The 55402-nt window shown below is 43.5% G+C and overlaps 2 protein-coding genes and 1 pseudogene across 2 annotated transcripts; 2 read left to right on the plus strand and 1 right to left on the minus strand.

The window, feature by feature from the left end:
* Nucleotides 1–4441: 4441 nt before the first annotated feature.
* LOC139369753 (acidic mammalian chitinase-like) lies at nucleotides 4442–8269 on the plus strand. Its single transcript, XM_071109014.1, has 11 exons — nucleotides 4442–4485; nucleotides 4910–4939; nucleotides 5088–5289; nucleotides 5652–5708; nucleotides 5793–5958; nucleotides 6177–6301; nucleotides 6440–6563; nucleotides 6711–6896; nucleotides 7111–7233; nucleotides 7557–7695; nucleotides 7850–8269. The coding sequence occupies exons 1-11, from the start codon at nucleotides 4446–4448 to the stop codon at nucleotides 8131–8133; spliced, it is 1476 nt and encodes a 491-aa protein (XP_070965115.1). The 5' UTR covers nucleotides 4442–4445; the 3' UTR covers nucleotides 8134–8269.
* A 16733-nt stretch (nucleotides 8270–25002) lies between these two features.
* LOC139369754 (acidic mammalian chitinase-like) lies at nucleotides 25003–28845 on the plus strand. The gene is made up of 11 exons (XM_071109015.1): nucleotides 25003–25042; nucleotides 25459–25488; nucleotides 25635–25836; nucleotides 26207–26263; nucleotides 26348–26513; nucleotides 26732–26856; nucleotides 26995–27118; nucleotides 27276–27461; nucleotides 27676–27798; nucleotides 28131–28269; nucleotides 28427–28845. The coding sequence occupies exons 1-11, from the start codon at nucleotides 25003–25005 to the stop codon at nucleotides 28708–28710; spliced, it is 1476 nt and encodes a 491-aa protein (XP_070965116.1). The 3' UTR covers nucleotides 28711–28845.
* A 1494-nt stretch (nucleotides 28846–30339) lies between these two features.
* On the minus strand, nucleotides 30340–51296 carry LOC139369435 (sodium- and chloride-dependent neutral and basic amino acid transporter B(0+)-like; annotated as a pseudogene).
* Between the last annotated feature and the right edge of the window lie 4106 nt (nucleotides 51297–55402).

The raw sequence follows: 55402 nt of genomic DNA on the forward strand, positions 1-55402 counted from the left end.
CAAAAGCATGAAAAACATGAAAAAAACTTGAGAATCTGTCTCTCAGCCAGCTAGGAGTAACACAAAAAAACATTCTGCCAATAATATGACTTTCAAGGAGCACCTGGAGCTCCCACCCCATCTGCCAGCATCCAGTCCACACCTCAACACGCATCAGTCGGTCTGCTGTCCTCCGTTCCTCTACGTTCTACTCCACCACCTAGACCTCTGTCCTCCACACCTGTGCAGTACTCCAAACATGTGCTGTCCTCCACACCTGTGCTGTCCTCCACACCTGTGCTGTCCTCCACACCTGTGCTGTCCTCCATACCTGTGCTGTCCTCCACACCTGTGTTGTCCTCCACATCTGTGCTGTTCTCCACACCTGTGATCTAATGTCCCTAACTCCTAAATAATAGTAAGATTAATAAAAACAATACATGGGATTTACAGTGCCATCAAATCAAATCCAATTTTATTGGCCACATACACATATTTAGCAGATGTTATTGCGGCTGTAGCGAAATGCTTGTGTTCCTAGCTCCAACAGTGCAGTAGTATCTAACACTGCACAACAATACACACACATCTAAAGTTAAAGAATGGTATTAAGAAAAATATATACGGTCAAGCAATGTCGGAGTGGCATTGACTAAAATACAGTAGAATAGAACACAGTGTACATATATATGTATGTAAACCTTATTAAAGTGACTCATGTTCCATTATTAACGTGACCAGTGATTCCATGTCTATGTATATAGGAAAGCAGCCTCTAAGGTGCAGGGTTGAGTAACCTGGTGGTAGCCGGCTAGTGATGGCTATTTAACAGTCTGATGACCTTGAGATAGAAGCTGTTTTTTAAGTCTCCCGCCATTCAAAAAACTGAAGGACACTGTGCTACAGCAAAGACTATAAAACAAAAACAAGAATAATACAAAGAAGGAATAAAAGCTACATAGCTTAAGCCAGGGTTGAGGGCATAAAAACCTTCACCCCAACATATTTGAACATGCAACCTTCTAATCTGTAGTCAGCACGAGTTATTGGTTGACCACCAGATATGCAGGGGAGGCATGATTTAATTGAACTGATCCATGAGGCAATTCCTCGCCATCGGAACGTGCTTCCCCCCTGGCACAAAAGGTGTGTGACAGCACATCCAGAGCCTGTATGGCACCCACTGACAATGTTGAGTCTATAATATTTTGGGTTGTGACAACCAATCATATCACTTCTTGCTACCAATACATTACTAAGAATTCCCCTCGCCAACGAATCAGAGACAGCTGTTGTGTAATCGGTATGTCATCAGACTTTTAATCTGACTTTTCAGGCTTCACATCGCTGTTCAGGCAATGCTTTGACATTGACTATTTCCTGATTCATTTCCTGCGTTGGGCAAAGAAGGCAGAGTTTGTATGTGTTAAAAACTTTGCAGACAGCAAAACGCTTACTCAGAGTATGCTGTGCACATGCTATCCTTCAACCAAGATATCAACTTAGGCATTGATTGGATTCTAGGTACTTATAAGGACTGATACACTGCGTTAAATGTGATAAGGTAGATATCAGAGCACTTAACTCCTTTTGAACAATTCATGGTATAGCTACAGCAACACCAGCACAAACAAGTTCACCTGATTGTGACTGTAATGATTTTTTTCCCCTTTTTTCTGACAATTGTTTTTTTTAAACTTTTTCGATAAATCATAACTATTAGTAATAATAACAGATTCCAACACACTAAAACAAATATGGTAACATGCTGAAAAGTACACTTGATTTCTTAATAATTACTTGTTATATGGCTGCATTGTAATACATTATTACTATTATCAATTACACTACACCAAGGACCAACATTTTTGCTAGGCAGACCATGAGGTTATACATGTCTGTTGTAACGGCTGTTGGATGAAGGAGAGGACCAAAGCGCAGCGTGGTAAGTGTTCATCTTGATATTTAATAAGAAACGTGAACACTGAAACAAAAACAATAAACGACAACGTGAAATAACTAAACCGAAACAGTACCGTGTGGACCAAACACTGACACTGAAAACAAACACCCACAACTCAAAAGTGAAACCATGCTACCTAAGTATGATTCTCAATCAGGGACAATGATTGACAGCTGCCTTTGATTGAGAACCATACCAGGCCAAACACAGCAATCTCAAATCATAGAAAAACGAACATAGACAACCCACCCAACTCACTCCCTGACCATACTAAAACAAAGACATAACAAAATAACTAAGGTCAGAACGTGACATCTGTCTCAAGCCTGATGTTCAATTTTAAATAGACCCCTTGCCCCTTACCCTCTAGTTGTCACACCCTGATCTTAGAGAGCCTTTTTATTTCTCTATTTGGTTAGATCAGGGTGTGATTTTGGTGGGCATTCTAGTTTTTCTATTTCTTTGTTGGCCGGGTATGGTTCCCAATCAGAGGCAGTTGTCTATCGATGTCTCTGAATGGGGATGATACTTACGCAGCCTTTTTTTCCACTTTTAGTTTGTGGGATCTTGACTATGTTTGTGTGTAGTTGCTTTCTGCACTGCATGTAGATTTACGGTTGTTTTTGTATTATGTTGTTTTTTCAGTGTCATTTAAAATAAACAAAAAATTACATCAGCTGATATCTCAAAGTGATGTACAGCAACCCAGCCTAAAACCGCAAACAGCAAGCAATGCAGGTGTAGAAGCACAGTAGCTAGGAAAAACTCCCTAGAAAGGCCAAAACCTAGGAACAAACCTAGAGAGGAACCAAGTTATGAGGCGTGGCCAGTCCTCTTCTGGCTGTGCCGGGTGGATATTAGAACAGATCATGGCCAAGATGTTCAAATGTTCATAAATGACCAGCATGGTCAAATAATAATAATCACAGTAGTTGTCAAGGGTGCAACAGGTCAGCACATCAGGAGTAAATGTCAGTTGGCTTCTCATAGCCGATCATTAACAGTATCTCTACCGCTCCTGCTGTCTCTAGAGAGTTGAAAACAGCAGATCTGGGACAGGTAGCACGTCCGGTGAACAGGTCAGGGTTCCATAGCCGCAGGCAGAACAGTTGAAACTGGAGCAGCAGCACGACCAGGTGGACTGGGGAAAGCAAGGAGACATCATGTCAGGTAGTCCTGAGGCATGGTCATAGGGCTCAGGTCCTCCAAGAGAGAGAGAAAGAAAGAGAGAAAGAGAGAATTAGAGAGAGCATACTTACATTCACACAGGACACCGGAAAAGACAGGAGAAGAGCTCCAGATATAACAAACTGACCATAGCCCCCCGACACATAATCTACTGCAGCATAAATACTGGAGGCTGAGACAGGAGGGGTCAGGAGTCACTGTGGCCCAATCCGATGATACCCCCGGACAGGGCCAAACAGGAAGGATATAACCCCACCCACTTTGCCAAAGCACAGCCCCCATACCACTAGAGAGATATCTTCAACCGCCAACCTACCATCTTGAGACAAGGCCGAGTATAGTCCACAAAGATCTCTACCCAAGGATGGGGGGGATCACGTCAGTGACTCAACCCACTCAAATGACGCACCCCTCCTAAGGACGGCATGAAAGAGCACCAGTAAGCCAGTGACTCAGCCCCTGTAATAGGGTTAAAGGCACAGAATCCCAGTGGAGAGAGGGGAACAGGCCAGGCAGAGACAGCAAGGGCGGTTCGTTGCTGCAGAGCCCTTCCGTTCACCTTCACACTCCTGGGCCAGACTACACTCAATCATATGACCCACTGAAGAGATGAGTCTTCAGTAAAGACTTAAATGTTGAGACCGAGTCTGCGTCTGCCACATGGGTAGACAGACCATTCCATAAAAATGGAGCTCTATTAGAGAATGCCCTGCCTCCAGCTGTTTGCTTAGAAAATCTAGGGAAAATTAGAGGCCTGCGTCTTGTGACCGTAGTGTACTTGTGGATATGTACGGCAGGACCAAATCGGAAAGATAGGTAGGAGCAAGCCCATGTAATGCTTTGTAGGTTAGCAGTAAACCTTGAAATCATCCCTTTCCTTGACAGGAAGCCAGTGTAGGGAGGCTAGCACTGGAGTAATATGATACATTTTTGGGGTTCTAGTCAGGATTCTAGCAGCTGTATTTAGCACTAACTGAAGTTTATTTAGTGCTTTATCCGGGTAGCCGGAAATTAGAGCATTGCAGTAATCTAACCTAGAAGTAACAAAAGCATGGATTAATTTTTCTGCATCATTTTTGGACAGAAAGTTTCGGAGTTTTGAAATGTTGTTGTCCTTGAAACAGCTGTCCTTGAAACAGTCTTGATATGGTCATTAAAAGAGAGATCAGTGTTTTTGTTAAGGCAGTGGAAACCCTTGTTCAAACAAGTGACTGAGATTGATTGAGTTTTGCTGCGGAATGGGAAAGTCATAGATATATGAGTGAGATAGGAGTGGTCGTTGAGAGTATAAAAGGGTTCAGCAGCCCAAGGAGCAATGTACAGAGCAACCATGGGCAAACTACTCATCTGCGTTGGTAAGTGGAATTTATTTTGGCTTATTTAGCTTATAACTGTACTATTGGTCTTTCTTTCAAACCTTTCATTTACATTCTAATTGTAATGAAAATTAGCAACATTCAGACATACTATGCTCTATGCTAAGGCTTTGGTTCCCTGTGGAGAGAATTGGCCACTGACGAATGTCCTCTAGCTATGCATTTTGTCAATGCTACTGTGTTCAATGTCTGTTTCTAAGGACTGAGGTTGCCAGCACCATGACCCATCTATATTCATGTCTGAGGGGAAGAACTGCACTTTATATCATGACCATTACAGTTCTGAATTATGTTGACTTTTTAAAATTTTAATGTAACATAAAATCTCTCCCTTTTTCTTTCTCCTTTCTTTACTTCTGTCTCTCTCGCTTTCTCTCACCATTCTCCTTTTCTCCCTCTCTAGGACTGGCTCTCCTGCTGCATGCACAGCTAGGTAAGTTTTAAGTACATTTCCTTTACATTTAGCTAGCAGCTAGGTAAGTAGCCAATCAGAGAACAATAACTCAACTTACAGAGCATGACAACCATGACTCTAAAACTGCCTAACTCCAAACTCTAACATTACTACTACCCTTCCATAGGATCCTCCTACATCCTATCCTGTTATTTCACTAACTGGGGCCAGTACCGGCCAGGAGCAGGCAAGTATTTCCCCACCAACGTGGACCCCTGTCTCTGTGACCATCTGATCTATGCCTTTGCCGGCATGGCCAACAACGAGATCAAGACCTACGAATGGGACGATGAGAAACTCTACGGACAGTTCCAGGCTCTCAAGAACCAGTGAGAGAGAGACACACACAAACACACACACACAAACACACACTCAAGCAGGCATGCACATATGCATGCAGGCACGCACACACATAGACAAATGCAGGCAAACACTTTCTCATTCAGGCATGTACACGCCATAGGAGGTTTGTGGCACCTTAAGTGTGGAGGACGGGCTCGTGGTAAGGGCTGGAGCAGAATTAGTGGAATGGTATCAAATATGTGAAACACATTGTTTCTATGTGTTTGATGCCATTCCATTTCCACCATCCCAGATATTTTTATGAGCTTTCTTCCCCTCAGCAGCCTTCCGTGGTACACACATGCACGCCTAAGCCAGTAATAACCCTAAGTCTTGTATTTGGTAACAGGAACAGCAACCTGAAGACTCTGCTGGCCATTGGAGGATGGAATTTTGGCACTCAGCCGTAAGTGGAGACGCATATAAACATGCAAGTGCACACACACATTTACACACACACCCTGTGTCTGAGCTGTGTGTGTGTACCCAGGTTCACAGCAATGGTGTCCAGTGCAGCCAACCGCCAGACGTTCATCAGCAGCGTTATCAAGTTCCTGAGACAGTACCAGTTTGACGGCCTGGACATTGACTGGGAGTATCCCGGATCCAGAGGCTCCCCACCCGCAGACAAGGCCAGATTCACCACCTTGCTGCAGGTTAGACTCAAACACCCATACACATACACACACACACACACACACGAATGAACAAACCCATGAATAAACACCCACACACGCAGATTAACAATCACACATACAGACACACACACACGCACAAAATAGCTCATGCACACACAAATGAACACACAGACAAGAATGAACGCTTGAACACCCAAATGAACACAAACATCCCTCTGTGCACTGTCTCCCTCTAGGAGCTAATGGCTGCCTTTGAGGCTGAAGGAAAGAACACCAACCGTCCTCGTCTGATGCTGACTGCAGCTGTTTCTGCCGGAAAGGGAACCATCGACTCCGGATACCAGATCGCCGAGATTGGATCGTCAGTACATACACACTGGATCTCATTCATATATTAGTTCTTAGCAAAAATGTGTACATTAAAACATGCATGATCTATCAAATACTTCTTGGCATATTGGAAACTCTCTTTCTCCCTCTCTTTCTCTCTCCCTCTCAGCGTGTTGGACTACCTGCATGTGATGACCTATGACTTTCATGGATCTTGGGAACACAGCACTGGAGAAAACAGCCCTCTCTACAGAGGACCAGCTGATCAGGGAGATTACATCTACTTCGATGTGGTGAGTTTCTCTCTCCGTGCCCATCTCTTCCTCGGCTCATCTATCTCTTCCTGCCTATTTAGTTTTGAGCTGAGAGGGAGTTCCACATTTCTTAATAATTATTCTCTCTCCAGTGTTCTCACTACCACATACTGTGTGTGTTCTCAGGACTATGCTATGAAGTACTGGAAGAGCAGTGGTGCCCCCGCTGAGAAGCTCCTGGTTGGATTCCCCACCTACGGCCACACCTTCCAGCTGGCCAGTGGCTCTAACACTGGAGTGGGCGCTCCCGCCAATGGCCCCGGCCCGGCCGGACCATTCACCAGACAGTCTGGCTTCCTGGCCTACTACGAGGTAATTGACACAGGATTAAGATAGGTCCGAAATTACACCCTATTCCAATCCCTACACAGTGCACTACTTGTGTGCTCTTGTCAAAGGTATTGTCCTGGGGAACAGGGTGTCATTTTGGACACAAACCCCGTGTATGTTTTTGAGTGATTACATCTGCAGCTTCCTGAATCATGCAACTTGCAACCCTAACGTAATTGTGTGTGTGTGTCATTAGATCTGCACCTTACTGAAGCAGGGAGCTACCCAGGCCTGGGACTCTGCCCAGATGGTGCCCTACGCCTACACCCAGCAGAACATCTGGGTTGGATATGACAACGTCAAGAGTTACCAGGACAAGGTCTGTGTTTGTGGGGTGTTTGTCTGTTGGAGGAAATATATAACTAGGGGGTAATGGCGTAGCATCCTACTCTGTTACAATAATCCTTATAATATATGGAATTAAACAGTAGCTTTTATCTTCCTGATTTACAGTAGTGAGTGGATACATTTTGTTATAGGTGACCCCAGTTAGAATCGAATCCACCATCCTGTCATTGAAAGCTCCATTCCCTACCAACTGAGCAACATAGGGCAAATTATGAACTTCTATCACCTATACATATTTATCCAATTTCACCCTGTTAAGTAAACCCTCCTCTCCCCTCTCTGTCTCCCTTACAGATCGAGTGGCTGAAGAAAACTGGCTTCGGGGGTGCCATGGTGTGGAGTCTGGATCTGGATGACTTCTCTGGAACCTTCTGTGGACAGGGCAGATACCCACTGATCAACACCCTCAAGTCTGGACTGGGAACCGGAGCCGGTGAGTGACACAGACACATGCATGCCTGCATGCACACACAAACATTCAAAAGCAATCCTCTGTATCACTCTCTCAAATAGTAGTTGAAATGTAGTTGAAATTCTCAAAATCTCTCAACCCCCTTCCCCACTCCTATGTTCTCCATCTCTCCCAGCTTGTGCCGCCCGTACGGTCCCCATCGCCCCAGTGACCCCTACCCAGCACCCACTTAACCCCCCACAGCCCGGCGGTCAAGGTGGCGGCAGCAGCGGTGGCAGCAGTGGCGGTGGCAGTAGTAGCAGCGGATCTGGCTTCTGCGCCGGGAAGGCTGACGGAATATATCCTGACCCCACCAATTCCAACCACTTCTACAATTGTAGCCAGGGCAAGACCTACGACCAGCAGTGTGCTGCCGGCCTGGTGTTCGACGCCAGCTGCAAGTGCTGCAAATGGGCCTAAGAAACCAGAATTCCACTTATTAATGAAGGAGCTGGGTCTGAAGGTTATGTGTTTGTTAGGGCCACTGTTGTCATGTCCTATTCTAACATCAGCTCCATGTAACATGTCAAATCCACTCTAATAAACTCCCAACATATCAATGCATCCTATTGTCTCAGGAATTGTATTTATTCCGCTCTGTGTGGGTTTGAGGTCAACTTCATTGCACTTTGAGCAGAATCACCTTGTATCCCACATAGCTAGTCATTATCTGAACAAGATTAGCAATTCTGCTCCTCGCCGTTCTCAAACTGATTCCCTCAAACACCGTCAAGATCTGCAAGAGAGACAAACAGGCGCATAAGAGAGGTCTGGGAGAAGTGGGTGGAGTGAACTGCCGGTCATTATGTGTCTACCTGTCCCTTCAAGAGACCTAGCTCATAGTTGAAGTGAGTACTCTGGTGGGCCAACCTCTTGAAGCTAGGGGGCACTATTTTTATTTTTGGAAAAATAACGTTCCCAAAGTAAACAGCCTATTTCTCATGACCAGATGCTAGAATATGCATATAACTGACAGCTTAGGATAGAAAACACTCTAAAGTTTCCAAAACTGTAAAAATATTGTCTGTGAGTACAACATAACTGATATTGCAGGCGAAACCCTGAGGAAAATCCAATCAGGAAGTGCCTCTTATTTAGAAACCCTTCTACTCCTTTGCCTTCCTATCCTCCATTTAAAGGGATATCAACCAGATTCCTTTTTCTACGTCTTCCCTAAGGTGTCTACAGCCTTCAGACGTAGTTTCACCCCTTTATGATGAAGAATGAGCATAAACGAACACATTTCGTAAGTGGCCAGCTAATGGCTCTCAGAGTGATTCTTGCGTAAAAGAGAGAAGTAGCCATTTTTCCTCCCGGTCCTACTGAAAATCCAACTGTCCCGGTTGATATATTATCGAATAGATATTTGAAAAACACCTTGAGGATGGATTATAAAAATGTTTGCCATGTTTCTGTCAATATTATGGATCGAATTTTGAATTATTTTCGGCGTTGTCGTGACCGCTATTTCCGGTGGATTTCTGATCATAATGTGACAAACAAACGGAGGTATTTTGTGCATAAAAATAATCTTTATAGAACAAAAGGAACATTTTCTTTCAAACTGGGAGTCTCGCCAGTGAAAACATCCGAAGATCATCAAAGGTAAACGGTTAATTTGATTGCTTTTCTGATTTTTGTGACCAAGCTTCCTGCTGCTAGCTGGACATAATGCTATGCTATCGATAAACTTACACAAACGCTTGTCTTGCTATCGCTGTAAAGCATACTTTCAAAATCTGAGACGACAGTGTGATTAACAAAAGGCTAAGCTGTGTTTTGCTATATTTCACTTGTGATATCATGAATATGAATATTTTCTATTAAGATTATTTGACCGTTGCGCTATGCTAATTAGTGTATTTGCTGACAATTCTCCCGGAGGTTCCAAGAGGTTAAAGATAATTTTTTATTTTGTGTCTCCCCTTGCTCGCCCCCCTCTCCGTGCCATTTGCGGTGGGGCAACCAGTCCAAGTCTCTCCAGGTACTCATCGACTCGGGGGCCGATGGGAGTCTCATGGATGTTACCCTGGTGTCCGAGCAGTGCATCCTCACTCAACCCTTCTCCATTCTCATGAGTTTTAGAGCCCTGGACGGGCGCTCTCTGGGCTGGGTCACCCACCAGACCCCCCCCCCGTCAACCTACAAGTGTCGGGGAACCACAGCGAGACAATTCAAGTCCTGTTGGTTGAGTCTCCTCAGGTTCCCGTGGTATTGGGATTCTCTTAGCTCCAGCGACACACTCACTCCATTTTTTTTTTTTTTTTTTTTTACCTTTATTTAACCAGGCAAGTCAGTTAAGAACAAATTCTTATTTTCAATGACGGCCTGGGAACAGTGGGTTAACTGCCTGTTCAGGGGCAGAACGACAGATTTGTACCTTGTCAGCTCGGGGGTTTGAACTCGCAACCTTCCGGTTACTAGTCCAACGCTCTAACCACTAGGCTACCCTGCCGCCCCGGGTGTACTGGTGCCATTGTGTGCTGGAGCCTGTCCTGCCACACTCATTGCCTGAAGTCAGCTCTGCCTGCCACGGGACATCTTCCTGGGGCCTTGGAATTTGCTCCAGACCTCTCCGCCAGCTCCGCAGAGTACCAGGATGTCCAGGAGGGTTTCAGTAAGGCCCAGGCCAGTTCACTTCCGCAGCACCAACCGGTATCCAAGAAGGTCAAGCCTGAGGCGCTGGCATGCCGCTGTAGTGCCGCAGCTATACCCTCAGAAGCCGAGACCTTTCCCCCCCGGTCCAAGATCATTAGCCCTTCTGCTGTTCATTCTCTGTTGCCCCGTACCCTCCGTATTTTTCCTACCCTTTCTGTGTCTAGAGTTTAAACCATGTCTCCTCTTTCACCTGTCTTTGTGCTTGTCTCCACCCCCCTTCAGGTATCACCCATCTTCTCAATTATCCCCTGTGTATTTATACCTGTAATCTCTGTCTGTTGCTAGTTAGTTTTCTTCCTCAAACCTACCAGCGTTTTTCCTGTTCCTCCTGCCTTGTCTAGTTTCCTGTTTTCTAGTTTTCCCGGTTTTATCCTTTCTGCCTGCCCTGACCCTGAGTCTGCCTGTCGTCTTGTACCTTTGACTTCTACTCTGGATTACCAACATCTGCCTGCCCTGACCTTGAGCATGCCTACTGTCCTGTACCTTTGCCCCACTCTTCTGGATTACCGACTTCTGCCTGACCTGACCCTGAGCGTGCCTGCCATCCTGTACCTTTGCCTGCCCGTGTTCGAAACAATAAACTTTTGTTACATCAACATTGTCTGCACATGGGTCTTACCTTCAGACCTGATAATCAGGCTCCGCGTGAAAATCAACTTTTTCACATTACATTTTTTTTTGTGGTGGGGGGATTAACAAAGAGGCAACTCTAATGAACTTTGCTTTTATTAACATTTTTTACATTACAATTTTTTAAAATTAAAATAATCATGCCACGAGAGGTACCGGATCTGGCCAAGTAAGGTCCGGAACGAAACATTGAATACTGTCACTAACTCTCTGTAACAGTGTTGCTTCCATCCCTCTCCTTGCCCCAACCCTGGCTCTAACCACAGTGACAACACGTTTGTGGCGTCCGTTTTCCATTTACACACAGGTGTTAGGAGACGCAGATATATGAAGATAAGGTCCTTATGCTTCCAAAATGGTAACACAAGAGATGCGTGTTAATGTTCAGACCGAGCGTTGGAGCTCTTAACCTCACTAGGGTACCTGGGACGCAATGTGAAATTGCAGAACGCCAAATTCAAAAACAGAAATACTCATTATAAAAATTCATAAAACATATAAGTGTTATACATCGGTTTAAAGATTAACTTCTTGTTAATCCAACCACAGTGTCAGATTTCAAAAAGGCTTTACGGCGAAAGCATACCATGGGATTATCTGAGAACAGCGCACAGCAGACAAATCATTACAAACAGTTACCAGCCAAGTAGAGGAGTTGTAAAAGTCAGAAATAGAGATAAAAATGAATCACCTACCTTTGATGATCTTTATATGGTTGCACTCACAAGACTCCCATTTACTTAATAAATGTTTGTTGTGTTCGATAAAGTCCCTTTTTGTTCAGTAATCCACAGGCTCAAACGCAGTCACAACAGGCAGACAAAAAATCCAAATAGTATCCGTTAAGTTCGTAGATACATGTGAAACGATGTTTATAATCAATCTTCATGGTTGTTTTTAGCCTAAATAATCAATAATATTTCAACAGGACAATAACGTCATCAAAATAAAAGGTAAACAAGAAAGGCACGCTCTCGGTCTCACGCATGAAAAATCTCTGGGACACTGAATTGTCCACTCATTCAGAGTGTTCTTACTTGCTAATTTTTCAGAATACAATCCTGAAACAATTTCTAAAGACTGTTGACATCTAGTGGAAGCCATAGGAAGTGCAATATGAGTCCTAAGTCAATGGATACTGTAATGGCATTGAATAGAAAACTGTTATACTCAGACATCATTTTAACAGTTTTAAAAATATTAGAGTGTTTTCTACCCACATCTACCAATTATATGCATATCCTAGCTTCTGGGCCTGTGTAGCAGGCCCACCTGGCCAACATCCGATGAAATTGCAGAGCGTGAAATTCAAACTACAGAATTATAAATATTTAACTTTCATAAAATCACAAGTGTAATACATCAAAATAAAGTTTAACTTCTTGTTAACTCAGCCGTGGTGTCAGATTTCAAAAACGCTTTACGGTGAAAGCACACCATGCGATTATCTGAGGAGAGCGCCCTGCATAGAAAAGCATGAAAAACATATTTCATCCAGGCAGTTGCGCCTGAAAGTCAGAAATAGCGATATAATACATGCCTTACCTTTGATGATCTTCTTCTGTTGGCACTACAATAGGTCCCAGTTACTTCACAAATTGTCCTTTTGTTCGATAAAGTCCTTCTTTATGTCCATAAAAACTCAGTTTAGCTGGCTCGCTTCAGTCAATAATCCATCCTCCATTTCCAACCATCAAAACGCATACAAAATGAATCCCAAACGTTACTAATAAACTTTTCCAAACAAGTCAAACATTTATAATCAAACCTTAGGTACCCTAATATGTAAATAAATGATACATTTTAAGACGGAGAATCTTTATTGTCTTTACCGGAGAAAAATACCAAATAATGTCTTCCACGCACTTGGCAACACTACAGCCAAAATGGGAGCCACCTAGAATAACTACAATTTCTGACTAATTTTTCCAAAAACAAGCCTGAAACTCTTTCTAAAGACTGTTGACATCTAGTGGAAGCCCTAGGAACTAGGATGCTTGCCATTTCAGGAGACAGTTCCTAAAGAGAGTGCACCAGGGCTATGTCTCCAGATAAATTCAGCCAGGAGAGGTATACTTCTCAGACAGCAAGGCACACTTGCTTGGTCAACACATAATGCAGTTCAGCCTTTATAGGGAGCTGACCTTCAAGTGGATGGTTGAATATGCTCTGGGCTATGCTGGTGACATTGATGCAGAGAGACTCGAGAATCTGTCTCTCAGCCAGCTAGGAGTGACACAAAAAAGCATTCGGCCAATAATATTACTTTCAAGGAGTACCTGGAGCTCCCACCCCATCTGCCAGCATCCAGTCCACACCTCAACACGCATCAGTCAGTCTGCTGTCCTCCGTTCCTCTACGTTCTACTCCACCACCTAGACCTCTGTACTCCACACCTGTGCAGTACTCCACACCTGTGTAGTACTCCAAAGATGTGCTGTCCTCCACACCTGTGCTGTCCTTCACACCTGTGCTGTCCTCCACACCTGTGCTGTCCTCCGCATCTGTGCTGTCCTCCACACCTGTGATCTAATGTCCCTAACTCCTAAACAATAGTAAGATTAATAAAAATAATACATTGGATTTACAGTGCCATCAAATCAAATCCAATTTTATTGGTCACATACACATATTTAGCAGATGTTATTGCGGGTGTAGCGAAATTCCTGTTTTCCTAGCTCCAACAGTGCAGTAGTATCTAACAATTCACAATAATACACACAAATCTAAAGTTAAAGAATGGTATTAAGAAAAATATAAGGACGAGCAATGTCGGAGTGGCATTGACTAAAATACAGTAGAATAGAACACAGTGTATATATGTATATATATTTATATACAGTGGGGCAAAAAAGTATTTAGTTTGCCACCAATTGTGAAAGTTCTCCCACTTAAAAAGATGAGAGAGGCCTGTAATTTTCATTATAGGTACACTTCAACTATGACAGACCAAATGAGAAAAAAAATCCAGAAAAATCACATTGTTGGATTTTTAATGAATTTAACAGCAAATTATGGTCTTTTATTTGGTCTTCACAAGGTTTTCACACACTGTTGCTGGTATTTTGGCCCATTCCTCCATGCAGATCTCCTCTAGAGCAGTGATGTTTTGGGGCTGTTGCTGGGCAACACGGACTTTCAACTCCCTCCAAAGATTTTCTATGGGGTTGAGATCTGGAGACTGGCTAGGCCACTCCAGGACTTTGAAATGCTTCTTACAAAGCCACTTCTTCGTTGCCCGGGCGGTGTGTTTGGGATCCTTGTCATGCTGAAAGACCCAGCCACGTTTCATCTTCAATGCCCTTGCTGATGGAAGGAGGTTTTCACTCAAAATCCCACGATACATGGCCCCATTCATTCTTTCCTTTACACGGATCAGTCGTCCTGGTCCCTTTGCAAATAAACAGCCCCAAAGCATGTTGTTTCCACCCCCATGCTTCACAGTAGGTATGGTGTTCTTTGGATGCAACTCAGCATTCTTTGTCCTCCAAACACGATAAGTTGAGTTATATTTTGGTTTCATCTGACCATATGACATTCTCCCAATCTACTTCTGGATCATCCAAATGCTCTCTAGCAAACTTCAGACGGGCCTGGACATGTACTGGCTTAAGCAGGGGGACAAGTCTGGCACTGCAGGTTTTGAGTCCCTGGCGGCGTAGTGTGTTACTCTGCAGGTCATTCACTAGGTCCCCCCGTGTGGTTCTGGGATTTTTGCTTACCGTTCTTGTGATCATTTTGACCCCACGGCGTTAGATCTTGCGTGGAGCCCCAGATCGAGGGATATTATCAGTGGTCTTGTATGTCTTCCATTCCCAGAAGGTTTTCCTACACCACCCGATGTCACAGGAAGGCCATAAAGATCATCAAGGACAACAACCACCCGAGCCACTGCCTGTTCACCCTGCTATCATCCAGAAGGCGAGGTCAGTACAGGTGCATCAAAGCTGGGACCGAGAGACTGAAAAACAGCTTCTATCTCAAGTCCATCAGACTGTTAAACAGCCACCACTAACATTGAGTGGCTGCTGCCAATACACTGACTCAACTCCAGCCGCTTTATTAATGGGAATTGATGGAAATTGTTGTAAAATATATCCCTTGAAACGGTTTTCTTCCTGGGAAGGAGAGGAGGACCAAAATTCAGCGTGGTTATTGTTAAGCATCTTTAATAAAGACGAAAACGTAAACACTATACAAATACAAAATAAGAAAACCGAAACAGTCCTAACTGGTGCAGAGAACACAGAGACAGGAAACAATCACCCACAAGATACCTAAAGAATATGGCTGCCTAAATATGGTTCCCAATCAGAGACAACGATAAACACCTGCCTCTGATTGATAACCACTCCAGGCAACCATAGACTTACCTAGAACACTCAATTGAACACAACCCCATAGACTACAAAACCCCTAGACAAAACAAGACACATAAATCACCCATGTCACACCCTGGCCTAACCAACATAATAAAGAAAACACAGAATACTAAGGCCAGGGCGTGACATCACAAGCCACTTTAAACAATGCTACTTAATATACACATGTTTACATACATATGCATATGAGATGAGTAATGTAGGGTATGTAACCAAAGTGTCATAGTTTAAAGTGGCTAGTGATACATGTATTACATAAAGATGCAGTAGATGATAGAGTACAGTATATACATATACATGTGAGATGAATAATGTAGGGTATATACTGTATTCTATCATCTACTGCATCTTTATGTAATACATGTATCACTAGCCACTTTAAACTATGACACTTGTTACATACCCTACATTACTCATCTCATATGTATATACTGTACTCGATACCATCTACTGCATCTTGCCTATGCCGTTCTGTACCATCACTCAATCATATATCTTTATGTACATATTATTTATCCCTTTATACTTGTGTGTATAAGGTAGTAGTTATGGAAATGTTAGGTTAGATTACTCGTTGGTTATTGCTGCTTTTTCGGAACAAGAAGCACAAGCATTTCGCTACACTCGCATTAACATCTGCTAACCATGTGTATGTGACAAATACATTTGATTTGATTTTTGATTTGATTTGATTTGATCTCTTAATAATTGCTCCCACAGTTGATTTCTTCAAACCAAACTGCTTACCTATTGCAGATTCAGTCTTCCCAGCCTGGTGCTGGTCTACAATTTTATTTCTGGTGTCCTTTGACAGCTCTTTGGTCTTGGCCATAGTGGAGTTTGGAGTGTGACTGTTTGAGGTTGTCTTTTATACTTTTATACTGATAACAAGTTCAAACAGGTGCCATTAATACAGGTAACGAGTGGAGGACAGAGGAGCCTCTTAAAGAAGAAGATACAGGTCTGTGAGAGCCAGAAATCTTGTTTGTTTGTAGGTGACCAAATACTCATTTTCCACCATAATTTGCAAATAAATTCATAAAAAAATCCTACAATGTGACTTTCTGGATTTTTTTCTCATTTTGTCTGTCATAGTTGAAGTGTACCTATGATGATAATTACAGGCCTCTCTCATCTTTTTAAGTGGGAGAACATGCACAATTGGTGGCTGAATAAATACTTTTTTGCCCCACTGTATATGTATGTAAACCTTATTAAAGTGACTAGTGTTCCATTATTAACGTGACCAGTGATTCCATGTCTATGTATGTAGGGCAGCAGCCTCTAAGGTGCAGGGTTGAGTAACCTGGTGGTAGCCGGCTAGTGATGGCTATTTAACAGTCTGATGGCCTTGAGTAAGAAGCTGTTTTTTCAGTCTCTCGCCATTCAAAAAACTCAAGGACACTGTGCTACAGCAAAGACCATAAAACAAAAACAAGAATAATATAATAAATGGAATAAAAGCTACATAGCTTAAGCCAGGGTTGAGGGCATAAAAACCTTCACCCCAACATATTTGAACATGCAACCTTCTAATCTGTAGTCAGCACGAGTTATTGGTTGACCACCAGATGTGCAGGGGAGGCATGGTTTAATTGAACTGATCCATGAGACAATTCCTCGCCATAGGAACGTGCTTCCCCCCTGGCACAAAAGGTATGTGACAGCACATCCAGAGCCCGTATGGCACCCACTGACAATGTTGAGTCTATAATATTTTGGGTTGCTACAACCAATCATATCAGTTCTTGCTACCAATACATTACTAAGAATTCCCCTCGCCAACGAATCAGAGACAGCTATTGTGTAATCGGTATGTCATCAGACTTTTAATCTGACTTTCCAGGCTTCACATCGCTGTTCAGGCAATGCTTTGACATTTACTATTTCCTGATTCATTTCCTGCGTTGGGCAAAGAAGGCAGAGTTTGTATGTGTTAAAAACTTTGCAGACAGCAAAACGCTTACTCAGAGTATGCTGTGCACATGCTATCCTTCAACCAAGATATCAACTTAGGCATTGATTGGATTCAAGGTACTTATAAGGACTGATACACTATGTTAAATGTGATAAGGTAGATATCAGAGCACTTAACTCCTTTTGAACAATTCATGGTATAGCTACAGAAACACCAGCACAAACAAGTTCACCTGATCGTGAATGTAATTCATTTTTTTAAATTCTTCTGATAATTGTTTTTTTTACACTGTGGCTAAATCATAAATATTAGTAATAATAACAGATTCCAACACACTAAAACAAATATGGTAACATGCTGAAAAGTACACTTGATTTCTTAATAATTACTTGTTATATGTCTGCATTGTAATACATTATTACTATTATCATTTACGCTACACCAAGTACCAACATTTTTGCTAGGCAGACCATGAGGTTATACAGGTCTGTCTCAAGCCTGATGTTCAATTTTAAATAGACCCCTTGTCCCTTACCCTCTAGTTGTCACACCCTGACCTTGGAGAGCCTTTTAATTTCTCTATTTCTATCGTTGTCTCTGATTGGGGATCATACTTAGGCAGCCTTTTTTCCACTTTTAGTTTGTGGGATCTTGACTATGTTTGTGTTGTAGTTGCTTTCTGCACTGCATGCAGCTTTACAGTCGTTTTTGTATTTTGTTGTTTTTTCGGTGTCATTCAACCTCTCTGGGATATGCGGGCTAGCGTCCCACCTGGCCAAAAGCCAGTGAAAATGCAGAGCGCCAAATTCAAATAAATTACTATAAAAATCAAACTTTCATGAAATCACATATGTAAGAAACCAAATTAAAGCTACACTTGTTGTGAATCCAGCCAACATGTCAGATTTCAAAAAGGCTTTTCGGCGAAAGCAAACTATGCTATTATCTGAGGGTAGCACCTCCATAAACAAAGAGAGAAAACATATTTCAACCCTGCAGGCACGACACAAAACGCAGAATCATGCCTTACCTTTGACGAGCTTCTTTTGTTGGCACTCTAATATGTCCCATAAACATCACAAATGGTCCTTTTGTTTGATTAATTCCGTCGATATATATCCAAAATGTCCATTTGTTTGGCACGTTTTATCCAGAAAAACACCGGTTCCAACTTGCGCAACGTGACTACGAAATATCTCAAAAGTTGTCTGTAAACTTTGCCAAAACATTTCAAACTACTTTTGCAATACAACTTTAGGTATTTTTTAATGTAAATAATTGACAAATTGAAGACGGGATGATCTGTGTTCAATACAGGAGGAAAACAAACTGAAGCTAGCTTTCTGGTCATGCGCCTCTATCAAACAGTACATTTGAAGTGACCCTCGTTTTGAACAGGGCTACTTTTTCATTACACAAAGGAAAATCCTCAACCAATTTGTAAAGAGACATCCAGTGGAAGCGGTAGAAACTGCGAGAAGGTCCCTAAGAAATCTGGATTCCCAATGAAACCCCATTGAAAAAAGAGTGACCTCAAAAAAAAAAATCAGAATGGTTTGTCCTCAGGGTTTTGCCTGCTAAATAAGTTATGTTATACTCACAGACATGATTCAAACAGTTTTAGAAACTTCAGAGTGGTTTCCATCCAAATCTAATGCAGGTGTAGAAGCACGGTGGCTTCCCTAGAAAGGCCAAAACCTAGAAAGAAACCTAGAGAGGAACCAGGTTATGAGGGGTGGCCATTCCTCTTCTGACTGTGCCGGGTGGAGATTAGAACAGAACATGGCCAAATGTTCATAAATGACCAACATGGTCAAATAATAATAATCACAGTAGTTGTCGAGGGTGCAACAGGTCAGCACATCAGGAGTAAATGTCAGTTGGCTTTTCATAGCCGATCATTAAGAGTATCTCTAACGCTCCTGCTGTCTCTAGAGAGTTGAAAACAGCAGGTCTGGGACAGGTAGCACGTCCGGTGAAGAGGTCAGGGTTCCATAGCCGCAGGCAGGACAGTTGAAACTGGAGCAGCAGCATGGCCAGGTGGACTGGGGACAGCAAGGAGTCATCATACCAGGTAGTCCTGAGGCATGGTCCTAGGGCTCAGGTCCTCCGAGAGAGAGAACGAAAGAGAGAAAGAGAGAATTAGAGAGAGCATACTTACATTCACACAGGACACCGGATAATACTTACATTCACACAGGACACCGGATAAGACAGGCGAAGTACTCCAGATATAAGAAACTGACCCTAGCCCCCCGACACATAATCTACTGCAGCATAAATACTGGAGGCTGAGACAGGAGGGGTCAGGAAACACTGTGGCCCAATCCGATCATAACCCCCGGACAGGGCCAAACAGGAAGTATTTAACCCCACCCACTTTGCCAAAGCACAGCCCCCACACCACTAGAGGGCTATCTTTAACCACCATCTTACCATCCTGAGACAAGGCCGAGTATAGCCCACAAAGATCTCCGCCAAGGCACAATCCAAGAGGGGGGGCGCCAATCCAGACAGGAAGATCACGTCAGTGACTCAACCCACTCAAGTGACGCACCCCTCCTAGGGACGGCATGAAAGAGCACCAGTAAGCCAGTGACTCAGCCCCTGATAGGGTTAGAGACAGAGAGTCCCAGTGGAGAGAGGGGAACCGGCCAGGCAAAGACAGCAAGGGCGGTTTGTTGCTCCAGAGCCTTTCCGTTCACTTTCACACTCTTGGGCCAGACTACACTCAATCATATGAGCCACTGAAAAGATGAGTCTTCAGTAAAGACTTAAAGGTTGAGACCGATTTCTCTCACATGGGTAGATAGACCATTCCATAAAAATTGAGCTCTATAGGAGAAAGCCCTGCCTCCAGCTGTTTGCTTAGAAATTCTAGGGAAAATTAGGGGGCTTGCGTCTTGTGACCGTAGCGTACGTGTAGGTATGTACGGCAGGACCAAATCGGAAAGATAGGTAGGAGCAAGCCCATGTAATGCTTTGTAGGTTAGCCGTAAAACCTTGAAATCAGCCCTTGCCTTAACAGGAAGCCAGTGTAGGGAGGCTAGCACTGGAGTAATATTATCACATTTTTTGGCTCTAGTCAGGATTCTAGCAGCTGTATTTAGCACTAACTGAAGTTTATTTAGTGCTTTATCCGGGTAACCGGAAAGTAGAACATTGCAGTAATCTAACCTAGAAGTAACAAAAGCATGGATTAATTTTTCTGCATCATTTCTGGACAGAAAGTTTCTGATTTTTGAAATGTTACGTAGATGGAAAAAAGCTGTCTTTAAAACAGTCTTGATATGGTCATTAAAAGAGAGATCAGGGTCCAGAGAAACGACGAGGTCCTTCACAGTTTTATTTGAGACGACTGTAGAACCATCAAGATTAATTGTCAGATTCAACAGAAGATCTCTTTGTTTCTTGTGACCTAGAACAAGCATCTCTGTTTTGTCCGAGTTTAAAAGTAGAAAGTTTGCAGCCATCCACTTCCTTATGTCTGAAACACAGGCTTCTAGCGAGGGCAATTTTGGGGCTTCACCATGTTTCATTGAATTGTACCGCTGTGTGAAAGTTAACATTATCCAGTTATGCATTAGGGGGCGCTATTAACATTTTGAGATGGAAAAACGTTCCCGTTTTAAACAAGATATTTTGTCACGAAAAGATGCTTGACTATGCATATAATTGACAGCTTTGGAAAGAAGACACTCTGACGTTTCCAAAACTGCAAAGATATTGTATGTGATTGCCACAGAACTGATGTTACAGGCGAAACCCAGATAAAAATCCAACCAGGAAATGCCGCATTTTTTGAAACCGCCTCATGCCAATGACTCCTTATATGGCTGTGAATGAGCTACGAATGAGCTTACGTTTTCCACGTATTCCCCAAGGTGTCTACAGCATTATGACGTCTTTTTACGCATTTCCATTGAAGAATAGCCGTAAGGGAGCATATTTACCAAGTGGTCACATGGTGTCTCCCGCAGAAAATCTTGCGTGAAATACTGAGGTAGCCTTTTTTCCAATCGCTTCTTGTGAGAAACCAATTTCCTCGACGGATGATGGATCCTAAACGTTTGCCGTGTTTCTGTCGATATTATGGAGTTAATTTTGAAAAAGGTTTGGCGTTGTAATGGTAGCATTTTCCGGTCGATTTCTCAGCCAAGCATGATGAACAAAAGGGGAGCTATTTCACCTATAAAAATAATATTTTTGGAAAAAAGGAACATTTGCTATCTAACTGGGAGTCTCCTGAGTGAAAGCATCTGAAGTTCTTCAAAGGTAAATTATTTATTTTGGTTGCTTTTCTTATTTTTGTGAAAATGTTGCCTGCTGCCAGCAGAGCCTAGCATCGCATTATGCCATGATAAACTTACACATATGCTTGTCTAGCGTTGGCTGTAACGCATATTTTGAAAATCTGAGATGACAGTGTTGTTAACAAAAGGCTAAGCTTGTGTTTGAATATATTTATTTCATTTCATTTGTGATTTTCTTTAGGGGTATTTTTACTAGGGGTATTTATGTCCGCTACGTTATGCCAATTCGTTTGAGGCTATGATTACGCTCCCAGATCCGGGAGTGCTAGTTTCAAGAGGTTATGTTTTCAAATGACATCCCCAAGAGGTAAAATATATAGTGAAAACAATAGTGGTCCTAAAACGGAACCTTGAGGAACACCAACATTTACAATTTACAGGACAAACCATTCACTGAGACAAACTGATATCTTTCCTACGCATAAGATCTAAACCAGGCCAGAACTTGTGCGTGTAGACCAATTTGGGTTTCCAATCTCTCCAAAAGAATGTGGTGATCGACGGTATCAAAAGCAGCAATAAGGTCTAGGTGCACGACGAAAGATGCAGAGCCTCAGTCTGACGGCATTAAAAGGTCAATTACTACTTTCACAAGTGCAGTCTCAGTGCTATGATGGGGTCTAAAACCAGACTGAATCATTTCGTATACATTGTTTGTCTTCAGGAAGGCAGTGAGTTGCTGCACAACAGCTTTTTCAAAAAATGTTGAGAGGAATTGAAGATTCGATATAGGCCGATAGTTTTTATATTTTCTGGGTCAAGGTTTGGCTTTTTCAAGAGAGGCTTTATTACTGCCACTTTTAGTGAGTTTGGTACACATCCGGTGGATAGAGAGCCGTTTATTATGTTCAACATAGGAGGACCAAGCACAGGAAGCAGCTCTTTCAGTAGTTGGAATAGGGTCCAGTATGCAACTTGAAGGTTTAGAGGCCAAGATTATTTTCATCATTGTGTCAAGCGATATAGTACGAAAACATTTGAGTGTCTCTCTTGATCCTAGGTCCTGGCAGAGTTGTGCAGACTCAGGACAACTGAGCTTTGGAGGAATACGCAGATTTAAAAGAGGAGTCCGTAATTTGCTTTCCAATGATCATGATCTTTTCCTCAAAGAAGTTCATGAATTTATTACTGCATAAGTGAAAGCCATCCTCCCTTAGAGAATGCTGCTTTTTAGTTAGCTTTGCAACAGTATCAAAAATACATTTAGGATTGTTCTTATTTTCCTCAATTAAGTTGGAAAAATAGGATGATCGAGCAGCAGTGAGGGCTCTTCGATACTGCACGGTACTGTCTTTCCAAGCTAGTCGGAAGACTTCCAGTTGTGTGGCGCCATTTCCATTCCAATTTTCTGGAAGCTTGCTTCAGAGCTCGGGCATTTTCTGTATACCAGGAAGCTAGTTTCTTATGACAAATGCTTTTAGTTTTTAGGGGTGCAACTGCATCTAAGGTATTGGCAAAGGTTAAATTGAGTTCCTCAGTTAGGTGGTTAACTGATTTTTGTCCTCTGAAGTCCTTGGGTAGGCAGAGGGAGTCTGGAAGGGCATCAAGGAATCTTTGTGTTGTCTGAGAATTTATAGCACGACTTTTGATGCTCCTTGGTTGGGGTCTGAGCAGATTATTTGTTGTGATTGCAAACTTAATAAAATGGTGGTCGGATAGTCCACGATTATGAGGAAAAACATTTAGATCCACAGCATTTATTCCATGGGACAAAACTAGGTCCAGAGTATGACTGTGACAGTGAGTAGGTCCAAAGACATGTTGGACAAAACCCACTGAGTCGATGATGGTCCGAAAGCTTTTTGGAGTGGGTCTGTGGACTTTTCCATGTGAATATTAAAATCACCAAAATTTGAATATTATCTGCTGTGACTACAAGGTCCGATAGGAATTCAGGGAACTCAGTGAGGAACGCTGTATATGGCTCAGGAGGCCTGTAAACAGTAGATTTAAAAAAGTGATTGAGTAGGCTGCATAGATTTCATGACTAGAAGCTCAAAAGATGAAACGTCTTTTTTTTTTTGTAAATTTGCTATCGTAAATGTTAGCAACACCTTCGCCTTTGCGGGATGCACAGGGGATATGGTCACTAGTGTAACCAGGAGGTGAGGCCTCATTTAACACAGTAAATTCATCAAGCTTAAGCCATGTTTCAGTCAGTCAAAATTATGATCAGTGATTAGTTCATTGACTATAACTGCCTTTGAAGTGCTGGATCTAACATTAAGTAGCCCCATTTTGAGATGTGAGGTATCATGATCTCTTTCAATAATGGCAGGAATGGAGGAGGTCTTTATTCTAATGAGATTGCTAAGGCGAACAACGCCATGTTTAATTTTGCCCAGCCTAGGTTGAGGCACAGACACGGTCTCAATGGGGATAGCTGAGCTGACTACACTGACTGTGCTAGTGGCAGACTCCACTAAGTTAGCAGGCTGGCTAACAGCCTGCTGCCTGGCCTGCACCCTATTTCATTGTGGAGCTAGAGGAGTTAGAGCCCTGTCTATGTTCGTAGATAAGATGAGAGCACCCCTCCAGCCAGGATGGAGTCCGTCACTCTCAGCATGTCAGGCTTGGTCCAAGCTGATTTACACACTGAAACTATGTTGCGCTTGGTGACCTCTGACTGTTTCATCCTAACGTTGTTGGTGCCGACGTGGATAACAATATCTCTCATTTCCCCCCGACCTTCAGCCTTCTGCTAGTACAACTGAAACAAAAGATAGATACATTAATTATGGTGACATCTCAACCTTGAGCTTGACTTGGTAGAATGGTCACCATATTCTTTACATCTATCCCATTTCAAGGTCAATCTCAATCAAATTATAATGTATTGGTCACATACACATGGTTAGCATATGTTATTGTTAGTGTAGCAAAATGCTTCTATTTCTGACAGTGCAGCAATATCTAACAAGTTATCTAACAATTCCACAACAACTACCGAATACACGTACATCTAAGTAAAGGATAGATATATATACATATAAAAATATATAGAGGAACAATAAGCAATCTCCACAAGTATATAGGGGGTTTGGTGGTAGGAGAAAGGTGCTAGCTAGGTTGCAGGGGCTAGTTGTAGGGGCTAGTGAAGAGGCTAAGGGGTGACTAATGCACCCATCTCTATGGTTTCACCAAACGATCAGTTTCAGTGTCAGTTTCACCAAATGATTACAACCCAAAACAGACTTGCTTTTTTAATCGTCAGCTTATCATGTCTTAAAACAAGGACATATGAAGTTTATCAGTGTTTTTGTTAAGGCAGTGGAAACCCATGTTCAAACAGGCTGATTTGTTTTGCTGCGGAATGGGAAAGTCAGAGATATGAGTGAGATAGGAGTGGTCGTTGAGAGTATAAAAGGGTTCAGCAGCCCATGGAGAAATGTACAGAGCAACCATGGGCAAACTACTCATCTGCGTTGGTAAGTGGAATTTATTTTGGCTTATTTAGCTTATAACTGTACTATTGGTCTTTCTTTCAAACCTTTCATTTACATTTTCATTGTAATGACAATTAGCAACATTCAGAGACTATGCTCTATGCTAAGGCTTTGGCTCCCTGTGGAGAGAATTGGCCACTGACGAATGTCCTCTAGCTATGCATTTTGTCAATGCTACTGTGTTCAATGTCTGTTTCTAAGGACTGAGGTTGCCAGCACCATGACCCATCTATATTCATGTCTGAGGGGAAGAACTGCACTTTATATCATTATCATTACAGTTCTGAATTATGTTGACTTTTTAAAAAGTAAAATAAAATCTCTCCCTTTGTCTTTCTCCTTTCTTTACTTCTGTCTCTCTCGCTTTCTCTCACCATTCTCCTTTTGTCCCTCTCTAGGACTGGCTCTCCTGCTGCATGCACAGCTAGGTAAGTTTTAAGTACATTTCATTTACATTTAGCTAGCAGCTAGTTAAATAGCCAATCAGAGAACAATAACTCAACTTACAGAGCATGACAACCATGACTAAAACTGCCTAACTCCAAACTCTAACATTACTACTACCCTTCCATAGGATCCTCCTACATCCTATCCTGTTATTTCACTAACTGGGGCCAGTACCGGCCAGGAGCAGGCAAGTATTTCCCCACCAACGTGGACCCCTGTCTCTGTGACCATCTGATCTATGCCTTTGCCGGCATGGCCAACAACGAGATCAAGACCTATGAATGGGACGATGAGAAACTCTACGGACAGTTCCAGGCTCTCAAGAACCAGTGAGAGAGAGACACACACAAACACACACACACAAACACACACTCAAGCAGGCATGCACACATGCACATATGCATGCAGGCACGCACACACATAGACAAATGCAGGCAAACACTTTCTCATTCAGGCATGTACACGCCATAGGAGGTTTGTGGCACCTTAAGTGTGGAGGACGGGCTCGTGGTAAGGGCTGGAGCAGAATTAGTGGAATGGTATCAAATATGTGAAACACATTGTTTCTATGTGTTTGATGCCATTCCATTTCCGCCATCCCAGATATTTTTATGAGCTTTCTTCCCCTCAGCAGCCTTCCGTGGTACACACATGCACGCCTAAGCCAGTAATAACCCTAAGTCTTGTATTTGGTAACAGGAACAGCAACCTGAAGACTCTGCTAGCCATTGGAGGATGGAATTTTGGCACTCAGCCGTAAGTGGAGATGCATATAAACATGCAAGTGCACACACACATTTACACACACACCCTGTGTCTGAGCTGTGTGTGTGTACCCAGGTTCACAGCAATGGTGTCCAGTGCAGCCAACCGCCAGACGTTCATCAGCAGCGTTATCAAGTTCCTGAGACAGTACCAGTTTGACGGCCTGGACATTGACTGGGAGTATCCCGGATCCAGAGGCTCCCCACCCGCAGACAAGGCCAGATTCACCACCTTGCTGCAGGTTAGACTCAAACACCCATACACATACACACACACACACACACACGAATGAACAAACCCATGAATAAACACCCACACACGCAGATTAACAATCACACATACAGACACACACACACGCACAAAATAGCTCATGCACACACAAATGAACACACAGACAAGAATGAACGCTTGAACACCCAAATGAACACAAACATCCCTCTGTGCACTGTCTCCCTCTAGGAGCTGATGGCTGCCTTTGAGGCTGAAGGAAAGAACACCAACCGTCCTCGTCTGATGCTGACTGCAGCTGTTTCTGCCGGAAAGGGAACCATCGACTCCGGATACCAGATCGCCGAGATTGGATCGTCAGTACATACACACTGGATCTCATTCATATATTATTTCTTAGGAAAAATGTGTACATTAAAACATGCATGATCTATCAAATACTTCTTGTTATATTGGAAACTCTCTTTCTCCCTCTCTTTCTCTCTCCCTCTCAGTGTGTTGGACTACCTGCATGTGATGACCTATGACTTTCATGGATCTTGGGAACACAGCACTGGAGAAAACAGCCCTCTCTACAGAGGACCAGCTGATCAGGGAGATTACATCTACTTCGATGTGGTGAGTCTCTCTCTCCGTGCCCATCTCTTCCTCTCTCTCTTCCTCGGCTCATTTATCTCTTCCTGCCTATTTAGATTTGAGCTGAGAGTGAGTTCCACATTTCTTAATAATTATTCTCTCTCCAGTTCTCACTACAACATACTCTGTGTGTTCTCAGGACTATGCTATGAAGTACTGGAAGAGCAGTGGTGCCCCCGCTGAGAAGCTCCTGGTTGGATTCCCCACCTACGGCCACACCTTCCAGCTGGCCAGTGGCTCTAACACTGGAGTGGGCGCTCCTGCCAATGGCCCCGGCCCGGCCGGACCATTCACCAGACAATCTGGCTTCCTGGCCTACTACGAGGTAATTGACACAGGATTAAGATAGGTCTGAAATTTCACCCTCTTCCAATCCATACACAGTGCACTACTTGTGTGCTCTTGTCAAAGGTATTGTCCTGGGGAACAGGGTGTCATTTTGGACACAAACCCCGTGTATGTTTTCGAGTGATTACATCTGCAGCTTCCTGAATCATGCAACTTGCAACCCTAACGTAATTGTGTGTGTGTGTCATTAGATCTGCACCTTACTGAAGCAGGGAGCTACCCAGGCCTGGGACTCTGCCCAGATGGTGCCCTACGCCTACACCCAGCAGAACATCTGGGTTGGATATGACAACGTCAAGAGTTACCAGGACAAGGTCTGTGTTTGTGGGGTGTTTGTCTGTTGAAGGAAAGATATAACTAGTAGGTAATGGCGTAGCATCCTACTCTGTACAATAAGCCTAATAATATAAGGAATTAAACAGTAGCTTTTATCTTCGTGATTTACAGTAGTGAGTGCATAAATTTTGTTATAGGTGACCCCAGTTAGAATCGAATCCACCATCCTGTCAATGAAAGATCCATTCCCTACCAACTGAGCAACATAGGGCAAATGATGAAGTTCTATCACCTATACATATTTATCCAATTTCACCCCGTTAAGTAAACCCTCCTCTCCCCTCCTCTCCCCTCTCTGTCTCCCTTACAGATTGAGTGGCTGAAGAACACTGGCTTCGGAGGAGCCATGGTGTGGAGTCTGGATCTGGATGACTTCTCTGGAACCTTCTGTGGACAGGGCAGATACCCACTGATCAACACCCTCAAGTCTGGACTGGGAACCGGAGCCGGTGAGTGACACAGACACATGCATGCCTGCATGCACACACAAACATTCAACAGCAATCCTCTCTATCACTCTCTCAAATAGTAGTAGAAATGTAGTTGAAATTATCAAAAATTCTCTCAACCCCCTTCCCCCACTCCTATGTCCTCCATCTCTCCCAGCTTGTGCCGCCCGTACGGTCCCCATCGCCCCAGTGACCCCTACCCAGCACCCACTTAACCCCCCACAGCCCGGCGGTCAAGGTGGCGGCAGCAGCGGTGGCAGCAGTGGCAGTGGCAGTAGTAGCAGCGGATCTGGCTTCTGCGCCGGGAAGGCTGACGGAATATACCCTGACCCCACCAATTCCAACCACTTCTACAATTGTAGCCAGGGCAAGACTTACGACCAGCAGTGTGCTGCCGGCCTGGTGTTCGACGCCAGCTGCAAGTGCTGCAACTGGGCCTAAGAAACCAGAATTCCCCTTATTAATGAAGGAGCTGGGTCTGAAGGTTATGTGTTTGTTAGGGCCACTGTTGTCATGTCCTATTCTAACATCAGCTCCATGTAACATGTCAAATCCACTCTAATAAACTCCCAACATATCAATGCATCCTATTGTCTCAGGAATTGTATTTATTCCGCTCTGTGTGGGTTTGAGGTCAACTTCATTGCACTTTGAGCAGAATCACCTTGTATCCCACATAGCTAGTCATTATCTGAACAAGATTAGCAATTCTGCTCTTCGCCGTTCTCAAACTGATTCCCTCAAACACCTTTTGTCAGTTTCGTTTTTATACAATTCATTCCACCACAGAGAATCGCAGTAAAATATAAGTCCTTTACTGCAGTCAAACTTTACCAGGCTGACAGACACGGTATAAACCGCGCAGTGCTTAGACTGACTCATCATTAACATGACGTAATGATAGGCTCACCATTTGTCTTTTTAACTACCATTTAATCCAAATTCAAAAATACAAGACACACATTTCAAAACTGTTCTTTTTGAAATGCTGAAAAGAAAGAATATATAGTAAATGTTATTTTCTTTACAGAATTTGAATATAACTTGACATGCACATTGTTTTATTTCAAATCAAATCAAACTCTTGGTTACATACGCCGAATACAACAGGTGTAGGTAGACCTTATAGTGAAATGCTCATTTACAAGCCCTTAACCAACAATGCAGTTCAAGAAAGAGTTAAGAAAATATTTATAAAGTTAAAAGTAACACAATAAAATAATAACTTGGCTATAAAAAAGGGGTACCGGTACCGAGTCAATTTGCAGGGTTCCTGGTTACTGGTACTGTCAAGATAATTTGCTCATGTAGGTAGGGGTAAAGGGGGGTCAATGTAAATAGTCCATGGTGGCCATTTGATTAATTATTCAGCAGTCTTATGGCTTGGGGGTAGAAGCTGTTAAAGAACCTTTTGGACCTAGACTTGGCGCTCCGGTACCGCTTGCCATGCGGTAGCAGAGAGAACAGTCTATGACTAGGGTGGCTGGAGTCTTTGACAATTTCTTGGGCTTTTCTCTGACACCGCCTAGTCTGCAGGTCCTGGATGGCAGAAAGCTTGACCCCTGTGATGTACTGGGATGTATGCACTACCCTCAGTAGCGCGTTACGGTCAAATGCCGAGCAGTTGCCATACCAGGCAGTGATGCAACCGGTCAAGATGCTCTCGATGGTGCAGCTGTAGAACTTTTTGAGGATCTGGGGACCTATTCCAAATCTTTTCAGTCTCCTGAGGGGGAAAATGTGTTGTCGCTCGCTCTTCATGACTGTCTTGGTGTGTTTGGACCATGATAGTTTGTTGGTGATGTGGACACCAAGGAACTTGAAACTCTCAACCCGCTCCACTACAGCCCCGTCAATGTTAATGGAGGCCTGTTCGCTATGCCTTTTCCTGTAGTCCATGATCAGCTCCTTTGTCTTACTCACATTAAGGGAGAGGGTGTTGTCCTGGCACCACACTGCCAGGTCTCTGACTTCCTACTTATAGGCTGTCTCATCGTTGTCGGTTATCAGGCCTACCGCTGTTGTGTCGTCAGCAAAATTAATGATGGCATTAGAGTCGTGTTTGGCCACTCAGTCGTAGGTGAACAGGGAGTACAGGAGGGAACTAAGCATGCAACCCTGAGGGGACCAAGTGTTGAGGATCAGCATGGAAGACGTGTTTTTGGCTTCCCTTACCACCCTTACCACCTGGGGGTGGCAAATCTGGAAGTCCAGGATCCAGTTGCAAAGGAAGGTGTATAGTCCCAGGGTCCTTAGCTTAGTAATGAGCTTTGTGGGCACTATGGTGTTGAACGCTGAGCTGTAGTCAATGAACAGCATTCTCACATAGGTGTACCTTTTGTCCAAGTGGGAAAGGGCAGTGCGGAGTGCGATTGATTACGCGATCTGTGGATCTGTTGGGGCGGTATGTGAATTAGAGTGGGTTTAGGCCAGTGATAGTTAATTGTATTGTTAACAAATGACAAGAACATTATATGTGTGTGAATGAAATTCAGATAATGAGTGGAATATTTTGTTATAAACTCAGCAAAAAAAAAGTGTGTGTATTTTCAGCAAACTTAACATGTGTAAATATTTGTATGAACATAACAATATTCAACAACTGAGACATAAACTGAACAAGTTCCACAGACATGGGACTAACAGAAATGAAATAATGTGTCCCTGAACAAAGTGGGGGTCAAAATCAAAAGTGACGGTCAGTATCTGGTGTGGCCACCAGCTGCATTAAGTACTATAGTGCATTTCCTCCTTATGGACTGCACCAGATTTGCCAGTTCTTGCTGTGAGATGTTACCCCAGTCTTCCACCAAGGCGCCTGCAAGTTCCCTCCGATCCAACAGGTCCCAGACGTGCCCAATGGGATTGAGATCCGGGCTCTTCGCTGGCCATGGCAGAACACTGACATTCCTGTCTTGCAGGAAATCACGCAGAGAACGAGCAGTATGGCTAGTGGCATTGTCATGCTGGAGGGTCATGTCAGGATGAGCCTGCAGGAAGGGTACCACATGAGGAAGGAGGATGTCTTCCCTGTAACGCACAGCGTTGAGATTGCCTGCAATGACAACAAGCTCAGTCCGATGATGCTGTGGCACACTTCCCCAGACCATGACGGACCCTCCACCTCCAAATTGATCCCGCTTCAGAGTACAGGCCTCGGTGTAACGCTCATTCCTTCGACGATAAACGCAAATCCGACCATCACCCCTGGTGAGACAAAACCTTGACTCGTCAGCGAAGAGCACTTTTTGCCAGTCCTGTCTGGTCCAGCGACGGTGGGTTTGTGCCCATAGGTAACGTTGTTGCCGATGATGTCTGGTGAGGACCTGCCTTACAACAGGCCTACAAGCCCTCAGTCCAGCCACTCTCAGCCTATTGCGGACAGTCTGAGCACTGATGGAGGGATTCCTCGTTCCTTGTGTAACTCGGGCAGTTGTTGTTGTCATCCTGTACCTGTCCCACAAGTATGACGTTTGGATGTACCGACCCTTTGCAGGTGTTGTTACACATGGTCTGCTACTGCGAGGATGATCAGCTGTCCATGCTGTCTCCCTGTAGCGCTGTCTTAGGCATCTCACAGTACAGACATCGCAATTTATTGCCCTGGCCACATCTGCAGTCCTCATGCCTCCTTGCAGCATGCCTAAGGCACGTTCACACAGATGAGCAGGGACCCTGGACATCTTTCTTTTGGTGTTTTTCAGTCAGTAGAAAGGCCTCTTTACTGTCCTAAATGTTCATAACTGTGACCTTAATTGCCTACCGTCCGTAAGCTGTGTCTTAACGACCATTCCACAGGTGCATGTTCATTAATTGTTTATAGTTCATTGAACAAGCATGGGAAACAGTGTTTATACCCTTTACAATAAAGATCTGTGAAGTTATTTGGATTTTGAGAATTATCATTGAAAGACAGGGTCCTGAAAAAGAGACGTTTCTTTTTGTGCAGAGTTTATATAACTCAGGTAATTTAAGCAATTTAACACTTGAGAAATAAAGCACGAGGGGGTGTGGCATTTAAGTGATAATTCCCTCGAAGCCGGTGTTTGGAGGATATATTGATACGGGTGTTAGGCCCAAGACGAAGCCGGGTTACCAACATATTCAAATAATGATTGACATATTTTAACTCGGGGATCGAGCGACGCAGCAGACTATGGCACTGCATCACAGTGCTGGAGGCGTCACTACAGACCCGGGTTCGATCCCGGGCTGTGTCACAACCAGGAGTCCCATAGGGCGGCACACAATTGGTTAAGTGAGGGTTTGGCCGGGTTAGGCCGTTATTGTACATTTAAATTTGCTCTTAACTGACTTGCCTGGTTAAATTAAGATAAATAAAAAACACTATTTAGATGAATTTATTCATACTACTTCATCCTTCCATGAGATATAGTCCTGACATGAATCTAAGATTGCTACCCAAGTTGGCTAGTCGTTCGTTCTATCGGTTCAGTTGCCAGAGATGGGACAAAGTCGTTAATTATTTTTGTTCTGTATCTATGAACTGGTCACATCATACAGTGCAGCCAGAATAAGAGCAAAGTAGCTGCACTTGTGTTTGTTTAAGCTGTTTTCTAGTGACATTTATTTGGATACATCCATAACAATGAGCAAATGATGCGCGATTTCGCCTGGCATAGAAAATGTGCTCTCTCCTCAGGACACTTGTTCAGAGGAGCTAGCCAACAGCACAGCTAACACAATCACTTCAAACTGAAGCTGGAAAGACTGCAAACTAGCTACATTTCGTTTGGTTTTACCTGTTTTCTATTGACATTTCTTTGTTTAAATCCATAAAAATAATGCCAGCTGATTCATGATTTTGAATGGCTGAGAAAAGCTGTCTGCCTGTCTGTCTTGTCCCGACTCCTGACACATTCATTACTATGGGACAGCTGGAGATTGAAAGTCTATGTGTTTTTTATAGTGGAGATCAAGTTTATAATTCAACACGGAGTGCCTGTACACAGCCCATAGCTGTGGTGTACTGGCCATATACAACAAACACTTGAGGTGTCTTATTGCTATTATAAACTGGTTACCAACATAATTAGAACAGTACAAATAAATATTTTGGCATACCTGTGGCATACGGTCTGACATAACACAGCTTTCATCCAATAAGTATTCAGGGCTTGAACCACCCAGTTTATAGTACGCTACAATTCCAAATGGTAGCACATGAGTGACTCTTGCCACTTTGTCCTATTGAAGAACACTGGCAGATGGAGAATGATGATGTAGTGCAGCCACATCCATATATGACTTGATTACCTTGAGCACAGCACTTAACCCTAATTGCTTCTGTACGTCTTTCTGGATAAGAGTGTCTGCTAAATGACTCAAATGGAAATGGAAACATAAATTGATGTCAATTTGATACATTTATGAGTTATAAAATATAGAAATGTACAGTGTTCATGCCCAGACGCGGCATGCATACATTAGCCCTTGATCAACACTATAGTTTCGGTCCCCCAACCAACACCTTTCACAACATGTCGCACACAGACACACGGAACCCCTCCTAAATAACCCATCACATCCAGACTCAATAATCAGAACAGTGGGGTATGATATTTACATACAAATCGTGGTAAATAAATTCAAAACATGAGGATGTGATATTCACATCCTTATGGGAAGTCACATGGGTGAGATATTTGCATCCTATTGTGAAGCCCCGGCCACTCAGAACAATGGATGTGAAATATACATCTTGGTATGACCTCCCACCCCCTAATAAATCACAAGATTTGTCAACCAAGCATTTTTAGAGTTGAACTGTACAGACCCACATCACCAGCCTATCCCCACCAATACACCAATACACACAAATACACAGACCTCCATCCTGACTAGCCCATCACAACTTCAAGCATTCTCACTTAAGAAATGTGGACAAAGGAGTATAAGTGTTATGCCAAGACATGGAACCCTCATCCTAACTAACCCATCACATCAACCCCTATGGTGTCACCATAGGCCCCAATACAATAGCCCCTTGATCAACACAATAGTCTCTGTCACCCCACCTACACATTTCACAACATGTCTGCACATAGACACTAGCACCCCTCCTCACATCCACAATACTGTAATCAGAACAGTGGGGTGTGATGTTTATATAGAACATGTGGTAATGCCCCATCCACTCAGAACAATGGGTATGATATTTACTACATCCTGGTGTGAAATCACACCTGGTTGTGATATTCAAATCATAGAGAGAAGTCCCGCCCCCCTCATAAATCAACGAGGTGTGAAAGATAGTTAGACAGGAGCCACCCTACTCATAGGCATAAACTTAGGAGCAACTGCATTAGGACTTAACCAGACTTTGGAGTAGACAGATGCAATCTCTGAACAGGAAGAGTGTACTGATCCCCAACGCGCTTGGCCGACGCAAAGGTCATGAGCAGGGCAGTGTTGTAGGAAAGGACTTTCAGGTCCACAGACTCCAATGGTTCAAACGGAGGCTCATACAAAGCGTCCATGACCAACGGCAGGTCCCAGGTCGGTGTCATACGCCTAGACTCTATGGTCCGGGCCTTTCAGGAACCACACCACCAGAGGATGAGAACCCAGGGTAGAGCCATCCCTACATTAAACGCCAAAATGGCTGCCATAAAAATCTTCAACCTTCATGGGTGCCAAATCCTCACGTGCGCCTGGGACAATACATCAGGAAGAAACGGAACCAACCAGGCGGATTATCTCCGGGAACCAGGGTTGTCTGGGCCCGATCCCATATCTCAGCTCCAACCGAGGGGTGCAGTCTCCACTCCATAGAGATAGGACAACCTGGAAAGTTGATCGCACACACGTTGAGCGATTTTTTATTTTATTTATAAAATTTTTTATTTCACCTTTATTTAACCAGGAAGGCAGGTTGAGAACAAGTTCTCATTTACAACGGCGACCTGGCCAAGATAAAGCAAAGCAGTGTGACACAGACAACAACACAGAGTTACACGTGGAGTGAACAATAAACAAGCCAATAACACAATAAACAAGTCAATGACACAGTAGAAAAAAAAAGTCTATATACAGTGTGTGCAAAAGGCATGAGGAGGTAGGCAATAAACATGCCATAGGAGCGAAAAATTACAATTTAGCAGATTAACACTGGAGTGATAAATGAGCAGATGATGATGTGCAAGTAGAGATACTGGTGTGCAAAAGAGCAGCAAAGTAAATAAAATAAAAACAGTATGGGGAGGAGGTAGGTAGATTGGGTGGGCTATTTACAGATGGACTATATACTATATACATATATACTGTATACATATATATAGCGATCGGTTAGCTGCTCATATAGTTGATGTTTAAAGTTGGTGAGGGAAATAAAAGTCTCCAACTTCAGCGATTTTTGCAATTCGTTCCAGTCACTGGCAGCAAAGAACTGGAAGGAAAGGCGACCAAATGAGATGTTGGCTTTGGGGATGATCAGTGAGATATAACTGCTGGAATGTGTGCTACGGGTGAGTGTTGTTATCGTGACCAGTGAAATGAGATAAGGCAGAGTTTTACCTAGCATAGACTTATAGATGACCTGGAGCCAGTGGGTCTGGCGACAAATATGTAGCTAGGGCCAGCCGACTAGAGCATACAGGTTGCAGAGGTGGGTGGTATAAGGTGATTTGGTAACAAATCGAGGATCGATAGGATAGTCAGTTTTACTAGGGTAAGTTTGGAAGCATGAGTGGAGGCTTTGTTGCGAAATAGAACGCCGATTCTACATTTGATTTTGGATTGCAGATGTTTAATATGAGCCTGGAAGGAGAGTTTACAGTCTAACCAGACACCTAGGTATTTATAGTTAGGTATCACCCAGAATTTATAGTTATGTACCACCCGTCCAGGGTGGTAATGCCACTCGGGCGGGTGCAGGCAGCGAACGGTTGAAAAGCATGCATTTGATTTTACTAGCGTTTAAAAGAAGTTGGAGGCCACGGAAAGAGTGTTGTATGGTATTGAAGCTCATTTGGAGGTTAGTTAGCACAGTGTCCAAGGAAGGGCCCGATGTATACAGAATAGTGTCGTCTGTGTAGAGGTGGATCAGGGAATCGCCCGCAGCAAGAGCAACATCAGTGATAAATACTAAATAAAGAGCCAGCCCGAGAATTGAACCCTGTGGTACCCCCATAGAGACTGCCAGAGGTTCGGACAACATGCCCTCCGATTTGACACACTGAACTCTGTCTGCAAAGTAGTTGGTGAACCAGGCGAGGCAGTCATTAGAAAAACCAAGGCTATTGAGTCTGCCAATAAGATTACGGTGATTGACAGAGTCGAAAGCCTTGGCCAGGTCGATGAAGACAGCTGCACAGTACTGTCTTTTATCGATGGCGGTTATGATATCGTTTAGTACCTTGAGCATGGCTGAGGTGCATTCGTGACTGGCTCGGAAACCGGATTGCACAGCGGAGAAGGTATGGTGGGATTCGAAATGGTCAGTGATCTGTTTATTAACTTGGCTTTCAAAGACTTTAGATAGGCAGGGCAGGATGGATATAGGTCTGTAACAGTTTGGGTCTAGGGTGTCACCCTCTTTGAAGAGGGGGATGACCGCGGCAGCTTTCCAATCTTTAGGGATCTCGGACGATACGAAAGAGAGGTTGAACAGGCTGGTAATAGGGGTTGCAACAATGGCGGCGGATAGTTTTAGAAAGAGAGGGTCCAGGTTTTGCAACTCTTTCAGAACATCTGCTGACTGGATTTGGTTGAAGGAGAAGCTGGGGAGGCTTGGGCGAGTAGCTGCGGGGGGGCAGAGCTGTTGGCCGGGGTTGGAGTAGCCAGGAGGAAGGCATGGCCAGCCGTTGAGAAATGCTTATTGAAATGTTCGATTATCATGGATTTATCAGTGGTGACAGTGTTACCTAGCCTCAGTGCAGTGGGCAGCTGGGAGGAGGTGCTCTTGTTCTTCATGGACTTTACAGTGTCCCAAAATGTTTTGGAGTTAGAGCTACAGGATGCGAATTTCTGCTTGAAAAAGCTAGCCTTTGCTTTCCTGACTGACTGCGTGTATTGGTTCCTGACCTCCCTGAAAAGTTGCATATCGCGTGGACTATTCAATGCTATTGCTGTCTGCCACAGGATTTTTTTGTGCTGGTCAAGGGCAGTCAGGTCTGGAGTGAACCAAGGGCTATATCCTATCCTGGACTTGCGTGTTATAAACAAGATCTGGGAAGATACGTTGCCCTGAGTAACAGGGAATTCACACCGCTCCACACAAGCAGCACCCTACACAGGGCAATGTCCCCAATCACTGCCCTGGGGCTTTGGTATATTTTTTTAAACCAGAAGAAAAAGTCCCTCCTACCATCCCTCTAACACCACTTCCAGCAGTGTCTGGTCCCCTATCCAGGGACCAATCAGGACCAACCCTGCTTAGTTTCAGAGGCAAGCCAGCAATGGGATGCAGGGTGGTATGCTGCTGGCACCTGGTTTCTTGACTCCGCCACGACCAGCCAATCGCCCAGAGAGGCCAATACTCGGATCCCCTGGCACCACACCGGTCACAAAGCCGCTTCCACCACTATAGAAAAGGTGCAGGCAATAGGGAGATGGTGAGGACGTATAGCTCATCAAAATATGTTTCCTTCAGATCTATGGACATGAACCAATAGCGGGTGAAGTGTGAATGTTTTGAGTTTTTTTTTTATAACATGCAAGTCCAGGATAGGATGAAACGTTAAATCACTCTTGAGAACTAAGAAGTACCAGCTGTACCAACAGCTCTGTACTTCTGACACGGGGACCAACTGAATACCCTACTTTTGAAGGAGAGAGGAAATCTCCTCTCTCAAGACAGACGCTAGGACCTTGGGGATCCAATGATGTAATGACACCACAAAAATGAGGAGGAAGCACAGCAAACTGCAGACCCTACCCCCTTGTCACAGTTTTCATCACCCAGGGTGAAACTCTGCATGCCCCTCACTGGATTTTGTTATGCTTGTTTTCATATCCACCACTCTTGACAATCGTGTGTCCGAATGTGGGGAAGGAACTGTGCATTCTGATACCAGGCAAACACCAGCTACGGGGACCTCTGCAACCAGTCATTTGCCCCCATTGACTGAGACACTTGGGAGCACTATTAGAACAGTAAATGCTTGGGGATGAAGGCCCAGAGCCGTACAAACTTGTTGGCAAAACTGGCGCATCCAAGTACATCTGCCTGTCCGTCTCAGTAATCCCGAGAACCGGCGCTGTTTACTCTGAAACACCATGCTAGGATTATCCCCCTTTTTAGCCTCTGGAGCTAAGTAACTCACAACTCATCGGCAAAGTCTTTAAACAGGGGTAAGTGACACTTCAAAGTTGCAGGGACAAGAGGTAAATACCTCCCCCAAACCTGGAGTAACTCCAAATCCTCCATAGCCAATCAGGGATAGTACATCATCCCTGGAATCCGGAACTAACAGAGAAACACTCCAGGCAACAGGACAGCACTCATGAGTATCTTTAATTTAACACATGCCCTAGGCAGGGTTTGAGATTCAAACACAAATGTTATCCAAGCAAGGAAGCGTTAGCTACACAAGCAGAGCAGAAAGTAGTTAGCTTTTTAGCAAACACAAAAACTCATGCGAAGACCCAAAACCCGCAACATCTAGGGGGACTAGTACTTTCTCCCCATTAACAGATAGTTAAGCCGGAGCCGAACCTTGTAGCCTTTGTGTGCTTAAAAAGTTTGCAAATTGCGTGACATGTTCTTCCTTCAAGCGAGCTGAAGAGTGAAGAATTGAGGAAATGGATGCCGAGGGCGGGCTAGGCATCCATTGACCTGCTGGGCGTGATCTTAGTTTGCTTCAAGTGAATAGGATTGGTCGTTGATTCCCCATAGTATGTACTACTTCAACTTCATGTAAAATCTGTGGTTTTATGAATTAAAATATTAAAAAACAGACAAGACCACAGTACAAAGTGAAACTAAGAATTCATAATTAAATAATTAATAAGTAAATCACAATCAATCATAATGATGACACCACACATATGACATACACACTCCCTTACATATTTATTTGGACAGTAAAAGTATATTTTAATTTGGCTCTACAATCAAATGTTTTACATGAGGCAACAGTAAAGAATGTCTCATTTTATTTTAGCGGAGTATTTTCATACATATCAGTTTTGCTGTTTAAAAATGAAATCACTTTATGTATCTAGTCCACCCTTTTGAAGATGTCAAGTATTTGGAGAAATGTACTAAAGTAGTCAACTTTTGTAGTCAAAACTTTCTTACTCATCATTAATCACTATTAATGATGGTATAATTAATGTAGAAGTGTTCAGAAACATATTCTATTCTTATTTACAATAAAGGTTACTCCAAACTGGCACAATACATTACTTAGCATTAATTTATATTGGGCACAACATCATGAAACACAACCAAAACGAACTGCAAATGCATCCAACAAGGTTGGAGAGAGCGGCAAGTTACTCACTTGTACATGCAGGATAAATATAGGCACCCCTTATTTGACCTTTTGAGTATCACAAGCTTGATGTAGTCATTGCGTGCTCGGAATATGGGACTCTTAAATAAATTACAAATTATGTAATGACACCCTCAAATGAGGGGACTTGATACATTAAGTGTATTAATAAATAAACGGTAAAACAGATATGTATGAAAATACCTTCAAAAAGAAGGTGGCATTCTGTGACATAGCAGCTTCACTGTCCAACTAAATACATAGGGGAGTGTACGTATAAATGTTTTTAAAATCTTATTAAAATTGGTGATAGCATATTTACATTTTAGTCATTTAGCAGATTCTCCTATCCAGAGTGACTTACATGAGCAATTAGGGTTAAATCAAATAAAATTGTATTTGTCACATACACATGTGTTAGCAGATGTTAATGCGAGTGTTGCGAAATGCTTGTTGCCTTAATCAAGGGCACAATGACAGATTTGTCATCTAGTGCACACACGCGCACGCAGACACGCACAAATGCACACACATACAGCTGGTGGCACCTTAATTGGGGAGGACGGGCTCGTGGTAATGACTGGATCGGAAGGAGTGGAATGGTATCAAATACATCAAACACATGGTTTGATGCCATTCCATTCTCTCCGTTTCAGCCAGTATTATGAGCCGTCCTCCTCAGCAGCTTCCACTGACACACACACACACACACACACACACACACACACACACACACACAGAGACACACACACGTACTGTAATGGATGCACACCCACTTCAAACACTTGGAGACACACAGACGGAGACTTTAGATGCTAGATCCTTAAAAAAGGATTCTGACAATTGCAGGAGGAGTTCCAAACACTCTCAGATGTCCTAAGGATCCACATCTCTGCCAACCACACCCACCTGCCAGGGGTTTCCTTGGAAGGTGAGTATTTTCCAGACAGCGAGGAGGGGGATCCAGATGAGACCGAAGGCGATCATACACCATCCTAGAGCCACGCCCCATGCAGGGTACTGCACCGTACTGAATGTCAACAACGACCACACCAGGATCATCTACACATCAACAACAACAACATACACACACAAACAAGAGTTGGAGAGTGTGGGTGCGTCTGTTAGAGAAAGAAAGGGGTTAGAGAAATGAGGACCATTGAACAGAGAGCCAGGTAGGATATAATCTAAGTTCTAAAGAGAAAGACAGAGACAGAGGCAAAGAGCGAGAACTCACAATGATGATGGCGGGGGAGATGAAGAACCAACAAGCTCTCCACCAGAACCAGAAGAGAGAGCTCCTCATCCCAATCATCATCTCTATGTCCTTAATGAAACAATTTCCTCCTACACACAAACACATAATACATGTCACAGAATATGTACAGTGGGGCAAAAAAGTATTTAGTCAGCCACCAATTGTGCAAGTTCTCCCACTTAAAAAGATGAGAGAGGCCTGTAATATTCATCATAGGTACACTTCAACTATGACAGACAAATTGAGAGAAAAAAAATCCAGAAAATCACATTGTAGGATTTTTAATGAATTCATTTGCAAATTATGGTGGAAAATAAGTAAGAAAATAAGTTAAAAAACAACAACTTGTCAATAATCAACAGACTGGCTTTCTTGATGTTTATAGTATTCTCTCTGGTGTGCAATCTGGTTTCTGCTCAGGTTATGGATGTGTCACTGCAATCTTAAAGGTCCTCAACGATGTCACCATTGCCCTTGATTCTAAGCAATGTTGTGCTGCTATTTTTATTGACTTGGCCAAAGCCTTTGATATGGTAGACCATTCCATTATTGTGGGCCGGCTAAGGAATATTGGTGTCTCTGAGGGGTCATTGGCCTGGTTTGCTAAATTCCTCTTTCATAGAGTACGGTGTATAAAGTCAGAAAATCTTATGTCTCAGCCACTGTCTGTCACCAAAGGAGTATCCCAAGGCTCAGTCCTAGGCCCCACACTCTTCTCAATTTACATCAACAACATAGCTCAGGCAGTAGGAAGCTCTCTCATCGGTTTATATACTCAGCTGTCCCCTTCCCAGATGTTGTGTTAAATGCACTACAACAAATATTTCTTAGTATCCAACAAGCTTTCTCTACCCTTAACCCTGTTCTGAACTCCTCCAAAACAAAGGTCATGTGGTTTGGTAAGAAGAATTCCCCTCTCTTCACAGGTGTGATTACTACCTCTGAGGGTTTAAAGCTTGAGGTAGTCACCTCATACAATTACTTGGGAGTATGGCTAGACAGTACGCTGTCCTTCTCTCAGCATGCATCAAAGCTGCAGGCTAAAGTTAACTTCTTATGGGCAGGTGGGATGGTAGCGTCCCACCTGGCCAACATCCGGTGAAATTGCAGAGCATGAAATTCAAACTACAGAATTATAAATATTTAACTTTCATAAAATCACAAATGTAATACATCAAAATAAAGCCTAACTTCTTGTTAATCCAGCCGCTCTGTCAGATTTCAAAAAAGGCATTATGGCGAAAGCACACCATGCGATTATCTGAGGACAGCACCCCGCATACAAAAGCATTAAAAAAAAAAACATTTCAACCAGGCAGGTGCGCCACGAAAGTCAGATATAGCGATATAATACATGCCTTACCTTTGATGATCTTCTTCTGTTGGCACTCCAAAAGGTCCTAGATACATAAAAAATGGCCCTTTACTTCGATAATGTCCTTCTTTATATCCATAAAAACTCAGTTTAGGGAGCGCGCTTCAGTCAATAATCCACCCAGTTTCCCTTCATCAAAATGCATACAAAATGAATCCCAAACGTTAATAATAACCTTTTCCAAACAAGTCAAACAATGTTTATAATCAAACCTTAGGTACACTAATACGTAAATAAATGATACAATTTAAGACGGAGAATCATTATTGTCTTTACTGGAGAAAAATACCAAAGCACACGCTCTCATGCACACACTTGGAAACACTACAGCCAAAATGGGAGCCACCTAGAAAAACGACAATTTCTTGCTAATTTTTCCAAATACTAGCATGAAACTCTTTCTAAAGACTGTTGCCATCTAGTGGAAGCCCTAGGAACTGCAATCTTGGAGGATTTCGCCTTATAATAAAAGTGACAGCCATTGAAAACAGTGGTAGGCTGAATTTTGTTTTGTTTTCTGGGATGGTTTGTCCTCGGAGTTTCATCTGCCATATCAGTTCTGTTATAGACATAATTTTAACAGTTTTAGAAACTGTCGAGTGTTTTCTATTCAAACCCACCAATTATATGCATATCCTAGCTTCTGGGCCTGAGTAACAGGCAGTTTACTTTGGGAACGCTTTTCATCCGGACGTGAATATACTGCCCCCTACCCAAGGGAGGTTAAATCTAGACTTGGTTTCCTCTATTGTAATCGCTCCTCTTTCACCCCAGCTGCCAAGCTAACCCTGATTCAGATGACCATCCTACCCATGCTAGATTACGGAGACATATCTTATAGATCAGCAGGTAAGGGTGCTCTCGAGCGGCTAGATGTCCTTTACCATTCGGCCTTCAGATTTGCCACCAATACTCTTTATATGACACTGCACTCTATACTCCTCTGTAAACTGATCATCTCTGTATACCTGTCGCAAGTCCCACTGATTGATGCTTATTTATAAACCCTCTTAGGCTTCACTCCCCCTATCTGAGATATCTACTGCAGCCCTCATCCTCCACATACAACACCCGTTCTGTCAGTCACATTCTGTTAAAGATTCCAGTCACATTCGCTCGTCTTTTCAGTTCGCTGCAGCTAGCGACTGGAACGAGCTCCAACAACCACTCAACTGGACAGTTTTATATAAGTCTCTTAATTCAAAGACAATCATGGACACTTACTGACAGTTGTGGCTGCTTTGCATGATGTATTGTTGTCTCTACCTTCTTGCCAAATGTGCTGTTGTCTGTGCCCAATAATATTTGTACCATGTTTTGTGCTGCTACCATGTTGTGTTGCTACCATGTTGTTGTCATATTGTGTCGCTACCATGCTGTGTTGTCATGTGTTGCTGCCTTGCTATGTTGTTATCTTAGGTCTCTCTTTATGTAGTGTTGTCTCTCTTGTCGTGATGTGTGTTTTGTCCTATATTGTCCTATATACTGTATCTTTTTTTTATACCAGCCTCCGTCCCCGCAGGAGGTCTTTTGCCTTTTGGAAGGCCGTCATTGTAAATAAGAATTTGTTCTTAACTGACTTGCCTAGTTAAATAAAGGTTAAATAAATACAATTTTTTTAAGTAATAGGGTGAATGCACTTAACTACAAAATAATAGAAACACTTCAGTAATAAGGGATACAAATTATATTGAAAGCAGGTGCATCCACACAGGAGTGGTTCCTGAGCTAGTTAAGCAATTAACATCCCATGCTTAGGTCATGTATAAATAAGTTGGGCAGGCCATTATTTTTGCTACCATGGCTATGCCACTATAGGATGACAATGCCCACATCCACAGAGCACAAGTGGTCACTGAATTAGTTGATGAGCATGCCATATGTAAATCATAAGACATGGCCGTCTGTCAGCAGATCTCAACCCAATTGAACACTTATGGGAGATTCTGGAGAGGTGCCTGAGACAGCATTTTCCACCTCCATCAACAAAACATCAAATTTTGGAATTTCTCATGTTAGAATGGTGTCACATCCCTCCAACAGAGTGCCAGATAATTGTAGAATCTATGCCAAGGTGCGTTGAAGCTGTTTTGGCTCGTGGTGGCCCAATGCCCGAGCTGCCTAGCGATGGAAAGCCCGCCTGACGAGCTAAATACCTTTTATGCAAGCATCACTGAACCATGCATGAGAGCACCAGGCTGGTCATGGCTCACATCAACACAATCATCCTAGACACCCTTGACCCCTAAAGTCTAGAACCAACAGGACCCTGAACAGCTTCTACCCGCAAGCCATAAGACTGCAAAACATTTGTTTAGCTAAATAGCTAAACAAATGGCTAAATAGCTAAACAAATGGCTAAATAGCTAAACAAATGGCTAAATAGCTAAACAAATAGCTAAATAGCTAAACAAATGGCTAAATAGCTAAACAAATGGCTAAATAGCTAAACAAATGGCTAACCAGACCACCTCCATTCCCAGCTAACAATTCTAGGATGAGATAAAATACATTTAAAATAAAGTGTCCAGTTTTCCATTTGTTAGCGGAACATTCGAGCATGTTTGTGTTAAAGTTGGAATATTCCCTTAAAGCCAAACAGAATGGATCTCGAACGTGGTTATAATGTTCTCAGAATATACAACATGAATGTTCTATGTGTGTTTTATGGGATGTTGCAAGAACATTCATGTGTTCAGAGAATATTCCATCTGTAACGGTTTTCTTTAGGTGAAGTAGAGACGGAGCAAAATGCAGCGTGGTTGTTATTCATTGTACTTTAATAAAGAAACTGTACACGAATAAACTAACAAAACAACAAACGTGCGAAAACCTAAAACCGTCCTATCTGGTGCAAAACACAGAGACAGGAACAATCACCCACAAACACACAGTGAAACCCAGGCTACCTAAATATGGTTCCCAATCAGAGACAATGACTAACACCTGCCTCTGATTGAGAACCATATCAGGCCAGACATAGAAACAGACAAACAAGACATCCAACATAGAATGCCCACTCAGATCACACCCTGACCAACCAAAACATAGAAACATACAAAGCAAACTATGGCCAGGGTGTGACACCATCAATGTCCCACCAAACATATACAGAACATGGTTGCCATATTATCAGATTATACAGTATTAATGTTCTAGATGTGTTTCATGGAAATGTTGCAAGAATATTTCTGTGTATCAGTTGTCTGGCCGTCGCCAAGGAAACGTTCTCCAAAATGTTTAACTACGCATCATGCCTTGTTACTGTTGCCAAGCACATCAAGGCCCTGATTGGTGAACCACTGATCTGCCCACAGTTCTTTTCTTTGTTTAGCAAGTTTACGGATACTCACACACGTGATTTATACATGAATTATTATTGAACATGTCCTCACCTGGGATTTGCACTCAAATCTTCCTGCTCTGCCTCCATGTGTCACGCTTGTTAAAATCGATGGACCAAGGCGCAGGGTGATCGGAGTTCCACATCTTTATTAAAAGCGAAACTTCTCAACAAAAACAATATACAAGTAACAATACGTCAAGTAACGTAGTGCAACAAGCACATACACTAACAATATCTCACAAATGCAGGTGGAAACAGGGACACCTTATGTATGATCCCCAATTAGAGACAACGATAATCAGCTGCCTCTAATTGGGAACCATACTCAATCCCGAACATATAAATAAATCGACTGGAACACCCCTAGTCACGCCCTGACCTACAACACCATAGAGAACCAAGGGCTCTCTATGGTCAGGGCGTGACAGTACCCCCTCCAAAGTTGCGGACTCTGGCCGCAAAACCTGAAACCAAATGGGGAGGGTGGGGGTGACTAGTGTCGGTGGCGGCTCCGGTGGGGGGTCGTAGCCCCTGCCCAGACCCCGGATCCGGCCATGGCGTCGGGCTGAATGCCGTGCCAGGACTGGGCATCGGCGCAAAGGAAGGCTCCTGCCATGGAGCGGGACTGGACACTGTGCCTGGACTGGGCATCGGCGCAGAGGAAGGCTCCTGCCATGGAGCGGGCCTGGACACAGTGCCTGGACTGGGCACCGGCGCAGAGGAAGGCTTCGGCCTTGGAGCGGGACTGGACGGTGTGCCTGGACTGGGCACCGGCGCAGGTTGCACCGGACTGATGACACACTCCTCAGGACGAGTACGTGGACCGGCACAGGACACTCCGGGCTGGGGAGGCGCACTGGAGGCCTAGTGCGTGGAGCCGGCACAGGTGGCAACGGACTGTTAACACGCACTTCAGGGAGAGTACGCTGAGCTGGCACAGAACATGCCGGACTGGGGAGGCGCACTGGAGGCCAGATGCATGGAGTCGGCACAGGTTTCACCAGACTGCTGACAGGCTCTTCAGGTTGAATGTTGAGCAGACCACATCTGACATCTCTCCTCTCTCTCCCACTTCTCCATCGCCTCCCTGACTGTCTCTGGCTCTTCAGGGCGAGTTCGGGGAGCTGGCACAGATGGCACCAGACTGATGACCTGCTCTTCAGGGCGAGTGCGAGGAACCGGCACAGGACGTACCGGGCTGAGAAGTCGCACTGGAGGCCTGGTGCGTGGAGCTGGCGCAGATGGCACTGGACTGGTGTCATGCTCTTTAGTACGCCTGCGCTGCAGCATACTCCTCGCTACCACCTCTCTCCGGTATCTTTTATTGAATTCCTCCACCGACTCCCAAACAGGCTCTGGCACTCCCCGCTGCTCAGTCGACCACCCCATGTGTCCCCTCCAAAAAATCTTGGGGTTTCTGTGGCTCCGGCCCCCGGCGCTGTCGCTGTCCTTCCTGATTCTTCTGCGATTCTCTCCAAGGACGGGTCTCGCATCCTCCCCGGATTTCCTCCCAGGTCCAACTCACTTTATCCTCTCGAGCACGCTGCTTGGTCAATGATTGGTGGGATATTCTGTCACACTTGTTCAAATGGATGGACCAAGGCGCAGCGTGATCGGAGTTCCACATCTTTATTAAAAGTGAAACTTCTCAACAAAAACAATAAACAAGTAACAAACCGTGAAGTAACATAGTCCAACAAGCACATACACAAACAATATCCCACAAATGCAAGTGGGAACAGGGACACTTTAAGTATGCTCCCCAATTAGAGACAACGATAATCAGCTGCCTCTAATTGGGAACCATACTCAATCCCAAACATAGAAATTAATCGACTAGAACACCCCCTAGTCATGCCCTGACCTACAACACAATAGAGAACCAAGGGCTCTCTATGGTCAGGGCGTGACACCATGTCTGTGTCAGTTAATTTGACTATTGTATCATCATCAATTAGATTTAGTGATTTCAACAATTTAAGGGCTTTCTGTATAGTTGTCTAATGTCAATGGGGCATTTTAACCTGTTAAATGATACTCCTGAATCACTATATCTATACAAGTTTTTCTTGAGTGAAATTTTAACAGAGCGGAGATTTACTTAACTGTACATATCTTAATTTATAACTCTTGTTGCTGCAAATTTGTTGTGTATTCAAGGTTTTCAAAGGCTTCTAATGTCAGAATTGATTTGCCCTAACAAAAAAGTATTAATCCCTACAAAAGCTTTCCAATAATTACAATCCACATAATAATTCACATTTCCTGTTGCTGCAGGATTATTTTCCTGCTTTAGCAAACTGGCTCAAATTAAGATCCTACATCTTTCTGTAGCATATTTCAATTTACCGTAGATATAGAAGACTCCAATGAGCTACAGCAGAGCCGAGATCACTAGAACAAAGCCAGCACAGAACTAATCTATCAGAGTCACCCAGTATATCACTGCCTGGAGAGACACACACACACAGTTATCACACACATACACGCACAGACGCATGCACACACTCACAAATACACACACATATAGCATGAATGAATTTGCACTAAATGGTCAACAGCGAAGGAAATTGTGGGATCTAAGGACGTACTTCAGTTACGGTAACTAAGGACCTACCTGGGTTACGCACGGCAGGCCGAGCAGGAAGAGAATGGCACAGGGAGCCACATAGACGATGGAGTTTTTTTTATTTGAAGGTTTCAGGAAAGGCCTCCTGTAGGCAGGTGCAGATGACCTCTGAGGGAACAGAGGTCAAGAGTCAGAGGTCAGGGGTCATTGTCTAGGTCTAGTTGGTAGTGTGTCATGAAGAAGAAGAGGATGGACCAGAGAGGAGAGATGGACAGCTTGGACAGGGCATCAGGGTATGCAATAAATGCTAGGCCAAAACCTACACACACACACTCTGTTAGTTTTTTAGGTGGTTATCATGTCAGGTAAAGCTGAATACAGTACAGTGTTGTACTACTGACCTGCCTGGGCCACCTCTGATACAGGCTTTCCATAAACATGAGCCATGTGACCTAGGATGGAGAGGATGGCGAAGCCTGCAAACACACTGGTACCTATACGGTGACATTAGTTAATAAGGATCAAACACACTGTCAATGAAACACAATGAAACAACTGGAACTGTGTTCTTAAATGTATATTTCATAGTTTCTATGATGCAATTGGCATCAGTCTGTTGTGTGTGTGTGTTTTCCATACCACAGTTGGTGAGGCAGACGATCAGCGCATCCTTGAACACATTGTTGTGGAACTTGTTTTAAAAAGGACAAGGCTGTGACTGCACCCCACGCTATCGACAGCGAATCGAACATCTGTATCGCTGCATCCCTCCACACCTGCCACAGACACAGACAAAATCATAGATGACACAGTCAGCCTCAGTAACCTTTAACAGCAATCAGTTAGGCATTTTGAGTGAACAATCTATTTGCTACAAGGTATCAAAGTTTGACTTTGAAATTTGACGTTTGTTCATGTTTCTCCAAACATCTAAGGGTGAAGTTAAAGTAAACAATGGTTTTTGATGTTTAAGTTGAGACACTGTTACAGAACTCCACAAAAATGAAACCGAAAACACTTGAGTTGAGCTGGGGATTTACATCTCGTTAAGGGATGAGGTTTGGGGATAAGGTAAAAATAGGGTTAAGTTTAGGAATTAAATCAGAGCGATTAAGGGTTAAAGATAGGGAAAGGTATAAAAAAAAAAAAGGATTGCCTAGCACTGGGATTGAACGTGAAACCTTTGGCATTGGAGTGTGGCTTATACGCCCATTCATGTCCACAACACCATAGCAAGCTGCCAGCCTACTTGAATGCAATAGTGCTCCCCGACAATCCCAGACGTTCTTGGGACTTCAAACTAGGGTGATTTCCCTGCTCTGTGAGCAACATAACTAACTGGTAAACTAATACTGCCTCTCCAGCTGATCAGTGGCAGATATGGTGAGAGGAACCCTGACCTAGTGGGGTTAAAGGGTAGTGGTTTGTTCCTGAGTAGATATAAGTAGAAAGGTCATATGTGAGAGGTTAGTCCCTGACCTCTACCTCGCACAGTTTGGCGAGGTTGGACTGGGAGCCGATATGTAACTCTATGCCGTCTCTGGCACCCTCTAGTGTCACTCCACGGATCAGCAGGATCAGCAAGACCACATATGGAAACGTAGCGGTGAAATAAACAACCTAGGGACAGACACACAAACAATTATTAGACTGACAACATACACACACACATCAGAAAGACAGGACCAACTCACACACACAATGGATCTGGGTGATACAGACTTTTCCTGAGGACTTGATGCCTTTGTATAGGGCAGCAGCAATGAGCAGCCATCCCAGCAGCAGGCAGAGAGCCAGATGCCAGACCACCGGACCAGTCTCATCCAGACTACTAGATCTTTGTAAGGCCACCAGGCTGGGGAGGGACGTACAGACAGATAGACCACCTTACAGACTGGCTATATTGTAAAAAATCATGAAAACGAAAATTTGCTTTTTGGTCTTAATTTAAGGTTTGGGTTAGGCCTTAGGGTTAGCAGTGTGGTTAAGGTTAGGGTTAGGTATACAATCGAATTGTATGACTTTGTGGCTGTGTCAACTATTGACCACTCTGTAGAGCTGCCTCCAGAACAAGATTCATGGTGAAAAACACTAACCTGTCTTACAGACAGGCTCAGCTTACCCACTGCATTACAGGCAACCTGGCATTCAACACAACCTGTGCTCCCACTGAAATATTTTCGACTGCGAGCAAAAATTAAATAGAATTGAGGTGTGTGTGTGTGTGGGGGGGGGTTTGAAACTCACTCCCAGTACTGTTCGCTGGGACTCTGTACTGGAATGCTGATATTTCCCTCTGGGCAGGTCCCATTCTCCCACAGCGTTATGTTGGCTGTAAGTACTGGCACACTCCAATTGGAAACTCTTGTAACATTGCACACTTCTGTAGAGGTCAGAACTCATTGGTCAAAGTGGTAGAGTTACTGGGCACTCTTTCCTGGTTCACCTGGGTCATGTTCATTAAAGCACACAATGGAAAATGTTTTTACATGTTTAGCAATGTAAAATTGAAAATACTGGACAAGTCCAGGTTTTCTTCTGTTTGGAGCCTAGTTTACACGATGGAAGAGTAAAAACTGCACAACATGGACACTTCCCCACATCTTTAGATGTGATGCTACATTATAAAACAGGTACCTCTAGGTGTGAGGCTACAGTTGCTGTTGGACCAGTAGAAACAGTCGCTCCATGGCAGAGGGGACTTGAAGGATGCAAACATGTAGTAGAGACCGTGGGCAATGATGACATTATAGTAGATGGCTACTAACGTACTGACCAAAACCATGGCTACACACACACCTGAAGAGGAGAGGGAGAGGGATGAAGGGTTCAAAATAATTGCTGTTTGATTATTATCAAGGAGGATTCTTCAATATTTGAATCTGAATTTCACTTCACTTCCTGCATAGATTTAATTGAGGTGAATTGTCCCTATCCCTGATAGCAAAGTCACTTCACTGACAAAACATGCAGGTCTGTGAAGTTCCATCTTTACCACATACTGATTCAGTCAGAACCATTGATTCCTGGTGTACTGGTCAACCTGTCACGTTGTAGTTCCTTTTCTTCAGATTTATGTAAACAAGGAAGCTCCATTTTGAGGTAAACATTCTCCAAGACCTGGCAGAGAACGTGATAAGTCTGATAAGTGTGTCATTTAACCACCACAGCACGCGCTAGAGTAACTGCAGTGGCAATGAAAATAAATAAATAGATGAGTCACAAACAAGTATGACTGTGACCGTGTGGGTGAAAATCTAGCACTTGAACAAAGAAGAAATTAGGAATAGATGTATAATTATTTAACTACAGATACTGGAAATGTGAGCGAAATAGCAGTAGAAGTATTGTTGTCCATTAGTTTACTCCAATTAGGGTAGGGATGGTAGGGAAGAAACACGCCCCCCCCCAAACAAAAAGTATGACTAAGAGTTTGCTTACATGCACACCCGAGACCAGTGTTCTTTTTAGACCTGGTACAGAGGACCCAAAGTGGTGCACAATTTTGTTTGAACATTTTTGTTGTCCTGGGGGTCCCCCACCCTGAGAAGCAGAAAGTGGATGTTTCTGTTTTTCAGGGCTAGAGTATTTTCAACCTAACTTCCATTTCCCCTGAAAAGCTGAAAGTAGGGGACTCGGCTCAGGCGTCTTTCTATGCCTGTTACGTTAGGTTAAGGGTCCCCAGGACCAGGATTTGGAAACATGACCCTAGACAGTTCTATAACTAAACAATAGCAGTAGAAGGATTTACACTGAGTTACCCCAAAACTGAGTAACGTCTTTACCATGCAATCTGTGTTCTGGCTCATAAAACAGCTACAGGTAACTGCCAAAATAAAGGAAACACATAAAGTGTCTTAATAGGGCATTGGGCCAGCATGAGCCACCAGAACAGCTTTAATGCACTTGGCATAGATTCTACAAGTATCTGGAACTGTTTTGTGGATGGTGGTGGGAAAACACCGTCTCAGCCACCACTCCAGAATCTCTCATAAGTGTTCAATTGTGCTGAGTTCTGGTGACTGAGACACTGACACACACACACACACACACAACCGTCAACGCACCTGTGCTCCTTTGAGACCCCTCTTTCAAAGTGACTGTCACGCCCTGACCTTAGAGAGCCTTTTTATGTCTCTATTTGGTTTGGTAGGGTGTGATTTGGGGTGGGCATTCCATGTTTTTGTTTTATATGATTTTGTATTTCTATGTTTTGGCCTGGTACAGTGCCTTGCGAAAGTATTCGGCCCCCTTGAACTTTGCGATCTTTTGGCACATTTCAGGCTTCAAACATAAAGATATAAAACTGTATTTTTTTGTGAAGAATCAACAACAAGTGGGACACAATCATGAAGTGGAACGACATTTATTGGATATTTAAAACTTTTTTAACAAATCAAAAACTCAAAAATTGGGCGTGCAAAATTATTCAGCCCCCTTAAGTTAATACTTTGTAGCGCCACCTTTTGCTGCGATTACAGCTGTAAGTCGCTTGGGGTATGTCTCTATCAGTTTTGCACATCGAGAGACTGTAATTTTTTTCCCATTCCTCCTTGCAAAACAGCTCGAGCTCAGTGAGGTTGGATGGAGAGCATTTATGAATAGCAGTTTTCAGTTCTTTCCACAGATTCTCGATTGGATTCAGGTCTGGACTTTGACTTGGCCATTCTAACACCTGGATATGTTTATTTTTGAACCATTCCATTGTAGATTTTGCTTTATGTTTTGGATCATTGTCTTGTTGGAAGACAAATCTCCGTCCCAGTCTCAGGTCTTTTGCAGACTCCATCAGGTTTTATTCTAGAATGGTCCTGTATTTGGCTCCATCCATCTTCCCATCAATTTTAACCATCTTCCCTGTCCCTGCTGAAGAAAAGCAGGCCCAAACCATGATGCTGCCACCACCATGTTTGACAGTGGGGATGGTATGTTCAGGGTGATGAGCTGTGTTGCTTTTACGCCAAACATAACGTTTTGCATTGTTGCCAAAAAGTTCCATTTTGGTTTCATCCGACCAGAGCACCTTCTTCCACATGTTTGGTGTGTCTCCCAGGTGGCTTGTGGCAAACTTTAAATGACACTTTTTATGGATATCTTTAAGAAATGGCTTTCTTCTTGCCACTCTTCCATAAAGGCCAGATTTGTGCAATATACGACTGATTGTTGTCCTATGGACAGAGTCTCCCACCTCAGCTGTAGATCTCTGCAGTTCATCCAGAGTAATCATGGGCCTCTTGGCTGCATCTCTGATCAGTCTTCTCCTTGTATGAGCTGAAAGTTTAGAGGGACGGCCAGGTCTTGGTAGATTTGCAGTGGTCTGATACTCCTTCCATTTCAATATTATTGCTTGCACAGTGCTCCTTGGGATGTTTAAAGCTTGGGAAATCTTTTTGTATCCAAATCCGGCTTTAAACTTCTTCACAACACTATCTCGGACCTGCCTGGTGTGTTCCTTGTTCTTCATGATGCTCTCTGCGCTTTTAACGGACCTCTGAGACTATCACAGTGCAGGTGCATTTATACGGAGACTTGATTACACACAGGTGGATTGTATTTATCATCATTAGTCATTTAGGTCAACATTGGATCATTCAGAGATCCTCACTGAACTTCTGGAGAGAGTTTGCTGCACTGAAAGTAAAGGGGGCTGAATAATTTTGCACACCCAATTTTTCAGTTTTTGATTTGTTAAAAAAGTTTGAAATATCCAATAAATGTCGTTCCACTTCATGATTGTGTCCCACTTGTTGTTGATTCTTTACAAAAAAATACAGTTTTATATCTTTATGTTTGAAGCCTGAAATGTGCCAAAAGGTCGCAAAGTTCAAGGGGGCCGAATACTTTCGCATGGCACTGTATGGTTCTCGATCAGGGACAGCTGTCTATCGTTGTCTCTGATTGGGAACCATACTTAGGTAGCCCTTTCCCTCCTTTCAGTGTGCTGTCGTGCCTTCTTCACTACTGTACGAGTGTGTGTTGACCATTTTAAGTCCTCAGTGATTTGGATTTCGAGGAACTTGAAGCTTTAGACCGGCTCCACTGCATCCCCGTGGATGGGGGCGTGCTCACGTCGGCCTCGGAGAGCGAGATCACCCAGTCCTCTGGGTCGGTGATGGCCCTCACACCTTGCACAATGTTGTTATTGTCGAAGTGTGAATGAAATGCATTGGGTTTGTGTGGTAGAGAGGCATCGTTGCCCTTGCCTCATGCGATGGGCGTCGCAGCCTGTGTAATATCATTCCACCTTTTTCCTATATTGTCCTTTTGCTCATTTGATGAATCTGCGCAGGTCATAGCGGGACTTCTTGTACTTGTTCCTGTCCTCAGCCGTAGCCTCAGGATTGTCTGTGATTGCCCTGTGTGCGGTAGCTCTGTCCTTTAGTTTAGCACCATCCTCACTGTTAATCCAGTGCTTTTGATTGAGAAAGCATTGAACCTTCACTGTGGGGACAATGTCGCCGATGCATTTCCTAATGAAGCCTGTGACAGAGGTGTCTAGCTCGTCTATGTTATCAGCGGAGTCCTGAAACATATTCCAATAAGTGCTAGCAAAGCAGTCCTGTAGCATAATCTAAGATTCTGGTGATCATTTCTCAATGGAGCGAGTAATGGGTACTTCCTGTTTGAGCTTCCGCTTGTTAACAGGAAGCAGGATTGCAGAGTCATGAACTGATTTGCTGAATTGCGGAATAGGGAGGGCCTTGTATGCTTGCTTGTGGGTAGAACAACAGTGGTCTAGGACTTTTTCGCCCCTAGTGTTGAAGGAGACTGGTTGATGGAAGTTGGGCATCACATGTCTTAATGACACAATTAAAATCACTGGCAACCAGAAAAGTAGCCTCCTGATGTAAGTTTCCCTGCTTTTTTATTGCCCTGTACAGTTCGTTAAGTGTCAGCTTGTTATTTTTCTTGTCCTGCGGTGGAATGTATACAGCAGTCAATATAACAGCTGAAAACTCCCTCAGGAGGTGGAAGAGTCAACATTTTACCATCAGGTGTTCCAAGACGGGTGGACAATGGGTCAACAATTCCATGGCGCTTGAGTCAGCACAACAGTCCAATTCCCTTTTCTTCTAGCGATGGTAGCCAAAATAATGGGAAACTGGGCATTTTTATACATGACCTT

This window comes from Oncorhynchus clarkii, chromosome 17, assembly GCF_045791955.1.
Source record: "Oncorhynchus clarkii lewisi isolate Uvic-CL-2024 chromosome 17, UVic_Ocla_1.0, whole genome shotgun sequence".
NCBI lineage: Eukaryota > Metazoa > Chordata > Actinopteri > Salmoniformes > Salmonidae > Oncorhynchus > Oncorhynchus clarkii.

Coding starts and splice junctions, on each gene's coding strand:
- LOC139369753 (XM_071109014.1), top strand. CDS start 4,446: ATGTACAGAGCAACCATGGGCAAACTACTCATCTGCGTTG. Junction 5,709..5,792: donor TGGAATTTTGGCACTCAGCC/GTAAGTGGAGAC, acceptor GTGTGTACCCAG/GTTCACAGCAATGGTGTCCA. Junction 5,959..6,176: donor GATTCACCACCTTGCTGCAG/GTTAGACTCAAA, acceptor GTCTCCCTCTAG/GAGCTAATGGCTGCCTTTGA.
- LOC139369754 (XM_071109015.1), top strand. CDS start 25,003: ATGTACAGAGCAACCATGGGCAAACTACTCATCTGCGTTG. Junction 25,837..26,206: donor TTCCAGGCTCTCAAGAACCA/GTGAGAGAGAGA, acceptor ATTTGGTAACAG/GAACAGCAACCTGAAGACTC. Junction 27,799..28,130: donor TCAAGAGTTACCAGGACAAG/GTCTGTGTTTGT, acceptor TCTCCCTTACAG/ATTGAGTGGCTGAAGAACAC.